General features: G+C 32.9%; 2 protein-coding genes and 1 non-coding gene across 4 annotated transcripts; 1 reads left to right on the top strand and 2 right to left on the bottom strand.

The window, feature by feature from the left end:
* Positions 1–4,356: 4,356 nt before the first annotated feature.
* On the top strand, positions 4,357–4,430 carry TRNAV-AAC (transfer RNA valine (anticodon AAC)). Its single transcript has one exon. It is a non-coding gene; the product is annotated as a tRNA-Val (tRNA).
* Positions 4,431–6,482: 2,052 nt separating this feature from the next.
* On the bottom strand, positions 6,483–8,617 carry LOC126698657 (probable indole-3-pyruvate monooxygenase YUCCA5). Its single transcript, XM_050396035.1, has 3 exons — positions 7,785–8,617; positions 7,296–7,667; positions 6,483–7,014 (listed from the first exon to the last, which is right to left on the bottom strand). Exons 1-3 carry the CDS (start codon positions 8,430–8,432, stop codon positions 6,790–6,792), a joined length of 1,245 nt encoding a protein of 414 aa, XP_050251992.1. The 5' UTR covers positions 8,433–8,617; the 3' UTR covers positions 6,483–6,789.
* A 23,833-nt stretch (positions 8,618–32,450) lies between these two features.
* LOC126698656 (myosin-6-like) lies at positions 32,451–64,603 on the bottom strand. 2 transcript variants are annotated; one of them, XM_050396034.1, is made up of 40 exons: positions 64,477–64,602; positions 64,246–64,364; positions 62,615–62,743; positions 62,170–62,313; positions 61,831–61,976; positions 61,585–61,744; positions 61,277–61,335; positions 61,009–61,168; positions 55,134–55,283; positions 54,900–55,036; positions 54,640–54,786; positions 54,390–54,491; positions 53,121–53,178; positions 52,919–53,020; positions 48,841–48,878; positions 48,604–48,730; positions 48,302–48,472; positions 48,080–48,211; positions 47,863–47,972; positions 47,714–47,774; positions 46,415–46,592; positions 46,079–46,284; positions 45,688–45,807; positions 44,140–44,238; positions 41,986–42,198; positions 41,694–41,833; positions 41,447–41,558; positions 39,104–39,148; positions 38,911–38,994; positions 38,638–38,808; positions 36,935–37,087; positions 36,586–36,771; positions 36,192–36,317; positions 36,015–36,085; positions 35,839–35,938; positions 35,572–35,628; positions 34,293–34,349; positions 33,448–33,528; positions 33,222–33,304; positions 32,451–32,971 (listed from the first exon to the last, which is right to left on the bottom strand). In XM_050396034.1, the coding sequence occupies exons 2-40, from the start codon at positions 64,246–64,248 to the stop codon at positions 32,857–32,859; spliced, it is 4,533 nt and encodes a 1,510-aa protein (XP_050251991.1). In that variant the 5' UTR covers positions 64,249–64,364; positions 64,477–64,602; the 3' UTR covers positions 32,451–32,856. The 2 variants fall into 2 exon arrangements, with proteins under 2 accessions (XP_050251991.1, XP_050251990.1); XM_050396033.1 differs by having other exon boundaries at positions 64,246–64,603.
* Positions 64,604–72,089: the final 7,486 nt, after the last annotated feature.

Genomic DNA, 72,089 nt, shown 5'->3' with positions numbered 1-72,089 from the left:
TGAGTTTGTCTGTGGAACATGGTCATGAGGAAGTGAAGGAGAGAACCCTACTTTTGTTATTTTTGGCAGATGTTATAGTTACTAAATATTTAATTTTAACCTGTCAAGTAGAGTAAGCTGACACTTTAGTCAATATTCTAGTCATATAATTAAGGCTCTGGAGTTATTCATCATCAGAATGATATGGAATCTAAGACTCACACTAGATGAGATAAGGAATAATTTGGGGACAGCAAGGTGTATAGTTTGAGGTTAAGAAAAGCAATGCATATGCAGTAAGAACGTATTCCACTAGAGCTAATGATTCTGAAAATAGTTGATAGTAAGTATGAAACATTTGGACCTCCCATTATCGATAAGGGAGTCCTGTCACCACAGAAACAAGAATGCAGACTTTGGCCTAATTAACATAGTTATCAGCATGTTTAAGTTGGAAATGTACCACCAAGATCATCCAACCAGCCAATTGAAATGTACTTCAAAGTACTAAAAAGAGTACGGCACAACTTAATAAAGATGATGTATAGATATCTAAACATAATTTCGATTTCTCATATCTTAAATCTCAGGCATTACATCAGATTTGATTAATTAATTGTTAGGATAAAAATCCATCTATATTTTCTCCTATATAAAAATACACATTGTAAGGATAGTCCTTAGAGGTCCACCCACCTGAATTAGTCGACAAAACCATGTGAAGAAACGTATGCTGATTTGCAGAGAGTACAAGGGTAGTGAAAGTGAAAATCAGAAAATGGGCCCTTTTGTGATGGGATTATGGAAGAGAAAATGGTGGCCATCCCATGTGTTATTTTACTGTTTTCTCACTGAAATGTCTCCATTTTGATAGGACACAAACTGAAGCTGTTAATGCAGACAGACTAAGGTTTTGAGGAAAAATGAGTTGCTTTTGATTTGAGGTTCATGTGGTAATGCAGAAAAATAGGCCATTAAGTTGAAAAGCCTGTAATTTCACAATCAGTGCCATGGGAACCCATGCCATGTGGGCTGTTTCTAGGCTTTCTATTTTGAAATTGGAAAGGTAAAGACTAAGAACTAGTCCTTTTGTCTGCTCTGGTTCAACGTAGGAGTAAATTGACAGTGTTTCTGGGCTTCATTTCTTGTACTTGTAACTTGTTTTTTTCTCTACTACGTACATAGTGGCCGCAGTGGTACGCTTTTCAACAATAATTTGCAATTCTAATCAGCAAATGCAAAACGTAATTGTTAGGAATCCATTACATCAACTCTACCCGTGGCTATGGCAAAACGTACTGTGAGACTCATTTTTAATGAAAAAGTTGCTAAAAAATGAGATTTGTGGGTCTCGTGCACTATTCATAGAACCCACTAATGTGCTGAAAAGGGTTGAAAATTCAAATAGTGCGGCTACATGAACAGTAACCGCACTATCTCCTTAAACGCGTGCCCAAAAAAAAAAAAAAAAAGAGGAAAAACGCAAAACTCAAAACGCCAATGCCAGACATGTATCCAAACCCCACCTACATCAACCTTATCAGTGGTTGTGTCATTTGATTATGTACATGCAGTATAATGAGTAACCCGTGGCAAAGATTTGTGACTTCGTTCCTTATTCCACTTTATTTCCTCTATAGATTTTGATAGATCACAGATGTATTTTACACCTATGAGGCCAAGTTTCATTTTCATTTATAATTTCTCTAATCTCACTCTATGGTGACAATAATCAAAATAAAAATTATTTGAGTTTTATACAAAGTTTCCTTAGATTTTCCAATAATTTGGGTCATACTAGTAAATCAATAGTCTTACAATGTAGCATCCATTTAATTCTAGGAAAAGTAACTGCACACCTTCATGTCTTGCTTGTTACAATATAAGTTAGTTCGAGTTAGGTCAATTGATGAAGTATTTTGTTGTTAAATAAAAGACCTAAATTTGAATTCAAATCTAATTGGTATCTTAGCCTAATGATTAAGAACAATCATCCTGGAATGAATGTGTCGTCATTGATTTAAATCTTATCATGTGAGAAAAAAAAAAAAAAAAAACTCGAAAGATTTACTGTATCTATACTATTATTTAAGGGGTTTTCTCTGTTTGGAATCCTCATTTTTTTAGTTCAAAAATGTCATTATATTCCTATGTCTAAGTAGAGACAAAACTAAAAGACAATTCGGTAAAAATACAACTCTAACTCCCACTAAAACATTGCCTAAAAAATAGAATCACTCTCCTGTTAATTTTTAAATTTTTTTTATCCACTTATAAATTAGATTCCCAAAATAAAAATTATATATATAAAAATAAAAACACAGATTTTTTTTTTTTTTTTTTGCTACAAAATAGGACCACTAAAAAAAAGAAAAAGCCTCCTCGCGTGCAATGAGACTAGTAAGTTCATAAATGTTGTTCACATAATAAAAACAAAATATTTTTGATTGGTATGACAATGTTTGGTTTTATTTTGGAATTATCTAAACACCAAAACCCTCTTGTATTGTATGAATGATTGATTTAATCATAATTCACGAGGGATATTTTTCCTCCCTAGATAGAGAACGGTGTAGAATGAGCCTTGTTGTAAGCCATGTGGAGAATGGATACTTGGATTTCTCTTTCGCTTAAGAACAAAATTTAAAGTCTTGACTTATCATACATGGTTTTTTGTGGCTATATGGAGTTTGGGAACTCTTGTCAATTCAATTGCTATGAAAAGTACTTACTACCTCGGCCGCACTTTCTATATGTTTGAAGGGGCATAATACCGAGTTGCCTTTATAATCTATATTGTGACTGCAGTCTAAGCCTTGGCAGCAAAACCCATCCCCAACCCATGTGTCACAAATTAATACTTCCATTGGATGTTACAAACAAGGAATTGGAAAGGAAATTATCAAGTTGTTGACACTAACTATCCCTTTTCCATCAGTCTATTGTTAGGCCTCTGTTCTATTTTGTGAATCGTGGGCAGCGTTACATTAAGGCCAGGGTTTCAAATGAACCCTTGACCTAGCCAAAAAAAATATTTTATATATAAAATTTTATTTTATTTTTCGTTTTGACCCCTAAAATAAAATTTTGAACACTTTGACCCACAACTGATATCACTTTTTAATCTACCATTAACAAATTGTCACCTAGATTTTGTTGTGGAATTTTTTTGAAAGTGTTGTGTCAGTAGTACTACTCTTAAAATATTTAATTTATTATAAGAAAAAAAAATGTTTCAAAATTTTGCTCCTTCGTTAAAAAAGAAAAAAAAAATCTTTCCAGGACTTTGGCTTACTTTGCCATTGATAACAGATTGAAACTGTTTTTCCCTACACTTTTGTTCTTCATAAGCAAAAAATCACACCACCGTTTCAAACAATAAATATGTATCTACATCTGTGACTCTTTCCTCCTTCTCTCTATCTCTCTTTCTCCCTTTTATGTTTTTTTTTTTTTTTTTTTTTTTAGTTTTTCATAATGTTTAATCAAGTAGTTTGATAAATGCTTTATAGATTTCCAAGTCCAAGAAGTATTTTAGTGCTTGCTTGAATTCCAATAGAGTGACCACATTTATGATTAAAAAGTCATACACTTCAAAAGCAAAAGCTTATACCAGTTATTGCTTTTTTTCTTAGTTTCACATTTACTCCTAATCCTATTCCTAGGTGTGTTAGTGTTACTATTCTTCTTTATCATATATTTTTATATAATTGATATTACATATAAATATAATAAGTTATTTTCTCAAAAAATATATATAATAAGTTATTATTAATTTGACAAAAATGTATTATTAGTTATTTAATTATATTTGTTTATGCATTCAAAAGCTGTTTTCTTACCGATCTTTAAACTATTAATAATTTTTTAGACTATTGCACAATATAATTGTATTGTGAATTGTAGTTAGAATACTATTTTATATTATTGTATATAATATGAAAGTTTTCTATATAGGAAAAAAATAATCATTTTATTTTTTACTCGCCCCCCATGACATATTCCTAACTTCGCCACTGCTAACCTCCCTAGAAAAAAATCCTGGAGTCGTCAATGTTTGTGATGATGTCTCTAAATAATATAAATATGGTCCTTTTAGTTCAATAAAAGCTATATTGATGACTTTCTTAACTTATTTTTAACTTTACTTGAAAAGTTAATATTCATTTTTCACTCGATTTTTTTTTGAAAAAAAAAGAGTAGTTTTAGAAACTCAAACCATTTTATTTAAATGATATTCAAAAAAAAAAAAATTCCATTTCTCTCATTCTTTTCATGATTAAATATTGGGAACAACATAATTCAGATATTTAATTTAGCATGAAAAACCCACTCTCCAATGTACTTATTAAGAGTATCAAGCTGATAGTACAAGATGGTGTCGTGGTGTAGTTGGTTATCACGTCAGTCTAACACACTGAAGGTCTCCGGTTCAAACCCGGGCGATGCCAAATATGTAAAACAAAACAATATTCATTTGATTTTTTTATTCATGTAATTTTTGTCTGGCCTTTGCTCTATTACCTAATCAAACATATTTGAAGTCTTTTTTCTCAAAAAAATAATAATAACTAGCCTCATCACACGCTCTTCGCACATGTGATGAGGCTTTTTTTTAGGAAAAAAAAAAAACTGTGTTTTTATTTTATATATATAACATGTGATGAGTCTAACACACTGAAGGTCTCCGGTTCAAACCCGGGCGACGCCAAATATGTAAAACAAAACAATATTCATTTGATTTTTTTATTCCTGTAATTTTTGTCTGGCCTTTGCTCTATTACCTAATCAAACATATTTGAAGTCTTTTTTCTCAAAAAAATAATAATAACTAGCCTCATCACACGCTCTTCGCACATGTGATGAGGCTTTTTTTTAGGAAAAAAAAAAAACTGTGTTTTTATTTTATATATATAACATGTGATGAGTCTAACACACTGAAGGTCTCCGGTTCAAACCCGAGCGACGCCAAATATGTAAAACAAAACAATATTCATTTGATTTTTTTATTCATGTAATTTTTGTCTGGCCTTTGCTCTATTACCTAATCAAACATATTTGAAGTCTTTTTTCTCAAAAAAATAATAATAACTAGCCTCATCACACGCTCTTCGCACATGTGATGAGGCTTTTTTTTAAGAAAAAAAAAACTGTGTTTTTATTTTATATATATAATTTTTATTTTTACAATTTAATTTATAACTAGGTAAAATAATTTGACAATTAATAGGAAACTTGCTCTATTTTTTAGGCCATGTTTTAGGGGAGTTAGAATTGAATTTTTACGGAATTGTCCTTTAGTTTTGTCTCTACTTAAACATAGGAGTTTTAATTTACATATCTATCCTCAGTAGTTGAAAACTTGTAAGTGGGTATGATGAGGATATTTTAAACATGAAAAATGTGAAATCCAAACAGTGGAAGTCTCTTAAATAGTAGTATAGATAATAATAATAAACGTATATAAAGTCTTGAATAAAAAAATATATATTAACATTCCAAGTTCTTGTCAACTTTATATTATGCTTTCCAGAGAAGATTTAACTGTTATATTTTTTTTCATGGAGTTTCTGTGTGGCGCAAACCATGTGCAAGGCAACAGAGACTTTGTAAACCTATCATATATCTTATTTTAGTGAGTTGGTCAAACTCAAGATAATAATTTTAAGGAGAATAGTGATGTGTAGCCATATTGGAATATGGTTAAGTTATCTTCCACGAGAGAGAGGGGATGGTGGGTGTTGGATTCTCATTGTAATGCATGGACCTACTCATCTGATGATTGATGATTATTGTCAAGTTGCAATCTCAAACATTGAATCTGTGGGCCTTTCTTTGATATAACCCTGATGCAGAAATAAAGTTAATGGTTTATTAAGATCTGTTAAGGTCCCATTCAAGGATATCATGAGTTTTGTAGCTCAACTTGTATCTCGTAGTGTTTCAAATGTAAACATTCAAGATTTAAATCTTTCATCCTCTAACTATCAAAGTACAAAAAATAAAAAACAATTTTTTTTATTAAAAAAAGGGATAATTCAATAATTAGAAGTAGGGTTTTATCAACTAATTCTAATTTTCAAGCTCAAATTCCGCTTCTACTATCTATCGAATTATCCCTTTTAATATGCTGTAAAAATGGTGTTAACTAGTCTATTATTAAGGCTTTCTTGAATGGAAATTAGAATAGAGATACAAGTACAACATGTGAAACATAAAAATCAAATTGATCAACAGGGAATCGGTCAAAAAAGGAAACATTTTGTCATTTATTTAACTTAAATCATTGAATATGCCAATGAGGACAACAGAGTTTAAATTATCAAAATCTTATTCATTGAATATGGTACAAAAATTATATGAAACATGAAAAATAAGAGAAGGAAATTTTCATATTTGATCTGTTAAGTTCATAGGAAAAGTACAAATAAGGTTAACTAGTCTGCTATCAAGGCTTTCTTGAGTTGAAACTAGAATAGAGATACAACATGACATACAACATCTAATAGTGAAAAAAGAAACTTTTGTCATTTAACTTCATTGAATATGGTACACAAACTGTATGAAACTCCCAAAAAAAAAAAAAAAAAAAAAAGGAACAAGAACAGCCACATCATCCTCAGTTTACAAAATGCCCAAAACACCTGAAAACTTGGGCCTTTGGAGAGGGCTCTAACTCTGTGCTATCTGTTTCTTTCTTTGTGTTTTTATACAATGTCATTATTTTTTTTCTTTTTTTCTTTTTTACTCTACAAAAATCTCACTAAACAACTGAGATTCACTGGATGATTAAGTTGAAATATTGAATGTTTAGAACTGGGAAATACATCTTCTATGGCAAGCTGTGGTTCTCTTCTTTTGCTTAGTTTCCTCCCTCCAGACTTGGCCAATATCTTGTGCTATTCTTATGGCATCTAAGGACGCACCAGAGAGCCCTCTCCTTGTGAACCCAACTGCATAGAGTCCACTGTTTCCTTTCCACCCATGTGGGAATGCTGCTTTTGGAAATCCATTCTTGGAGAAGAACTCACTTTCCTGTACATTAAACCAAAACAAAATTAGCCTATTTGTGCAAACAATCATAGAGGGAAGCTTCTAAAACAGTTTTACTCTTAAAAAAAAAGGATATTTTTGTAAGGTAATAGGACAAATTCAAAACTGGCATAAATGCCAAACTCGGCTAAGAGTCTGACATTTTTTAGCATGAAAATCAAGTAATCAACTTGTTTATTGTTTTGTTAAAAAACCAACTGTCAAAACTGCCTTTCAAACACCCACAAAAGAAGAGAAACAGAGGAATTAGAACATTTTCTCACCTGAAGCCAAGAAGGGACATTGCTGCGGTATCCAGTGGCAAAAACAACTGAATCAACATCAAGCATCTCGCCATTTACAAGTTCTACTTGGTTGTGTAAGAACCTCTTGACTCCAGGAACAACCTTAATGCCACCAGATTTGATTTTGTCCAATGCACCAATGTCCAGCACAGGAGTCTTCCCCATAGTGTTCTTGAGCTGCATTGGCCCAACTGCAGGCCTTTTCAACCCATATTTCTCAATGCTTCCGAGCGACAACCACGTAAGAAACAAGAGGAGCTTGTCAACTAGCCAAAGGGGAAGCCATTTCATCATCAAAACCGCCAATTCAAATGTAGATTTCCCAAGTATTTCTCTTGGTAAGACATGAACCTGTATTGCAAAACAGAACAAACGCCATTAGAATACTAGTTAAATGATTAAATTCATAATTTCCTCAGAACAAGTAGTCCTAGTTTGCACTATGTGGAATTAAGTAACAGTACTTACCGAGTCACGAAGCACCAAGGATGGTGAGGCATTATGGTTGCAAAGATCAAGAGAAACTTCCATGCCAGAATTGCCACACCCCACAACTAGTACTTTCTTCCCTTCATACTTCTTGCCGGACTTGTACTCACTAACGTGCATGACATCACCTTTAAACTCAGTTAATCCTTCAATATCAGGCTGGACAACCTCAGCATTCTCGCCTGTGGCCACCACAAGCCAATGGCAAATGTATTCAGCTTCAGAAGTCTTGACACGCCACAATCCACTAGTCTCATCGTACCTAGCAGACTGAACGCACTCATTGAATCGTGGGTTGATCTCAAAGTGCTTAGCATAGTCCTCCAAATACTCTATGAATTGAATCCTTGTTGGGTATTCAGGGAATTCTTGTGGGAAAGGAAGCTTAGGGAGCTGGCAAAATTGCTTAGGGAGGTGAAGCTTTAGCCTGTCATAGGTGCGCTTTTGCCACAAGGAAGCTATGCAATCAGCTTTTTCAAGGACTACATAGGGTACTCCTTGTTCTCTAAGACAAGCAGCTGTGGCTAGCCCAGATGGGCCAGCACCAACTATGACTGGACCATTAACCCAAATGCATCTACGAGAGAAGAAATCTTTATGATCAGCAAAACCAAAGAAGTTCTCCATGTTTGTTCAAAAGACTAAAAGGTGTCAATTGTGAGAGAAATGTGTTTGTGGCTTGAATAGAATACAATACAAGGTGTGAATAAGCTAGAAATGTTTTGTGGACAGTTTTTGAAGTGAAAATATGAGAGTTTTTGTTTTTGAGGTTTGAAAGTAGAAACTTTAAGAGCTTTTGTTAGAGAATATGATGTGAGTTTTGTTTGTAGGGACTAACGGGTGGAGAGGGTAATATATAGACTCATAGAGGTAGCATCCGAAGGGAGTAGTGAGTTAACGCCCCTGTCTGAAACTTGCAAATCATGAGTCTGCCTGACTTTTGGATTTTTTTAATCAGCTAAAAATGTTATTATATTTGGAGCATTAAAATATTAGATCTTACTATATTATTCTTGAAGCGTATATTTTGGGGAATAAATTTATGATTTTCTTGGGAAAGTATTTTTAGTACCACAAGATATGAATGGGCTTTTTCTCTAATTTTTGTTTTTGTGAAGCTCCTGTGTATAATAAAATAGGGAATGTTAGGCAATATCTGCATCACCCATGGATGCATGGGAGCTTGATGGTTTCTTTTTCATTGAACACTCTATTATATCACAATGATCTCTCTCTCTCTCTCTCTCTCTCTCTCTCTCTCTCTCTAACTTGAAATTGGTGAAGTTCTAGAAATTTGAGTACATTTTGATGGAATTGATGAGCTGAAGAGATGTATCAACAATATACACATGACATGAGGTAGTGTAAAAGGGTAATTTTTTTTTAATTATAGTTTTTTTTTTTTTTATGTTTTCTTTTGGGGGGGAAATAAAATTGAAGTAAACAGTAAACAGAGAATTAGATGAGAATTAGGGAGCAATGAAAGTGATGGGTCATCCACATCTGATTTTGTTGGCCCACAAAAGCTTGAGCTATGACCATCTGAGTTAGACGAGCATGCTGAGTCAGACGCTCCCACGTGGAGTGGATATCGAGCCAAGTTGTAAGGTGGGCCTACAAATACATATATATTTTTGGACCCCAATAAAAGCCTGTGTAATAAGCATTGGAAATGTGACTGAAAAGCTGTTGTTTCCGGCCCACAGTCATAGAGCCCATTCTGCCAACCCATCTTGGTCACCACGCTTGTGCCATGTGTTGGCCCCACACGTATCCAACGTACACATACGTTTACCAATTTCCAAAACTATCTTTTAGCAAAAATTAAAATAAATAAAACATCACTTCCACATCCCCATTAATTTTCAGCTTAATAAAGCTAACTTCCACACTTATTAGGAGCTTTATTATAAGCTTATTATTGTTTAATCAATTGGTAGAGGCATATACTTTAGGTTCTGGGACTTTTTCAACACTTTTGATTGGATTAAATTAAAAAGTATTAAGAGTTTTGTAACTCATCCGATGCCTCAGGATATTTAAAATTTAAATTTTTGAATAATAATATGGGCACAATAATAGTTTCATAATAATTTCACAACAAACTTTAGGTGTCAAATTGTTATTGGTTCTTATCTAAGTTCACACTGACATTACTTTTTTACTTACCATTAACAACTTGCCATTTAGATTTCATTGTAAAATTGTTGTAAAACTATTTTTCTTGTAACTTTATTCTTAAATCTCCCTCCCAACTATCAAATTATAAAAAATTTTAAAAAAAAAAAAATGAAGCTCGAAAAGAGGCACACTTAATGGATTAAACGTGATTAAAAACCCAAATAACCTTGGTAACATCAGAATATTAATGTTTAAAAGGGCTATCATGGTTGTAGGTATCACTTAACCAAGAATCTAGAGCGTATAAATGTTTGAGGATACAATTTTATTAGAATTTCACAAAAAAGTTTTAAGTGGCAAGTTATTATTTGCTCTCATCTAGGCTTATTATTATCATCACTTTTTTACCTACTATTAACAACCTTCCATGTAAGCTTTGTTGTGAAATTTTTGTGCCTGTAGTTTCATTCTAAAATCCCCCTCCCAACAATCAAATTATATAAAAATAAAAATAAAAAATAAAATAATGAAGATTAAAAAGTGGCACTCCTAATGGATTAAAAAACCAAAGTAACCTTGGTAACATTAGAGGATTAATGTTTAAAAGGATTGTCGGGGAGAAAATGGGCAAATGCCCCTTTCAAAAAAAAAAATTGAGCATTTTTCCCCCAGCATTTTGCCTTCTTTTGAAACTCGATTTTCTCAAAATCGAGTTATAAAAAATAAAACAAATTATGAAACCCTATAGTGGCGTTTTAAGGAGCCTATAGTGACGTTTTAAGGACCTATAGTGGCGTTTTGTAACTCGATCTCCATGAAGTCGAGTTACATGCAATTTTTTTTCTTTTTTTTTGCCTATAACTCAATTTCAAGGAGCTCAAGTTTCAAAACGCCACTATATGTCCTTAAAACATCACTATAGGCTTCTTAAAAACGCCACTATAGGGCTTAACTCAATTTTGAGAAAATCGAGTTTCAAAAGAGGGGCATTTCTCTAATTAGTTTGGGAAATGAGGCAAAATGTTGGATTGTTTTTTTAAAAAGGGCAAAGGCCAATTTTTCCCGGATTGTCAGGGTTATAGGTACCGCTTAGCCAAGAATCTAGAGCATGTGAATGTTTAAGGGTATAATTTTGTTAGATTATAAATATATATATATATATATATATATTAAATTTCAATATTTAGTAATGGTGAACACTGCATTATTTATATCAATCTAGAATTACTTTCATCCATGTAGCATGTGAAATGCACCAATGGAATGTTATGTATGGACTTTTTGCTATGATTGGTTGTATGTAAAGCACATATTTCTTTAACATTTGTTATTTGCGAGAGCGGAAAGTACTTAATTAATTAGTATATTATTGAATTAAAGACAAGGCTATACACGAGGATGAGAAAAGAAAGGCTTAGGCAAGGAAAAGAAAACGAGTAGTAGTAGTAGTTCTTTGAATCCTATACAGGAGGAATGAGTAATTAATACAGTGCAAAAGTTAGAAGAAAATAATGTTCGGTTTATAAGAAAAAACAGGCAAGGCTACCTCCCTGGAGGTAGACATATGAAATATCCCCAGAAGGAGTAAGTCGGTGCTACAAGAATTTGAATGTAGAATAGAATCTAGGTTTTAATTTGACCTAATTGCTAGGTAGGCATAATGATGGTCCAATTACTGTACTAAAATACCCATGTTTTTCTTTTCTTTTTCTTTTCTTTTTATATAATTCAATAATTAAAACGGTGAGAAAATTTGAACTTTGAGGATCCCGTTTGGATTGAGGCGAAGAGAGGGGGAGTAGAGTAGACGTGACCAAAAACTAAACTGATTTCTTACCAACTCTACTCTACTCATTTCCACTTGATCAATTCAAACAGGAGTTTCCATTAAAAACACCAAAAAAATGCCAACTAGTTCAAATACAAAATTCTTAGCAAACCATCCATATTCTAGAGAAAGCTAACGTGGTGAACAAGTTGCCTGTCATAATTAACTGATCCCTCTGTCCTAATTTATTTGTTTTATTTTTAAAATTTTAATTTTTTAAGGGAACATTATTTATTGTTTTTTCTAATGTATAAAAATGTATAAGTTTCCAAAACTACCCTTAAATAAATTTATCAAAAATGGTTTTGGAAATAAAGTAGGGACATAATAGAAACATTAGTAAATTAATGGTTTTTAATTTTAGAAACAGGACAATATTTTAGGACATCCCAAAATGAAATAGAGGACAAACAAATTGTAATGGAGTGAGTATAAATTTTTTGTTAAACTATATATACATTTATTCAAAATTGTTCTTACACTTTGAAAGTTTCAAAAATGTCCTTACCGTAATTTGATTAAGTGAAAATTTTTGCCCATAATTTGATTAATTGAAATTTTTTGCTAGTGTTACAAAAAAAAATCATAAAATCGAGGTCATTTTGCTGACATGAAGGCTATGATAGTATGATGTATGAATTCATTTTATCAAGTCAGTATTTTATGTCTATTGGATGACAATTAAGAATTTTAAAAATATACGAACCAAAGTATCAAGATTATTTTGAAATACATATCAAAATTTGAAGACCAAATATATAATTAAGCATAACTTTGTTAACGCCAACTAGAGAATTCTAAATCTAAATGAATTGCATTAGGATTATCTAGTTTAGTAGTTTTGGAGAATGAATTTGCATATTTTACTACAATAATCCTTGATTTTCGTTCATGATACGTGGAAGCCTAAGAAGTAGAAGGTTAAGAAATGATGTTGCTTTCGGTACATTTTTATATAAAGAACATAGTTTAAAATAAAGAACATAGTTTAAAATTCGACACGTGTCCTGAAAATAGAAAATTAAAGTGGGGTTTTAGCTTTTCGATTAGTTGATTATGACTGTAATTAATTAGTATACCTAGGTTTAGGGTTCATTCGTGTGTGATAGAGTTGTGAAGTACAAATTCACTTTAATTGTGACTAAGTTAAGAGTTCTGAGTTTTAAAAGTAAAGACTGTGCCCCACTCACCCACTAGGAGCTCTCGAGTGACAAAACTTATTTTCTTGGGGAAGAAGAGGGAAGCATGTGCATGAAACCTTGAACTCCATATGGGTCTCTCCTTTTCATGAAAAGATTGGAGCTATGAGCTTGGCGTTTCTAAGGTCTTGCATTTTATATTTGCTTTGGAATGAGTAGTATCATCATTTCAACTTTACTCTACTTACCCCATCCCTATTTAAATAAACTAAGCCTCCAAATGCTACTCATACAAAGGGATATGAGAGAGAAATTATCTATTGATGCAGGGTTAATACTTGTAAATAGGTTCCAGTTAACTCAATTAGTAAAGTTTTTGATAGTTGAAATTTTATAAATAGCACAATTATCAAAAACAAATATTATAAATTGAAACTCTATAATAAAAAAAATATTATTTGCCACAATTTTCTTACAACTTGTTAAAGTAATCGATTGTAAATAGTGGGTAATTATTTTTGCAGGAGAGTATCGCTTTTCCCTATTATTCCTAATCAACCACATCAAAACTATCGCAAAAATTATAGTACAAAAGTTGTATCCACGAACTTTCTTTGAAATTAAATAGAAAGAATATTTAGTGATATCCATGCATGATATGACAGAGATATATGTGTATCCTTAGCCCCCACCAGCCTTGCAGTGCTCCACAGCCAGCTTGGGAATGGGAACTGTTGTGGAGCCTTTCTACTTTTAGGATGAGATAGAATTTCTTCTTTATAACTATTTTTTTTTTCTATATTTCTTTTATAGCAAGATCCTAGGGCTTTCATGGATGCTTTTTTTTTTTCTTCTGTGGACGGCGGTACCGGCTAATGAAGAAGCAAACGCGTATTTTTTTCACAGAATATTTTTTAGTTGGGTAATGGCTAACTAAACTATGCAAAAGTTTTGCAAATTCTATAATTAGTTTGAGTCACGCGTAAACAAAAGTTCAAGAAAAGGTGCAATCATATATATTAGGATATCACTGACTTCTTAATTTGAAGTTGTTTATATAAGCTAGACTTGTGCTGGAATGTGGATCCTCGGCTTCCTATTAACTTCACTCAGCAGAAAGTTTAACTCCACGGTATCGGGGAATGGGATTGGCGGTGCCACTATAATATTTATAATCATGATAAAGATACAATTATAATATGAGCAATGCTACAAACAAAACAAATTTCTTTTATTTTTTCCTGCAACGTTAAAATCATAAATTATGATTAGTGTAACATTACTTTTATGTTAACGTGGGTGTATGTTTCAAAAACTTTGTTTATTATTTCGAGTCCCACATTAGTTTGGAGTGAGCTCCCATTTGTATTTATAAGTTATTGTAAGCCTTCAATAATATCTTAAAATAGAGAGCCTAGTATGGACTTGAGCGTTGTGCATATCATTAGCGCCACCGACCCAATTGCGTTGGTGTATTGTTACGTCTCGTCCCTCATGTGTGAGTAATCAACCCATTTTCTTTTAAAGAAAATCAAAAGGTTCTTCTTAAACCTCCATGAGTGAAAGTGCATCCATATTTTTCTTGATCAATTACATAAGTTCTTGTGCAATTGACAAATCACAATTAAGGAAACGTATTGAAAGGTTGTTTCTTAAACTTCTATGAGTGGAATTGTATCTATCACAAAGGTTGATGCTATACTATGACCCTGGAGGACTATTCAACCAAGAAAGTCATTCACTCAAAGTTCTACTCCAAATCGAGAAATGGGATTGGCGGTGCCACTATAATATTTATAATCATGATAAAGATACAATTATAATATGAACAATGCTACAAACAAAACAAATTTCTTTACTCTTTTTTTCTACAACGTTAAAATGATAAATTATGATTAGTGTAACATTACTTTTATGTTGGTGTGAGTGTATGTTTCAAAAACTTTGTTTATTATTGCTAGTCCTACATTAGTTTGGAGTGAGCTTCCATTTGTGTTGATAAGGTATTGTAAGCTTTCAATGATATCTTAAAATAGCGAGCCTACTGTGTACTTGAGCCTTATACATATCATTAGCACCACCAAGCCCAATTGCATTGGCGTATTGTCGCGTCCCGTCCCTCATGTGTGAGTAATGAACCCATTTTCTTTTAAGGAAAATCAAAAGGTTGTTCTTAAACCTTCATAAGTGGAAGTGCATCCATATTTTTTTTTATCAATTACATAAGTTCTTGTACAATTGACAAATTGCAATTAAGGAAACCTATTAAAAGGTTGTTTCTTAACCTCTATGAGTGGAAGCGTATCTATCACGAAAGTCGATGCTATACTATGACCTTGGAGGGTTGTTCAACCAAGAAAGTCATTTGCTCAAAGTTCTATTCCAAATAGTACAAATCAACTTTTAATGACAACGTTTTTTATGTGATTCTATAGCATTGTGAAATCATTCTTAAAATTTTCTTTAATTATTTTCTGTTCTTACTTATTATTTGAGATACTATTTATTGAATTAAAAAATTGTTTTTCACTAAAATATTTCCAACATTTCATATGTGAATATGTGATCACCACTAACATCATTTTTATTATATATTCACTAATTATTATAACCAATTACCTCATCAATGAAGAAGAAGTTATGAAATTTATTATGTATCTAAACTTATTGTTATAATATTACTATGGTGGTCTCCTCCTATTGGCTGCTAAGAACCCCATTGTGAAAAGAGCATAGGAGCAGTAAATTTAGTATATATATAAGGAGTGAGTGGAGAGCATGTTCCCAAAGGATAATAAGTTGAAGATTAATTTGCTGGAATTCATAGGTTATATATGTCTATTAGTGCTACTTCACCCCCCCCCCCCCCCTCCCCTAAAAAATTCTAGCTAGGGCATAATGCAGTTTTATCTAAATAGTCATTTGTCATTACATCATTAATAGTTTCTAATAGAAACAATGTGATAGTTTTTTTTTTTTTTTTTCAAAAGTAAAAAAGATATGGGCAGAAACCAGTAGTGACAACTCTGTGTTTACTTAACTATAATAAGAGACTTAAAAAAATTTGAAATTTCCTACTCCTTTGGCTTAATATCTCAGTCCCACCCAAAATCCAATAATTACTTCATGGTAGTAGACAGCAATAATATTAAACTGAATCACGCTATCGTCTCCAAAGAGTTTAAACTCATGTATAATCTACACTACACCAATACCCTAGTCACTGGACCACCATCTTAGTGATAACAATATGGTCTTTTTTCTTTTCTTTTTTATGAACTCGATCGATATGGTAGTATATGATTATACTATGTGCATGGGATAAAATTTACCATTTCATGAACAATTGTTAAACCCATGTACGTGCAATTAATTGTTACAAGTACTGTTTTTCTTGTTTGTTTTGTTATCAGTTATATTTTTGGATAAATTTAGATACTACACCCACGTAGTGTACTCTCAAAATTTGGAGGTACTATGAGCTTTATTTTGTAACATTTCCTTCTCTTCTAGTTAGTTTTTTGAGACATTTTTGTTATGACACATGCATCTACAGAAAAAGAATTAAAGCTTTAATTTTATCCTTTGAGTTTGTATCTATTCACATGACATAAGCTTTAAGGTAGAATGATTTTTTTCCTTAATTCTTATATTAATAAGTAAACAGTATCAAATAAAATGCCTCATGTAATTAACTATATATAAGGAAGATAAATGTTACAAAATAGAACATGAGATAGTTCCATGTTTTAAACTTTTAAGGGTATATGTTAGGTAGGGGCGATTCCACATTCAAGTTAGGGTGTTCACATGAACACCTTGACTTCAAAAAAAATGTATAGATACTTGCCAAAAAATATTATATACTAAACTACTACTATATTTTGAGAATTACAAGAATTTGAGTTCAACACCCTGATTTGAGAATTACAAGAATTTGAGTTCAACAATAATAAGATTAATGTGCTACGTCTATAGTATTTTTACAATAATTTCATAACAAATTCTAGAAAACTGTTATTAATTCTAATTTTGACCTAACACTGCCATCACTTTTTTACCTACCAATAACAACTTATCACATAAGATTTGTTATGAACTGTTGTTAGCATTGTATTACTCCAAATATAATTACGCCACCCCAAACATAATCCTTAACCTCTTAAACAATAGAATAAGCTCAAATAACATTAATGAAAATTTGATGACAACAAAAATAACCCAAACAAAAACAATATTAGGCCAACAAATGAACAAATTATTCAACAAAAAGTATATTAAAAAAAATCCCTAATTATTCAAATTTGTAACTCAATCAACTCACATTACATAAAAATAATCTATAATTTCATTTTTCCTAAAAAAAATATAATTAAGAGAAATAACTGTAATAGTGAGTTCTTCTTGGTAGCGTCAACAGCTCTGTTCTCTTTGGTTTTGGAGTCGCAACAACTTTGCTCTCAACAACTCTACTTGCAATTGTAGAATGTATCATCCATCTCTCTCTCTCTCTCTCTCTCTCTCTCTCTCTCTCTCTCTCTCTCTCTCTCTCTCTCTCTCTCTCTCTCTCTCTCTCTCAACCTTATCTCTTTTCAATTCCTTTTTGTTAGTAGAATGACATTGTAATTCTTCATGTATATATTCAAGTTCTCTTTTTATTAAATTTTGTATAATTTAAGTTTTTTTCATGATCATCCTAGGAAAAATTTTTAGAAAGAATTTCCGGAGCCTTAACTGATCGATCATAGGTGTAGTAATTTGTCCTTATTTTTTTAATGAGTTATTTAGGGCTGATAATAGTCTATTGGATATAAAAGGAAGTTCCCGTTTATGCATGGTCTGTTACGTTAATTATCATCAGCCTACCAATATATATGTAAGCATGTAACCATGCAACTAAAATACGTAAAGCATATACGCATTTGTGTATACCCTAGAGAGAGAGAGAGAGAAGTAATGAAATCAAAGGTGATGGGTTAGGTTGAATGCATGTCGATCAAATTCTGGTTCAAAACAATACCTGTATAGTCAGTATAGATCCAACAAATCTTCTACCCGGGAAAAAACAAAAACCAAAAATAAAAAACAAAAAAAGAAGGGAAAGATCCAGAGAATCTGAATGAAGGTTGTTAATAAATTATAAATTTTCCTTCCCTATAGCATTTCACATAGCTGTTTTGTTTTCCTTTTATTTATTTTATTTTTTTCATTATTCCCTACAAAAATTAAGTTTGGTGGATTCTCCAAATGCCTTTTCACTTCTTTATGGTCAAACAGAAGGGGTTCTATGTATGCCTCTTTAGGTTTTTCTGGTGGGCGAGGAAGGGAAATATATATATATATATATATATATATATTAGATTTAATATATATATATATATATATATATGTTAATTAATGAGTTTCTAATATATTAAAGTTTGGGGTTAGGTTCAGTACATGATTAAGAAAGGGCCCCAAAAGATTGCAAGAGGTACTTAATTTGTAGTTTTTTTTCAACCCAAAAAAAAAAAGAAAAAAAGGTTCTTTGTAGTTATTGTACTTATAGCTCTCTCTCTCTTTCCAACTTCTATATATAAACTATAGAAGAAATACTTATGGCACCCATGACTCCAAATGTATAATATCCCCTCATTATTATTTAGCTATAAAAAAATTGAAGTTACTGGCCACACAATCATTAGAAAGAGCATAAAGTTGGATGCCTCCCATCTCCTGACAAACCGACGGTTGTATTTGCATCTTGTGTTAATGTCAACTCTAAATCTTCTCATCTAAGGGCTAGGGTGAAAGGGTTCTATCATCTATATAAATACCAAAGATGCTCATTTAGGTGATTGAAGAATTTGGTCTTATTAGCTAAGAAGAACCATGAATGAATGATATACCAAATGGAAGATGAGAGAGAGTGAGGAAACTCAATCTCCTCCATTTATTTGTCTATATCTAAATAACAAAAAAAAGCGAAAGATGGATCACATGGTACCTTGAGGAACTTTCGGAGATTAAAACATAAACCAGGAAAAAAACAAAGAATATTTTAGAAAATCTATAATTGCAAAATAGAACCTTAGAAAGATTTAGAAGATCTTCGTTTCCAATATCTCCAACTCTTTGTTTTCTTTTTTGTGTGTTATTGTTTTTCATGTGAATCGCTAAGTATTTCATTATTAATGTAGAAGCACTAACATCATATTTATCAATTGAATATGGAATATTTTCTGTCATGTGTTTGGATTTGTTTTGATATGAAAATTTTAGCGAATATGATTGGCTAAAAAATTTAATGATCGATTCTTGTATGGGATTTTTGTCCCAAGACAATAAATTTGGTCCGCATGTTAGATAGTAATTGCATTTAATTTCTTTTTTATTTGATTCTCAAAAAAAAAATCTTTTTATTTTTATCACATAGAATTATTTTGACCCAATAATCTTCAAAACAAAAACAATCCTTCTTGGTTTGGAGTAATTAATTACAAAAAACAATCCTTTTTGGCCTTTGTTTCTCAGTTTATAAGGGAACTTTTTAGCATTGCTTTGGAGTAATTAATTATTTATTAGAGTAATTAATTATTTATATATTACTACAGGAATATAACAATTCAGTATTCCCTCTTCTCATATAATAGTGCGTTTCACAAACTAAATTAATAGTGAGACATATTATTTATGTGAGATGATATAACACGTCATTATTGTCCTTTTGAAATATTGTATTTGTGAGTAATTATATAATATTTTGGAAGTAGGATAATGTTGTACTCCCTCCTGGCATTATAAAGTTTTACAATAAGAAAGATGAAAAAAAGAATAACATAACATATGGACAAAAAGTAGGTAAGTGAACCCTTGCAAGGATTTTGATAGACAATAGCTTGAGCATTGAGATAGTAATTGAATAATCCTTGCAACGATTTAATTTTCCTTTCAACCTAATTTGAACTTTGTAATTAAGAGTAAATTACACAATTCTCCCTTAAGGTCTAAAGGGATGATACTCAATCTCAAACTTAAAGGGTAAAAACAATTAGTTCCAATGATACCCATTTGACCAATACTATTAACTTGTTTTTAAAATATTTGTGTACTAACCTACCCCTTGGTTAAGGGCAGGTTTCTGAAAATACCCTCTCTTTCAAAGGCCACAGAGAAAATGTGGAAGTAAAAGATCCTATATCCAAAATGCATATCAAATTTTTAAATATCTAATAGAAATTCACTATTTAGGTATGCGAATGGATTCTAGTTTTTTTTTTTTTTTTTAATGTCTACAAATTATTTTTTACAGTAAAGTAGTCAAAACGGATGTCTAAGTGCTTAAACATTGTGGTTGGGATAAATTCTATGACCTCAAAACGTTTTTGTATACAATGTCAATCAATAAAAAGGTGATACTTTTCTTTTTTAGCCTAAATTCAATCAGTTATGTTTTCACTAATTATAGTTAAGTTTTGGTAAAGAGATTTTTTTTTTTTAATTTAGAATATTTTGTTACTAATATTAATGGAAGAAAGTGAAGAATTTTTTTTCCTTTCAAATATATTGTAAAGTGTCATACCTCCAAACCTTAAGGGATGAGAGTTTTATTAAATCATTAAAATATTGTAATGTTATTTGTATTTTTAGTTATGTTTTTGGTATATATATCAATCAAAATTTCATCATGATGTTTTGGGATACAAAATTAAGCAGTAGGGTTGGAAGTTATTATAATTAAAATGTTCATTTTTTTGGTGGGTATATTGACAAAAATATTAAAGTTCAAGGTTACATCACTTTTTCATTTTTGGGTGGGCAAAAAACAGAGAACAAGGACGATATAGAAAATTAAGGTGACTTAAGTGGCTTAAAAATTGACTTAATTTTTAGGTTTCAATTAATTCAACTAATAAAGTTTATTGTCATTAAACAAAAAATCTAAATTTGATTTCACATACGTCAAAAGCTAATTAATATTTTGACATGATAATATATAAAAAATTATGTAATGGAAATATTGAAATATATATATATATATATATATAAAATGACTTAATGCTATTATTCTTTTTAGAAAATAAAATCATGTCAGTAACTTCGAGGAGTAACTTAAAATAACACGGTTATATATATATTAAATCTTGTGTTAGTGTGTGTGACCCAATGAATAGTAATTCAAAGTTGTCAAAATTCTTAAATTTTCTTTAATATAGTAGAAATGTAGAATCACCCACAACTGTGGATTAAGTAAAAATTGTCTATATTAAAGGATCCGAAGCAATATTTTATTTGTTAATCGACTGAACATGGAGTATTTTTATGAATAAAGAAAGAGAATTAGTTAAGGGGAACGTCAATAATAGAACTCATTAATAGTTAACACGAATCGTTGAGCTTGAATGTGGGTGACCTCAATCCCTTGTGATTTCATTCCCTTGCTTTGTTAAAAACACTTCCCAACGACAATATTCGGTTGATGAGGTCTGAAAAACAGTTTAAATGAAGCTTGAAGTCATCACCCTGATTAGTCATCCAGATACCATGTTAGGGCATTGCACCTGGCGAAACCAAAGCTTTGCATGTGGCATCAACCTCTATGTTATTTTTTATATATATATATAAATGTTACAAATTAATAAACATATATATAATTATATAACCATTTCTTTTTTTCTATTGGCCTTCTCTTCTTCCTAGGTGCCGTCCCATTCCATGGTTATAGGCAAAAACCTCACATTCTATACATAGATTTAGTCTTCCAAGCTTGGGAATAGAGAAACGAAGGTCAAATCAGATTTCTATTAAAATATGGATTTTGAGGTGAGCATGCATGTGGTGGTCCATTGTAAGAAGTGGTTCTATAAGAGTTTTTCTCGTCTATCTAAACCAATGTCCTCTACAACATGTGACCTTAACTTTTATGATTAATAATTAATGATGAAATTAGGTTAATTATTAGTGTATATATATATATAGCTACATTTTGGTTATTGATGGATTAGAACTTGTGACTAATTTCTAATTACACTTTATGATTTGCCTAATGCATGACCATTGGAAATTCTAGAGAATAATCTTCAGTCCAAAAAAAAACCTGAACATAATGTTAATACTTAATAACTAATTATATGATCATATATTAGTTTTTTTGACCTCCACCAAATTACTAATTCTAAATGGCTAAGAAATATAGTTAACGTCATGCATAACCACAGAATAAATAGTCACTAATTAAACTTCAAGCTGGTCAATTTTTAGTCTCAACCATGTCATATGCTTACCATGTGGAAACATGAGTTGAATATGATGTTAGAAAAATCTCCAAGGTCACGAAAAAGGATGTTACATTTTCTTTATTCTTAGCCAAACAGCAATATTATAGTATAAATATTTTTTTTGTTAATTTCCCAAGACAATTATATTGGCAAGTTGGGAATAAGAGGAGGCATGATCTAAGGCTAAATTCTGTAATTTAAATCTCAAATTTTTTTTCGAGAAGTGAAGCTGTGTTCGAACTTCAAAAATGTCTACGTGGGTGTTTTAGTTGAAAGCAGATTCATGCACATCCCACGTCGATCAATTGCTCCATTTTCATTTGTTTTTTATACCTCCAAAGCTGCAAAAAGAGTCATAACATATAATACTATAATACACCTCAAGCTAGTTCCCTTATCTCTATTAATCTCCCAAGAAAAACTACATGGAAGTAGAAGAGATCGATGTTTGAACACTTTATACTATTTTATTAGGGTTTCAAACGCGTTTACAAATTCTCTTTCGGTTCACAGCAGGCATTATCTAAGGTCGGTAACGAACTTTGGCTGTGTTGGAGTATGATATATAGTTCCTTAAACATGATACTAAAAACCGTCCAAAATTAAATACCTCATTTATTGTGATTAGAAATACTCAAATCCACATGTGACCCACATTAATGGATATTGTAAACTGATTTATTTCCCAAAGTAGGATGTCTAAGTCACTTAATTTGAACACTATTTATATAATTTTCGTTTGGTCTGACCTAAGTCAGACTGGGTAACAAGGTTTATGCAAAGTCAACAGTTTCTTCTCTTTTTGTTCCTCAAAAAAAAAAAAAAAAAAAAAATTTTATTATATTTTTTTTTTTTTTTTTCCTTTTTGGATCAGTGAGTGTTTAGCCTCAAATGGAAGAGATGGGTAGATTTGAACTAAGAGTGTATATTCCACCCATCAACCTAACAAACTTGACTCGACTCAACCTAATTAACCCGACAAACTTGACTCAAGTTGGTTTTTCATGATTGATGGGCTTAATTGGGTTGTAATTTTTTATCTTTCTAAAGTTTATATAAGTTAGGTGGAGTTCAAATTAATTGACAATATTTTCAACCTGTATAATCTTACCTGATCAATACTATTAATAGTTTAAAAATTACGTGAACCTAAATTTTTAAGTTTGGTTGATTTTGAATTTTGAGACTATTTATTTATTTTATTTTGATAAAACTGAAATATTATATTCAAATTTGTAAATTAAAATTATTTATTGCGTAATTAGCTTCAATAGTTGAATGAGAAACTCCAATTACCTTTTATAAGGCTACACAAAATGGTCATAACTCGAACCCGATAAGTTGAGCCGCTTGATTGATTTCTAGAACTAAGTACCATGGGTTCAGTTGGGTTGGAAATTTATCAACCCAATGAGTTTGAGTTGAGTTAAAAAGTACGTGAGATCCAACTCAATCTAATTTATACATACCCCTAATTCAATTTGATAACCTTAACTTAAAAATGCATGATCTACAACTCTGTGTATCCATTGGAGGGAATTTTTTGTGCTAAACAAAGTTAAAAGTTATTAGGCTTGCAATTTTTGCTTAATTGTGCAATATATAAACTAAATAGCAAAGATAATATTTGTTGTATGTACAATAATAATAATAATAATAAAATGTTAGTGATTTGACTTTTTCTTTTTGATCCCTTTTTATTCTTCCATCTAAGTTTTTGAAAGTTTATATTTTTCTCTAAAAAATATTGAAATATATATATATATATATAAAGTATTAAATTGTTATATGTCAATTTAAAGTTTTAAACCAATTAAAATTTTAGAACCCATCACTTTAATTGGATTAAACCAATCTAAGACGAAAAAAATTTAGATTAAATTATCCTTTCTAAACAAATTCTCATTAAATTATACTTGATTTTATCTTTTATTTATTTAACAATATTAATTTATATATATTTATATTTATATATATTATTTAACACGACTTTTCCATGTATTACACGAATTAGCAATTAGTAATTAATTACTATAAGTTTTGAGAAACTGAGTTTTAGTTATGCTTTGACAAACATCCAAATGAAATAGCTTTCTAACTTCATTTTAAACATTCAGGGGCCGTTTGGTACATGTGTTTAAACATATGTTTTCAGTTTTAAAACAACATTATATATATTTTTCCACATTTTTTCACCCACAAGTATTTTCAAAAAATACAAACAACGTTACCAGAACAATGTTTCCAAATGGCCCCTCAAAGTTTCAAACCCTTTTTCCTCCTGTGTTTATTGTCTTTTGAACGAATCTTGAGTCATCCAAAGATTCCAAACTTGGCATTGCGAGAGAGTGAGGATTAAGGAAATTTCTAATTTGAAAATAGTTAATTAATTGATTAAAATGGCTGAATTTCAGAAGTCCACCCTAGCTAATTCGTTCAAATTTTTTAAATTAGGAAGCCATATGGGTATTGGTTACGGCGGGATATCATATATTCAAGTACCAATCTGACCAATGAATAAGCCTTAATAACTAACTGTATTATAACTATAATAACTGCAAACATATATTAATTAAACAATATTACAAGAATATTACTCAACTAGGAATACAATATCTTTGAGAACATGACTTAGGGTTTACCAAAGAATCAACAACATGACTGAGGAGTGAGAATTAGATGCTTGTGATTAATGATCTAATAAACTTGACCATATATATAAAGAATATATATTCATAAAAGAGAGATCGATGTAGAAACACATGAGACCACATGGAACATCCGTTTTTAACTACAATTTTGGAATATTCAGACCGTTAGTAAGAAATTAGTATAATTCCAAAATTTTCTTGATTTTTAATTAGATATGCCAATAAACTAACATGTGCTACAGATATATATATAATCTTACACATAGCTAATAATCTAGGTTTTGAACCAACCCTGCATTTGATTGTTGATCATATAAACCAGTATTATAATTTATATCCTTTGTCTTTTTTTGTACAATAATAATAATAATATATCACTTGTTAATTATAAGTACATGAATCCTTACTAACTACCATTGACTATGTCATGCATTTGGATTTTGGAACATGAACAAGAAACAGATCCTACAATTGGATTTTTCTTTCTGTGAATCGAGGAGCAGGCCGGCTTTATTTTCTATGATTTTTTTTCTTATGTTCCAAATTCCAATATTGGGTGTCTATTATTATACCTAGCTAATTTATTAAATTTAGACCATCTAATTCAAGGAGTTTTTTAACATTTATTTTTGAATAATTGGTCACTGATAGTTTGAGGATGCTGAATATTGACATATTTGTACTTCTTCCTTTCAAAAATAATTTCCTATAGTATATGATTATAATATGTTTCAACTGTTTTAGTGGTTTGACAGTTTCGGTTCGCTGTTTTTTTTTTTAAACAGTTTCTTTTGTTAACACTAGGTTTTAAAAGAAAACTATTTTGGGGAATTTCATTTACTTTTTGAAATATATATTAAAAAAATTCAGCCGCCCTATCATATCATAAATTTAAGATTATTCCTCAACTACAAAAAGTTAAAATAAAAATCTCTAAGTTTTTCGAAAACACAAGTTGTTTGTATACAGTTTGTATATAAGTATATTTTGAAGACTCTTATAACTCAATAACATTGTCTTTTTTTTTCTTTTATATATATATATATATATATATACACACGATTGCAACCGTAGGATGTCTTGGAGTAGATGATAATGAATAAAGTGACAATTAATCTCAATATCTTTGGTACGCACATGAAAGACATCATTGTGGGCAATCTGAGAAGTATTTCAATTGTCATAATAGGTCGGAGCATTTAACTCCAGATCTCTTGCAAACACCATAACTAAGCTCTGAGGTTTTCATTCAATTTCTATGATTCAACTTTGATACCATGTTAAAGTTTGAAAAACTATGTATTGAATTGTATATAATAAAATACAAGGATCTGCCTTATATAAGTAGACAATGTGTATTGTACAGATAACCTACAACTATGGGCCTAAGCCATTAGATTTATACTCTAATAGTATTCTAACATTAACTATTAAAGACTTTACTAGTTGTTTCGTTTTCTTTGTAAGTACAAACAATGTAACTTATTTGATTTGAAGTCTCCTCCCCTATGAGTACAAAAGAAAATGTAAGTACATTACGGATATTAGTTTGTAGATATGATGAAACTTCAGTGGCTTGCGAGTTGTGCAATCAGCGTCAGTTTCTTGATGAATTGAAGAATGAAGATGACGAATGGCCGACTACACAATATGTCAAGAACTGCGTTGGATTGAGATTGACCAATAACATAGAGATTAGAATAGATACATCATACATGTGCCATATTTTTCAATAGAACTTTGATGGGGATGGTCCTTTTAAAACAAAGTTGATATTTGTCTTTTTTTAAAAAGACATACGCTCGGTTTTACCAACATGAAAAAGATAGGGCTCCTTTCACAATCACACCAGCCCAACAAGTACATCGTGAAGATCACCACTTGGCATGGGCCTAACCTTCTGCACAGTACCATGTCATGGCCCACAATTATGGAAAATTCTTTCATATATATAATTTGACAGTTGGAGAGACGGGGGATTTGAATATTGGAAGCCTTTATTAAAAACACCAGAGAGCGTCAGTTGAGCTACAAAATTTTTGACAATTTGGAACTTTGAATTTTGGAAGAAAAAATGAATAAATTCGGAATAGTGACGGTAGAGAGAAATTGGCTATAAAGAATTTAAATTGATGTGTTGTTACAACTTAGATCTTAAAAAACTTGTGCTATTTTATGCTTTGTTACATTTAATGATTTTATCTGTTTGAATATTTGTAACCCTCATCATTAACTACTAGATTCATTTTTTAGTTGGAAAATTTTTTTCTTTAATAGACTATATCTATTATATATATATAAACAAAAACATTTGAATTTTGGTTGATGTAATAATATTTTTTCATATAATTTTTTTTTTCTTTTTATAAGAGGAGTTACATAAGCTTTTGAAACTTCAAAATTTTGTGAGCTAGATGTCTTATGTCACAACATTTTTACAATATTTTTACAATAAATCATGAGTGGTAAATTATTATTGGTTATAATTTGAATCCACAACTTAAATTATTTTTTTGCTCATTTATACCAACCAATAACAAACTAACACTTAGGATTTGTTGTAAAAATGTTGTGAACCTAATTTTTCTCCAATTTTTTACAAGTCATCATTCTTAAACATATTTCCTAATTAAGTTTAAATTATATTCTATATTTAAACATTTCATTAGATTCTTGCAACAATTAAAATAAAATAAATCCATAATAATTAAATATCATTTTAAGACCAAAAAAAAAAGTTATTAATAATTATCAAATTTATATTTAAATTAAATAAATAAATAAATATTTCAAAGCATATTGCATGAGGTGCCGACTAATTTATATTTTAAAGTAATGGTTATTTTTTGGAATTTTTTTTTTTTTTTTTAAAAAGGCTATTCCAATTATAAATAGCATAGATATCCCACAAAATGGTGTCCCATCAATCCAATGGTTCGGGTTCCTCAGTCTGTCATACCATAGCAATAGCATCGGCCAAGAAAATCGGCAACATTAACATGATTTGATATTGATATTTGATATACATCTCTTCAAATTTATTAACCAAAACTCTAATAATTAAATGGTTTTTTTTCTAAATGCTTGAATCATGACCACAAAATTCACTTGGACATGATAAAGATATATGAAGGGAAGAAAATCTTAGATACATTTTAAGTGCCATGTCCCCATGTAGGTGTCGGTTTTGAAAATAACTCACTCAAATTTAGATCCCTCCCAATTCAATTGGGTCCACAACATGTACATCATCATCTTCACTGCAAATAAGTAAAGACAAATTAGTGTATACATGTAATTGATGGCTTATGATTGAGACGGTCATGAAAGCGATTGCGTCGGCTATCTAGTTTTTCCTCTTTTCCAAAAATAGGCCAGCGTTTTCTTTCTGGTTTTTCGTTTGATGAAACTCTTTAAAGGGTTGAGATTAGATTAAGATGGGATTTTTAGAGTCCTTTTGTTTTTAATTTATAAATTTATAGTTGTGGTCAACTTTTCTTCTCCTTTTTTGAGAGAGTTTTAACCTATAACATCTACTTCTGATGATAGCTCTTTATCATCAGACCTTTTGGTGTAGACGGAAATTGAATCACAGATCTTTTATTCAACTACCAGAAATTTTATCAATTGAACTAACTAGAACCCACTATAGACAACTTGGTGTTTCCAACTTAGGTATTTAGTGTCCTATTTATCATCTGCTTTTTGCTTAAACTTATTTCCTGTTTGTGAGCCCTATATGGGTCCCATAAAACTCCAAACTTATTTCATTTCACTTTTAGCGTGTTTAGTGCAAAATTTTAGTAAAAAAGTCAACTCCAATCAATTGTTAGTGAGTCATTCTATGACTTTTTTTGCTCAAACTATCAAATCATTTTTACTTATTACATGTCCCACTCTACTTTTTTTGTCATAGTATTTTCAACCAAAAAAAATCAATCAACTTATTTTATTTTAGTTTTTAATAAAAAATTAAATAAGTTGTTTCCAAATGTACCTAGAATTCAAATTACCCCTCCCAACTTAAGATGTATTATAAAAACAAAGGGTACGATTATACTTACTAAACACAATTAGTTATTAGACAAAATAAACCAGTAAAAATATACCCAAAAAAGAAAAGAAAAAATGAAAATAACCTTATCCAATGAGTGAGAAGTGAGAACCACGTTTATAGAATTCATTGGGCTTTCAAAAAGCCCATTAATCTCTAAAGGAGCACTGATCCCATCATCATCATCATCATCCAGGCCTATATTCTACATTACCAATGCCCTTTTCGCCCCCTTTATGTTATTAAGAACTTCTACTTCAATCATTGTCCAAAGCAAGAAATTTTTATATCATGGACAACCGGAGTTGGCTGCTAGTGCACAGAACCAATGGGCCAAATTTAAATTCACCTATGTAGGACGTGTTGATATAGTTTAAGGAGGAATTTAGACTCTAAGCAAAAGATGGAATTTGACTACCATGTTTTACATACAATTTTTTAATACTTCACTTCTTGTAATTGCAATTTCACAAGTATACTTTAGCTTCATTTTTCAGCAAAAGGCTGAATAAATTGGTGCTAAACAGAGACAACTGAGAAACTAATAGGGAGAATTAAAAGAAAATCAGAAATATTAAATCTTTTTTTTTTTTTTTTTATGTTTTGGTAATCCTAATTTAAATGTGTTCAAATCAGAGAGAATTGAGGATTGGGTCAAAATAGCCCTTCTCTTTCACATATCCTTGGAAATGGACCCAACATTTGCAAATAAGTGCATGATGCATGCGGAAGACGATGACCAAGAGAACAACGCTTGTGGAATATGAAATTTTGGTCCAGTCTCCAAGTGGCGATAAGAGAGAAATGAGGGGACCTAAAATCCATGGTCCAACAACAACAGGGTGTTCAAATCTTCGAGATTACTCATATGGGCCCAATTGAAATTTTGAAAACCCAAGATAAAATCCCTCTTATCCAGTTTGTTTGCAAGAAAAAATCTATCCTAAGATAAGAGCAAACCCACATTTTCACTAAGCACTGCCACTTGTACAAAAGAGTGTTGGCAGCAGCAACTGGACCGCCAAGATTGATCATTGTATAGCACTGGTGGGAGTAGAGTTGTTGGGTTTTGAAGATTAAGGGTGGTCCAGTAGGGGTCCTTACTCCTACTCCTTATGGTCCTAACCCTAGTGAGAAGTGAGGACTTTCTTGTGATAGAGAAGGTTGTGGTGAATACCCTTGTGTATTAAGTAAAGCTGTTAGTGTAGACCCATGTGAATTCCTCATGGCTGGCGTGCATAACTTCTTCCTCCATTGCAAGTCAAGTTTGAGTTTGATTTTCAAGTTCCTGTCGTTGTACATTTATTACATAACAAGTCGACATTAGCAATTTCTTTCTGTCTAAATTATATCAATTGCATGATTTCATTGATCCTTTAGATTTGAAGCAACCCTTCGTGATCATAAATTTTCATTTATTTTGTCTATGTTAAAATAGAAACAAACTCAAGCCAACAAAACACTCATTTAAGTTTTTGTTTCTTTGAATGCCATTGTCATTTTATGTATCCTTTTCATATACTACCTAAGCCTCAACATAAAAACCAAAACCTACATAGGATGGGAAGTGTGCTCCCACACAATTGGCCAAAATTAGACTACCGACTTGATAAGGTGGCAAATTATGATTGTGAATTAAGTGAAGTTGTTTGTACACTCCCACGTGAATTCTCATGGCAAGGTCGAGTTTGAGTTTGATTTTCATCTTCCTGTCGTTGTACATTTATTATATAACAGGTCGGTACTAGCTTCTTTTTTCTTTTCATTTTTTTTGTGTTCAAACTATATCAATTGCATGATTCGTTGGATATTTGAAATAATCTTTTGTAATTATGAATTTTCTTTCATTCGTCAACAAAAACTATTATTTCACTTGTTTTTGTTTTTCTTAATGGCATTGTCAATTCAAGTGTCATCATATGCACAAAAGCCTACATAGGAAGTGTGCTCTCACACATAAATGACCCAAATCAGACTATCAACTTGCAAAGGTGACAAATTATTATTGTTGCAATATTACTTTTAAATTGATCTATTAGTAACATTACTTTTATTATGTATCAATCACAATATGTCCTCAAAATAGCTTTTAAATTGGTTTGTTAGTGACATTACTTTTATTATGTATCAATCACAATATGTCCTCAAAATAGCTCAATAGCATTTCGTACCTTCTTTTACAAGAACAATCTAAGTTCAAATTCCCCATTGTTGTAATAAACATGTTGAATCATAAATGGACTCTTTTTATTACCCAAAAGAAAATCAAAAGAAATTAAATGGATTTATATTCCAATAACGAAATTGAATCACTGTTTCTATTTCAAGGAAGTGATAACTGTAGGACATAAAATTGGATCAACCTTGGATTCAAAGTAACTTTCCATTTGGTAGCAAGAGAGAAGCCAAATTGTTTTCTTTTGCTAAGTGAAGAAAAAGATTAAGTAGATGAAGTATAAAGGTGTTAGACTTAAGTCAAATCTTAAAATTAGTACAATAACCCAAAAGTGGCTTACATAAGAGATACCATTACATTAGGCTACAAAGCCAATCGAAAAAAGTTGATAAAAACAACATTTCGATTTCAAACTGATTAATACATAATATACGGACCCCTTGGATTCGTAACTTAACCCAATTACCCAAGAGGATCCAATCCAGCACACTTAAAGGGCTAGTAGAGGAGCCATATTCAATAAGACCTCTCATGACCCAATGACCAAGCCCAAAACCTTTTCACCTCTCCTCCTTTTTTTTCTTTAAAAAAAAATAAAAAATAAAAAATAAAAAAACCACCTACCTATCTTGCCATATATGTTTTTTTTAGAGACTTTATACAACAATTTTCATAACATTGTTCCAACAATTGGGCTGACAAATTTTTATTAGTTCTCTTTTAGACCAATCACATCATTGACATCGTTTTATTTTCATTAAAAACTTGTTTCTTAAACAGCTATGAAATATTTTGTAACAAACAAAGTAATTGTTTTCTTTATCAAAAAGTCATCTTAAATGTCATTCACATGTAATTGTTTTCTAATGACAACTAAATTCAACCGTGATTTATTTAACTGAATTTAAACACCTTAAAAATTGTATCTAAATTTTATCCTTTCACATATTTAGAAGTTTTTAGTCACATTGTCCCACCAATATATGCTAAAACAAAACCATCTATTTATCAAAAAACAAAACAAAAAAAAAAAAAAACAAACAAAACAAAACAAAACAAAAAAACAAAACAAAACAAAACCATCTAAGAGTATTTATGCTATGTTTTCCAGTTGTTCATAACTGGAGTCAAGGTTATGTTCCAGGCATAAAAACTCACCATGGGGAAGCACAAAGAAGGCCACCCCATCTGTGTGTGTGTGGGTGTTTAACTTGAAGAGCACTAAGTTAAGACTGCAATAAAATTAACAATACTAAGCACACACCCTAGAGCGCGCACAGCTTCATCACAACAAATACATAAAGAATAGCAATCATGTACACTGATAATTAATAAACAGTGGAAGTAAACAAGTTGGGGAATGGATGAAATTGACAATGGCTTGCCATTTCAAAATAAATTTAGAAACCCCTTACCAAATTAATCTAAGACTCTTTGTATATATGTTCATAAACTTGTTTCTTTTATACAACAAAAAATTGGGTGGAGATAGCAATATCTCAGCCACCAAAGAACAACAATCTCCTAAACTCCCTATAAAAAAATGCCTGCCCAATGGCAGAAAACAAAACCATCCTCACAAAGAATGCACACCACCAAAAACTATATATCCCCGCCCCCATCAACTATAAACATTGTACAAATTGAATGCTATAATAAATGAATAAAAAATTAATTTTTCAACAGGGGCGTTGACAAGGGGTAAAAAAACAATAAGAAAGAGATGGATAAGGAATTTACAACCACCACTGCAATGACCAGAGAATCTGAATGCACCATATACCAGGACGAAAACCCGAGAAAGGCATGCTTGAGCCACCATAGCCTACTCACTTAAAAATTGGAAGGCTGGATTCTCAATAAGTTCGTCTGATGGTTTGACATCGGAGAATTCTTTCTCTTGCAGAGTAGTAGAAAGGTCATCAACCGTGAAGGGGATGCTGTAATGAGACATACATATTAGTTGATAACTAAAAAGCTAGTTTTCTACTATAGCTCCACTTATTACAACGGAAAAGATGAGATCTTTTAAATTATTTTTCTTCAATTTATATAATTTTAAAACTCTTTCCAGTTATATTTCAAAATTATCAAGCTCCTCCAAACACACATGGCAAGGGATTTTCTAGAGCCAGTATATGGTTCTAATGTTTCTAGTGTCCCCCAGAGCAAATAAAGAGAAACTCTCACCCAGAGTTGTCATCCAACAAGAAGGAATTGCTCTCAGCATCGTTGGAATCCTCTGTCATAAGTACCCTCATACTAGAAATAACCTGTTGAAAGAAAAAAGGTGTGGTTGTTAAGCTATCAAATTAACTTGACAAGATTAAGAATCACTAACATAATTTTTAGAAAAAAACTTCACAGGATTAAGAATTATTAACATTTCAGAAGATATTCTCAGTAAAAAGCTTACATCTGGAGACACACTTCGAGTATTATAGTTGTCATCCCAGTAGAGCGTACATATTCTGTACAGCTGCTGAACACTTAGGATCTGAAAAATCAAGCCATGATGTCAGAGAGAGATTGGATTTTTTTTTTTTTTTTCGCTGTTGACATTGATAAAATATCATGGATACAATTCCCAAAGGAACCAAACGTGTAAGTTTACATACATTATCTGGCACTAGCATGAACAAAATGAACGTTCAGACAAGGATAAGGTGGTGAATAGTTTAGGCAATAGCCACTCAGAAGAAAGACGTGAGCTGTCATCAACCAAATATTTAGCATCTATTCTGTGAGCCATGCTCCTTAATTATAGGGATGGCAATTGGTCAGGTGGGGTTGGATCGTGGGTAACCCCATCCCTGCTGCCCCATCTCCTCTTTGGGGCAGGAAAACCTGTGTGGGGAGGGAGCAGAGTAGATCGGGTTTGAGGTGGGTTGGAGATGTTTTACTAATCCTCATGAGAGTGATAAGATAAAGATGAAACATAAGGGATGTGAGAATACTATTAAAGAATGAGAGACAAGGATTTTGGAAATGGTAATAGAATATCTATATAAAATAATTCTAACTAGGATTGTCTAGGAAAGATTAACTTGTATGTATAAATGATTTAAATATATATACATTCGGGTTGGGGTGGAACGAGCTAAATCTGTCCCTGCCCCGTCACCTCTTTGGGGCAGGGAAAATCCATGCAGGGCAATTTTAACATCCCAACTTAATTCTTTTTTACTAAAGGCCTTCTTGCTGTTAATCAGTAATCTTAAGTCACACTGCAAAGAGTGAGAAAGAGAATGAGAGACTTACAGGGCACAGGTCATGGGTGATTTCATCGTAGGAAATTCTATATTTCTGATGTATGACCTGTAGATCAAAATCAGTGAAAACCAAGTAAGTTATATATCATTAGAGCTACAGTTACTTAAGTGAGAAAATTTGGACCGTGATAATTTCTAGTTAAAGCTGCCAAAGATTTTCTAATAACATGACAATATGCAAAGTAAATCCACAATAGTTGATAAATCACTCATTCATTTAAAATAAAAGAAAATCTACAATGTTTGTGTAAGGTAGGTATCTTTCAGTACAATGTGAAAGGAACCATTATCAGATGCAACAGTAAAGCAATGCCTGAAGAAGGTCCAAGACCTCTTTTCTAAAAATCATGTTGCATTTCAGATCGGAAATACACAAAATACACATATTCAATCCATAAATCAGATTATTTTTATATATTTAGTACATCAATCATATTGACAATAATGCAATGCCTTGACATGTCACTGATATAACTTGTGGATTAGCCATGAATACATTATTTATAATTCCCTATTACCAAATCGTCCACAAAACACACAAGGGAGTAGATTCTTTTTTTTATAGGTAAGTTAACATGCACCAGTGGGTCTTAAACCCATGACCTCACCCTCCAGCTAACACTTGCAAGGGGAGGAGATGCCAATTGAGCAAGAGCTCATTGGCACAAGGGAGTAGCCTTGATATTAAACAGTCAAATGTTTTTATGGCTTTTAAATAATGTACTATTATCTACCCATCTATCAGCTGAAAGTAATAATGCCATGATATTGCATAATATTCATTTATACTAACCGAAGTTTGATTTCAAAATCCCTTTTTCTATATAAGGAATAAATACATTAATATCAAAAGGGGGCATAAACCATGAACACTGGGAGTTTGCAAAAGATTTCAGTTTTATAGTTCTTTAACCTGTACACAAATTATCTCTGACCAAAAGAAAAATAGAAATTATCATTATTTATTGTATTGTCATACCTTATTTATAATATGACAAAGTTCCAAGCTTGTCCAAATGATGATACAAATTTCAGTCACTATCCCCAATTAATACTGATATTTCATATAAGCATCAACTTAAGACCACCACTTACCCCCCCCCCCCCTTTCAAAAAAATGAAAAGATATGGTTTTCAATTAGGTTATATGGACTGATCACATCCAATTATCAAGAACTCAGATGAACAGATAACTAAGGTAATTAAGCAACATTCCAAATATCATAAAATTCGACAATGGTTGAGGTAGAAGCCATGGAGAAGCTTACCAAGAACCCAACAGCCTGTCTTATGTGCTTAAGTTCATCCCATGATGAGCCTGCAAACTGCAATCCAAGGAGATCAAGTTATGAACCTACAGAAAACTATGCATGCATATGGGAAACAAAGTGTTCCATGGGTTGATGTATGTATACGCCCAGAGACTCGAAGCCTTTTTTTTTTTTTTTTGATAAGTAATAAACGCCGAGAGACTCGAAGCCTACATGCAACAATAATTAAAATTAAGAAGTTGCCCCCAAGAAACTAAAGTTTACCTCTTCTTTTGCTTGGCAGCACCATAGCTCCAACTCAGCTAACCCAGCTTTAACATATTCCCCATTGCTAAATGTACAACACTCACGACGTAGAAGAAGACTGGAAAGTCATAACAAATTACAATTTAACTAAACTTTTCAGTATACATTGATGAATGAAGAAAAAAACTAATTACCTATTAAAGAGTTGTACGTTGATATATGAGAAAGTTTGAGTGTAGATCTTCTGGACAAGAACTGGAGGCACCTGAAACCCCCCAACAACTATAATCATTTCTGTGAATTTAAAAGATAAAAACAGTTTGGCAATACTCAAATTTTGTAACTTTAAAATCTACAATGAAGTTCCATACAAAATTATCTTTCAGTGTACTGAGAAGAGTGTTGAGGCCTTCAATAATGCTTAGCCAGTGATTCGTTGGAGAATCTTTTCCAAAGGACCGCCCAGATCTTAGTACTCCCTTTGACGTTCTTGGTGCCTATATATCCACATCACAGGTTACACAAGCAACACACTAACTTTTAAGATAAAACAAAAAAAATGCTGCTGACAGATTATCCCATAAGGTTATGCATAAGAACTTCCAAAAGGCAATATTTTAAAAAATGAGGCAGTCAATCAAGTTTATACAGGGCAAAACAAAAACAAAAACAACACAATTATGGGCATTTGAACTTTAGCCCTCCAATGTTAGTAGGACAACCACAAAATATATTTTAATGGAGTTCATAAATGAAAGAAAGTACCTGGATACATAAGGACAGCAACGATGACAACTCCTTCTTCAAGTTGTCTCGGATAATTCCATATATTTTCTCCACATAGGCTGTGAGCTGCTGCTTGAAAAGCAAAGCTGGGTATTTAGCTTCTACCTGGCGTACTACATCAAATGCAGAAACAGGAAGATTGGCAGAAGAAGGAGAGCGAAAACCCTGCAATTGAATGACCATATCATATTACATTGATGAAGTAAAGTGCTGATACTTAATTATTATTATTTTGCATCACAAAAGACAAGTCAGATTACATAAAATGAAACAGAACAAATTTTTTTCAAGCTAAAAAAAGAAACAAAATGAATAATAGAATCTATACCATTGTCATCCTCCCAAAGAGGGATGTTGGAGCAGGAGGTTTCCGAGCAGATGCACCACTTGCACCAGACCCCTTCAGACTTTTTTGGAGCAAGAACAATAAAGTAGATGTATTTGATAACCAATAAGCCATATGATTATTGTCATCTTGATCCTGAAATTTAAAAGATATATTATTTTTAACTTCTAATATTAGAAAGAGCACACCAAAGAAAATATGAAATTATTAAATAACTGATGGAAGTCAAGCAAACCAATCTAGCATATATGCATATACCACAGTGGCTATGAAAAGAGAGAGAGTGAAACTAGCAGAGCATGAATCACTTCAATTAATTTTCACTAATAAAAAGAACAGAAGTTTTTCTTTCTACTAAAAAAAAAAAAAAGCAGCTACTTCTTCTACACTTGTGACAACTTGGAGACATCACTAAAAAAATGTCCTACTAGACCAAAGTTGGGGAAGGCAGGAAAAAAGAAACAACTGTAGATAGCTGGTCAACTTTCAATAACATAGTGCTCTACGTTTATAACATAACCCTTTTTATTGCACAATGAACAAAAATTGCATAGTAATGCCTGTTTTTTGAAGTCAACAGAAAATGAAGATGGTTGTTGCCTATTGTTAGAGAAATAGAGAGATAATATTATGGGTTGTACCCTTGTGTTGTATGGGTGGCACTCTTCTAGAAGGGTCTAGAAGATTATTGTGATGATGTGCCTTCAAAAATATTCCCTTTCTATTGTAACTACCTTTTTCTATATAAGAAATGAATAGTAAGAGGGCTGTGAACTATGAATTTCCAGCTCCCCCTTTTATCTGCAATATCATCTTTTATTCCTTTTCTTTGAAATGGTGTCAGAGCCTTAAACCCCTTGGCCCTCAACAGGAATTGTATGGTAAGAAGGCTGTGAACTAAGAATTTCCAGCTCCTCGTTTTCTGTGGACTATCATTTTTTATTCCTTTTCTTTGACATGGTATCATAGACTTGGCCTTCAACGAGAATTGAATAGTAAAAGAGCTGTGAACTAAGGTTTTCCTTTCCTTTCCCTTTGCTACTCATTTCTCGTTCTTTATCTATGCATCCTAACATTGGGTTGAAAACCTGGTTACCAGGCATCTGAGTGTTGTTGGATGGTGAGTGAAGATGTAGGTTATGGTTTGTCTTCACCACCATTGCTGCTGCCATTCTTGGTTAAAGGATGAAACAGAAAAGATGCCCAAATGAGGAATCTAACACTTGGCAGAAATCCCAGATGCTAACACAAGAATTTTGAAGATATAATATGTCTATATTAACAGGAAACAGTAAATTAATCCCAGATTGAAGGTGGAAGTAAAAATTAATTACTGATTATAAAGTTGTCAAAGGTTATCAAATTAGCACAATGATAGAAAACATCAAGATGTGGAAATCAGAAACAGTAATTCCATCCTGCAATCAAAAAGAATACAATTACACTGTACTTATAGTCATATATACCATTAACCTTAATGTTTTATTATGGGGCACAAAGGGATACTTAGGGTTTGTGCTTTCATAGAATAGAATTTTATCTGAGGGTGTGCCTCTTAATGTTTCATTAAAGATAATCAACTCTCAGATGCATGATCTTTCTGAAGATTCACATCAATAATTGGATGATTCAACCGTATGGAACAATCACACACAAAACAGCCATAAGCAAAGCAATCTAGTTACCTCAATGGCCGAACCAATCATCTGGATGAGACGATCAAATACACTAGTCCTTTCAGCTTCAAAAGATTTCCAGTGGAGAAGACATTTGTAGATGGTAAATGCTGCAACAGGCTTCCCTTGACTGAACCCAATGTTTTTCATGACACAGCTAATAAGAGCATCAACGTTCTCCTGTAACAAAAGCAAATTTCAAATGTCAAAAATAGTCAGCCTACACTCTTAAAAAAATTAAAGCATAGGCAGCTGAAGATCATGATTTTTTTAAACACAGACATGTTGCCGCTCAGCATTGGATCTTCTGAACTTGCTATCAGACTCCATAGTAAATTTCTTTACAGGTGTTGCACTCTGGGATTCCTGCAAGAATGAACTCTTTTCAATGAACACAAAAGAAAGAGTACAGCAAGTGGACTCATATAAACAGAGATTATAAAAGAAACAAATATGAGGGGAAAAAAGTAATTACATTAGCTTTGTCCTCATCACTCACATAATGACCATTTTCCTGTCTCTGCAAATAACAAAAAAATATATATACAAATATAAATCAAAAACTAGAGATAGGGAGAGGATGAGGATTAGGGGTGGTAAAATCAACCCAAACCCACCCAATTATTAATTGGTTTAAATAGGTATTAACCCAATTAAACCCAATTAACATTAATGTTTATTGGGTTTTAATTGGGTACCCAATTAGACTCAATTATGATCCAACTATCATTTCTACAAATCATCCAACTCTAAAATGCCCCAAACTCAACCTAAAAAACGACCAAAATAACACCTAAACCTAAAAATGACCAAAATACCCCTAAAATCTATAAAAAGACCAAAATACCCCCAAAACCTAAAAATAACCCCAAAACCTACAAAATGACCAAAATACCTCCAAAACCCAAAAAATGACCAAAATACCCCCCAAAACCTAAAAATAAAAATGACCAAAATACTCCCGAAACCTAAAAATTACCAAAATCCCTCTGAAACCTAAAAAATGGGAAAAATAACCCCAAAGCCTAAAAAATGACCAAAATACCCCCGAAATCTAAAAAATGACAAAAATACCCTCGAAACCTAAAATATGGCCAAAATAACCCCAAAGCCTAAAAATTGATCAAGAATCTAGAAACCTAAAAATGACCAAAATACCCCCCTAAAACTATAAAAATGACCAAAATACCCCCTAAACCTAAAAAATTACCAGAATACCCATGAAACCTAAAAAATGACCCTAATACCCTCAAACCTATAGAGTGACGAAAATACCCCTAAACCTTTGAAATGACCCAAATAAACCCAAAACCTCTAAAATGGCCACAAACAACCTGAAACCTCTAAAATTACCAAAAATACCCTGAAACCCCTAAAACGACCAAAATACCTCTAAACCTATAAAACGACCAAAATACCCCTCAAAATATCTAAAATGACCAACATACCACTAATCCTATAAGATGAACAAAATACACCCGAAGCCTCTAAAATTACCAAAATAGGGGTTTGAGGTATTTTGGATGTTTCGAGGTTATTTTTGTTAAATTAAAGGTTCTAAGAGTATTTCAGTCATTTTGTAGGTTTTGAGGAAATGTCACTAATTTTTTAGGTTTTAGAGGTGTTTCGTTAACTTTTAGATTTTGGGGGCCATTTTTTTGAAATTTTCTAGGTTTTGGAGGTCGTTTAGTAACTTTTTAGGTTTTTGGGATATTTCAATCATTCTTTAGGTTTCCGAGTTATCTTAGTCATTTTTAGGTTTAAGGGGTATTTTGGTCATTTTATATGTTTAGGGAGTATTTCGGTCATTTTTAGTTTTAGGAGGGATTTGAGTAATTTTTTAGGTTTAGGGTGTATTTTTATCGACTTATAGGTATAAGGGGCATTTTTGTCATTTTATAGATTTCGGGGTATTTTGGTCATTTTTTAGGTTTCAAGGATATTTTGGTCATTCTAAGGTTTAGGGGTTATTTTGGTCATATTTAGGTTTCAGGGGTACTTTGGTCATTTTTTAGGTTTCAGGGGGTATTTCAATTAATTTTTTTGTTTCGAGGGTATTTTGATCATTTTTTAGGTTTCGAGGATATTTTGATCATTTTTTGGTTTCTAGGTTTATTTTGGTCAATTTTTAGGCTTCAGGGTTATTTTGGCCCTTTTTAAGGTTTTGGGGGTATTTTGGTTAATTTTTAGGCTTCGAGATTATTTTGGTAATTTTTTAGATTTCGGGGGTATTTTGGACATTTTTTGGGTTTCGTGATTATTTTGGTTATTTTTAGGTTTAGGGGGTATTTTGGTCATTTTTTGGGTTTTTTGGTTTTGGTGGTATTTTGGTCATTTTTTGGGTTTCAAGGGTATTTTGGTCATTTTTTAGGTTTCGGGAGTATTTTGGTCATTTTTTAGGTTTCAAGGGTATGTTGGTAATTTTTAGGGTTTCGGGAGTATTTAAGTCATTTTTAAGGGTTTCGGGGGTATTTTGATCATTTTTTGGGTTTTTTTTTAAGGTTTCGAGGGTATTTTGGTCTTTTTTTGTGTTTTGAGGGTATTTTGGTAATTTTCAGATTTGGGAGTATTTTGGTCATTTTTGAAGATTTTAGAGTACTTTGGTCACTTTCACTTTAGTGACATTTTGGTAATTTTGATAATTAGGTGAGTTGGGGTTTGCCCATAATAATTGAGTTGGGTTGAATTTGGCTTAGAAGCAATTAGTTAAATGGGTTTTAATGGGTAAATGGGTTTTATATACCCAACCCAATTATGCCCACCCCAAACCCACCCATTTGCCACCCCATTGAGGATCCACTCAGCAGTATAGGTTTACCTGAGTTGCTGGAGTTGTCGGATGCTCTGGTGCCTTTTTTACAGGAGTTAGAAAGGTTTGCTGCCGAAGAATTTGATTTTCAGATTCAATGTCAGAAAATTTTTCTTCAAGCCTGCAAATAAAAATAACAATAATCACGATGATAAAAATGAAATTTGAAAAGAGAGCTTTCATCCTACGTTCAATATGTAATTAGATCTATACTCAAATCTATGTCCAATATTACAAAAGAGACCATGGTAACCACCTTTGCATGGCAGTCTTTAGCTGAATTATTTTTGATTCTGCCTCCAAAGCTTTCTTCAACCGCTCTTCACTAATTTTGTTTGCCTCTTCATATCTTTTCTCAGTTTCATCAATTTTCTTTTCCAGTGAACCAACCATGGACTGCAAAATATTTCAAGAAAGCAATAGATAAGCACAAAGAAATGCACAGGTTTGTTCTCCCAAACTAAGGAAAGTTCTTGGGATGGCTATAGCAAATAAACAAGGCAGTATCCTTCAGCAAAATGCAGATCCTACACTTTCAACCACCTTACCTTCAGCTTTTCATTTTCACTGGTAAGCTTCTCCAACATTTCATTGTCAATAACCGGAACCTCCTGTATAACAGGGACCTTCTCTATTGTCCTTTTTGCAGCCTCACGTTCCTTCTCAAGCATTGCTTTTGTTTCCTTAAACTGAAGCTGCATCTCTTGCAAAGTAGACTGTAGTTTTTCATTTTCTTGTGTTTTAGCTTCCTCTACATCGGCCTACACAAATTGGATATATTAGGAATGAGAAATGCAATAAAATTTCAAGAGAAACTGTTTAAGAAACAACATACACACACAGATAAATATATTCTTCTATATATCTTTCTACAAGCAAAAGAATACAGGCATTCTTCAATTACACAAGCCAAAATTATAGTAGTTACTAAAACATAGCTCCATAAATTACAAACTGAAGTTCATGAACTATTTTAAGGTGAAAGCCCCTAAAAGTTATTATAGAAGTTAGCCATAAAAATTTCAAAATATCCATAAGTGAAATAAGATAAAGAGACTTCCCAGCATCCAATGTATCCTTTTCCTTTTTTAGTTCGCAATTTGTAGGCAATTTGTTAGGAATTGAGGACAGAAAGATTAATGGAAGTGGGTTGGGTGTGTTCTAAAGACTGATTCTTACATAGATGGCAGCATCAAAAACCATCAGCGCAAGATCAAATAGATCAACCAGATGATCACAATGAAATATTTTTTTGCTTGTCTTACCCCTTTTTATTCAAAAATACTTTCCTTTCACATATTTTTTTGCTTGTCTTACCCCAACTCACCCAATTACTCAATTATCAAAATTACCAAAATGCCATTAAAGTGAAAATGACCAAAGTACTCTAAAAATCTTCAGAAAATGACCAAAATACCCCCAAATCAAAAATGACCAAAATACCCCTCGAAACCCAAAAAATGACCAAAATACCCCCGAAACCCAAAAAATTACCAAAATACTATTTTGGTCATTTTTTGGATTTTAGGGGTATTTTGGTAATTTTAAGGTTTCGGGGGTATTTTGGTCATTTTGTAGGTTTTGGGGTTATTTTGGTAATTTTTAGGTTTTGGGGGCATTTTGGTCATTTTCTAGGTTTTGGGGGTATTTTGGTAATTTTTAGGTTTTGAGGGTATTTTGGTAATTTTGTAGGTTTTGGGGTTATTTCGGTAATTTTTACGTTTTGGGGGTATTTTGGTAATTTTCTAGGTTTTGGGGGTATTTTGGTAATTTTTAGGTTTCGAGGGTATTTTGGTAATTTTTTGGGGTTCGGGGGTATTTTGGTCATTTTTTGGGTTTTGGGGGGTATTTTGGTAATTTTTAGGTTTTGGGGGGTATTTTGGTAAGTTTTTGGGTTTCAAGTGATATTTTGGTCATTTTTTAGGTTTCAAGGGTATTTTGGTCATTTTGTAGGTTTTGGGGTTATTTTGGTAATTTTTAGGTTTTGGGAGTATTTTGGTCATTTTTTAGGTTTAAGGGGTATTTTGGTCTTTTTTTTTAGGTTTTAAGGGTATTTTGGTCATTTTTAGGTTTAGGTGTTATTTTGGTCATTTTTTAGGTTGAGGGGATATTTTGGTAATTTTAGTGGTTTTGGGGCATTTTAGAGTTAGGTGATTCGTAGAAATAATAGTTGGATCATAATTAGGTCTAATTGGATACTCAATTAATTTAAAACCCAATAAACATTAAATGTTAATTGAGTTTAATTGGGTTAATACCCATTTAACCCAATTAATAATTAGGCGGGTTTGGCTCTCATTTAAGTGGACAAGTTTGGGTGGGCAAATGGGTTTGGGTTGATTTTGCCACTCCTAGTTTCATCCACTTCCAGTACTAGAGTTTCTTGTACGAACAGAAAACTTTGATCACATACAGACACACAGAAAACCTAAGTTCTAAAAAAAAATATAACACATGTTTGTTACTCTATGATTTAATATCAATGAGATCATGTGGTTCCATTCTTCTCCTGAACCAAGAATTGCTATCAAAAACACTTCAATTGAAAACTTAGCCATACTTCAAGAGGCCAAGGTCCACAATTCCAGAAAATAGATAAGCCTCGTAGAAAATTCATGAATCTGACTGCATGTTCGGATAAGTAATGCGATGCAGCAACTTAACGCAACTTTCAATAAATTTGTAGTCATATTAATACTTACCCTCATGCGTTTCTCCAGTTGTAATCTCCATGTCAATTCTTCAACTTGCTTTTCCAATTTATTTTTGGCAGCTTGAAGAGCACCAGTCTCCCTTGCAGCCTGTACATAGAGATGAGAAAAGCTAAGAGCCCCGAAATATCACATACAAAAGCGAAAATTGGCAAACTGTGCAGTGCAGCATAAGAAAAGCCACATTATCAAAAAATAAAAAGTAAAGCAATCATAAATGACTTGGCAAGTAGAAAAATCACGGGCTATTTCCTTTACTTTCTTTTTCATTTTTTTTTTTTTTTCTGGAAATTACATAACTCGTTTGTTTCGTTTTGATCTTGAGGGTGCTATAATAAAATCCCAGTAACTCAATATCTGCCTCATATATGAAGCTGAATTTTTATAAGATGCTTTTTTTTTCTATTTACAAATTAAGCGCTCCCGATTGAAAAAGGAGTTTGTCAGCTTTCTGTGGCTGCAGAAAGCCTGAATCAGTATTCAGTGCAAAACTATACAGCAATATACTTCCCTATCATTCTGGGATATATCAAATATGAGCAGTGAGATCGATTAGGAGCACTTGTCAAAGGACATTAATTGGCAAAAAGGAGTGACAAGGCATTGTATTAGTTTCAATTTTTCAATGTGAGAAAGTTGTGAGGGTAAGGTGATGAGCTTGGAGAGACCCCAGAGATCATCAGGAGAGTAGAGTTGAGTGGTACCGGTTTGAGAAGTCAAGACAAAATGGGGCAGTAAAGCTTGAGAGATAAGGAGAAGGATTTTGGTTGCCGTGAGGAGAATGCGATGGCTGTTGATAGTGTGGGGTGCCTATGACAGTTAACAAATCTCACAGTGAAGGAAATTGTAATTCAAGTATTGCCAATGAATGTTGAGGTTGACAAATGATGCTGGAAGAAGTGATCTTTCTAAGTACTTCCATTGTAAGATAATGCAGGGTGACTGCACAAACCATGAGTGGTTGCTGTTAGATGATGGAACTCTGTCCTTTTAGCTAGCAAAAACTACAGCCACCATGAATTGACGCAACTATTGGTCAATACTAAAATAAAAAACTTTATGGCAACCCTTTGTAAAGAGAAATAGAATGAAACAGTTCCTTTAGTTATCCCTTTTCTTTCAGTTGTGAATTAGAAGGATTGAAGGAAAGCTAATTATTTCAATCAGCTCTAGAATCTGAATGCCATATAAAATATGAAGGTTATGGATCTTAAGATAGAAAAGACTTCAGATTTTTTATAATTATTATTATAGGTAAATACGGGAAGGGGGGCTGGAGGGGTTCAAATCCCAAAGCCATGCTGGAACCACTGGAGTATCCCTCAAACCCCACAAAAGACTTCAGCCTTTAGTTGAAAACAATGAATACATGCTTGAAAAATAATGTGCATTTTTCCAATTTTATCAGATGTCTCATTACAGACCAAATAACATTAAATCTCATTGTTGATTTTATCTCTAACTACAATCCCTTAGCAATTTAATAATATAAGACCTTATGAAATTGAAAGAAAAGACAATAATGGAAGAGGTAATCACCATCTTAAGCTGGCGTAGTTCTTTTCGAGCAACTCTTCCTCTCCATGCACACTGTGTCGCAATTGTAGCTTTCTTTATCTTCATATAATGTAGCCGTGCCAAGAATTTGCGACACTGGCTCTGCAATTCAGAACCAAAAGTATTCCAAGATTGAGAGTTAATATAAGAGAAAGAAAGAATTCAGCAACACGGCTAAACAGCAAAGGTAAGACAATTGTGTGGACAGCTCCTTGAGAGAGATGTCTGAAGTCACAAGTATGATGTTGATATTTCAAAACATTTCAACATTGTAGAATAACATAAGAAATGAAATTCAAAAATAAATCTAAAATAAAAAGATGCTTAGGAGCCTTTTAAAAATAGTGACGCATTTTGTAACAATTTACTTTACCTGAATAATAATTGCTGCTTTAGTCTGCCTTCTAAAGTGTAGCTCAGTACGAGCGGCCATTCCACGCATTCCCCTCTGAATAGAAACGGCAGAGGAATACAATTCTGTGTAAGCTTTCCTAGCAAGATACATGCGCAAGGCTCTCTGGATCATCAGACAGGAAGCTTCTCTTCGCATGCCCTCGTAAACTTGCCGAGCAAGTTGTCCTGCAATCAGCACAGACAAAAGCTAAAAATAAACATAGACAAGTCGCAATGTCTCAATAGACAGGACTACAAACTATGACCTAAAACGTCAGAATGCCCCAAGAAATGTCTAGAATTAAATTTAAAATACCTCGGCATGCTGATTGAAGTTGTATAACAGACCGACGCACCAAGACATAACTTTTGCGAGCCAAATAAGACCGGACTTTCCTTTGAATAATGCTGGCTGATCTTCCTAACACCTCACTCCTAAGGGCATCTAGTTCTGCCATCTGACCAGCCCTAAGAAATATCTTAGTTTTACCAATCTGCAAAAAAACAAACAGGACCATAAGGTCACAAAAACTATCCAGCAAATAAATGTATGAACATGTGACAAATAAGCATTTTACAACAGCAAAGGTAAACACTAATTAAGTGCCACAAACTAACCTATATACCTCTCAAGCCCCCACCCCCCTACACCCCCCCCCCCTCAAAAAAAAAAAACAAAAAAAAAAATACCACAAATAAGCAAAAAGGCAATATACTATTTAAGTGTGGTTTTAAAAAATCTCACTCAACATCAAAAGATTAAGGAGGACAATCAACAGCTTCCAGCATTCCTCACTCATAAGATTAAGGGACATATGACTAAAACAGAAGATATCATTATTAGTTCATCATCCATGCTAAATCAGATTCCTGTAGGCTTTTTCTTCTTCCTGGAAATCCTAAAATTCACCAACCCATAAGGTTGTAGTGCTAAGCAATTTTTTTCTCTTTCTGTTGTGAGGAAATCTCCTGTTATCTCCTACCATCCTTTTAATTTCAATACATCCGTTAAAAGGTATAATCTTTCTGTTGTGAATAATCTTCCCATGTTCAATGCTCAAATGTGGTAAAATAGTATTTTAGAAATTAACATCAAATAATTTTAAGTATACCCCATCTAAACACTATAAAATTATATAGGCGGGTTTGGGACGAGTGAGCTTGGATTTCTCAAATAAAAATGGGACAGATTGGGGATAAGATTCATAAAACTAATTGGTTTTAAGAAATATTTTAGCGTCTTCTGTTCAGGTTTGGGAAGGCCTGCTCCATTCCAAACCCAACCCATTGCCATTCATAACTAGAAGTTACATCTCCTCACATATAAAAGACAATTTTTTTCTAAATACATTTCATAATAAGCAAAGATAAAGAGCCACAACAAACTAGATAGAGTGTAAGATGAAAAAAAGATAGCAACATAAATTAGCATCCATTGTGCAAAGGGGGACTACAATTATTTTCTTCTTAATGATGTTAAAGTATCTCTCCAAGGCTTATGTTACGACCACATACTAAATTTTGGGGAAAAAATAACGCACAACTGAGCAAGAGAAACATAATTATGATTGAACCACAGCTGTGACGAATGTTAGATCACCCATCAAATAATTACCTGATAGTCTTTAAGTCCCACCTTCTCTAAAAGCCTCTTGCAAGCAGCGACCTCATCAGAACTAACATTTTATTATTATAAGAAACAAGTTAGGACCTTTGATGGCTAGGCAGCATCCAACAGAAAGAAAAACAATTAAAATACCTTACCTTCCATCCAAAACTTCAGGTGCTAGGAGGCCAAACCTGTCTACAAATTCAACAAAGGGTTTTCTAGTAGGAAATCCAGCACAACTTATCCTAATTGCCTCCATCACTCCCTGAAATAAGATACATAATGCCATATAAACTTAAATAGACTCATTCAACTTTAAACACAATACAAACATATACAAAAAACCAACACATAAGATATCAACATTCTTACCCCACACCGTAGTTGTTGTAGAACATTTTTATTCTCAAAGATTGCTGGCTTAAGAAGATTATTGGGTTTTACACAACGAATGTAATGCGGCTCAGTGGAACTAAGAGTTTCAAGCAACTGTTGCAATTGTTGCTGCATAAGGTACAAAAGAGGATTTTACAACCCACGATACAGAAGAAAGAAGCATTAATTTGACTTAAGAAAAGAGAAACAATATCAGACCTTGAACCGCGAACCTATTGAAGAGAACTTTGATGATTTGGATGAGTCCTCAGCTGAAGGTGGAAATAAACCTGCCACAAAGGAGCATTTCGAAGCACTCAAAAGTGCCTGATGTTCAGCAACAACGTAGTCCTTGTTCTTGTCCAGGAATTGTTCTGTTTGATAAGTGACCTGAAAATCATGTCAAGTTCTCAGTGCATGTATTTTTTAAACAAAGACAATTACATCTTGCTTCTTAGGTCTAAATTTTATGATGTATACATCACTCAAAAAAAAAAAGGATACAAACAAAGCATACTTACATCACCAGCATAATGGCAAATTGTGAAGTCACTACGCGATAATTTTGGTTTGGTGAAGCGATTATGATTTTTGAATGTCTGGTATAGCTTTTGGGCAAATGTCTCGTGTGTTGATCTTGGAAACATACTACAGAACACACAACACTTAGCAATCTCACAACCAAACAGTCTATTCATAAATTTTTATGCCATGATATAGAACAATTAAAGCAATACACCATGCAGTACAGTACTCACCAAGCCTCATCCAAGAGAGCAATAATGCCACCAGGTTTCTGAAAACCCACGTACATGCAAATTATCAAAAAAGACCAGTCATGAATAAAGTGGAAACAAAAGACAGATGCAGAGTGAGAATCATAAATTAAAAATACTGAATGGCCAGAATCATTTCATCAATCAGTTTGTTCCCCCCCCCAAAAAAAAGTAATTAACTGTAGTGCACTATTATCAACAATAAAAGGTTGTATCAGAGAGGAAGATCGGTACAATTATAGTAATAACAATAACAACAAAAGGAAAGTATCAGCATCAGCAACAAAAGTAGAAGAAAACAATTAACCAAGATCAAACTTCAAAGTTATTATCTCTTACAAGTATTATTCCTCAATTTGGTTGAAGCCGTTATATACTAAAAAACTTACCCAAAAAAAAAAAAAAAAAAAACTATAAATATATATATACACACACATATAAAGTTGAGTTCAACTTACACCTAGTGTAACTCTAAGTAATGTTACATCACCCAATAATTTGTAATTGAATTCATATTTTGAAAATCCAACCATTGAATAACATGTTCTATATGTTCTTAACATGAATGCCAATTTTCATAATAATCGGAAGTAATTTACCATTCGATTCATAAACTCATATTTTATGCATTATTTTAAACTACAAAAACTTGAATTTAAATAATTGATTGATGACATGGCTATTGATCTTTGATCACCTTGATGACATGGTTATTGATATTTAATTTAGGTAAGTTGCACATATCTAGTATGTTCAAAACCTAGGAAGCACGGACACTTCATTTAGAGTGTTGTACGTGTGTCATACCAATGTCGCACCGGTGTTGTACCTACCCATGCCCATGTCCATGCTGCCTAGTTCAAAACCCACAACCTAAGTTCCACCCGTTCTTGTGGGACAAGGAAATGTCATTTGAGCTAGAGCCCATTGCATAAAGTAACCTAGAATTATTATATTGGCTTCTTCTTTTTTTATGGGTAAATAATATAATTGATGGTTTCATGTCAAATTAATTTCAAATTGATTCCTTATATATAAGAACATATTATTTCCAAATCCAAGTATCCTACTTTTCTATAACTCCACCTCTTAAGCATATATACCTCTCCTTCCTCTTTACTCTTCTCCAGCAATCCTTAATCAACACCTTCCTTCCTTCCTCTAAGTGGATTACATATTTGAGACTACAATCATACAAATACAAAAAATAGAGTACAGGACAGGTATTTCATAATTTCCACCATTCCATAAAATGAAAGTTGTAGCATCAAGATGTAAGGGAAGAAATAGCAGTACTTAAAGACCAAAAGGTGCATGGAAGAGATGAGGTAATAAAGGGGACAGTTAGACCAAATGGTTGAAAACTGAAATATTTGTCGAGATAGTACAAAAGTGGTGGTGAAGTTACTCTTTTCAGGGCACTGCTAGTTATGTTTTCAGTCGGAAGCTGAGAGCACTCAAGCAGCAATGGAATTTGGGAATGTTGGGGTAAGAAAAAAAAAAAGTTCTTCAGATGATTAAGGAGATTGATGGTTGGGAGGAGATGAGGGTGTTATCATCAGAGGAAAGACAGAAGCGAGAGGAGTAGAAAAGTGAATTACAGAAAATAATGGCTCCGGAAGATGCTTTCGAGGGCTGTTCAAGATCAATCAATTCAGGGCTTCTTGGTAGGAAGGGTCAATGAGCCTTTGATGATTTCACACTTCTTGTTTGCAGATGACACTATTTTTTTGTGGATCTAATCCTGAACAGATTGGCTATTTGAAATGTGTACTGCTGTGTTTTGAGGTGGTTCCTGGCTTGAAGATTAATTTAAATAAGTATGAATTGGTTCCAATCAGTGAAATTCCTTTGGTGTCAACTTTGGCTATCGTTCTTAGGTGTAAGATTTCAAGGCTGCCTCTGAAATAATTGGGACTACCATTAGGGGCCTCTTACAGATCCAATGCCATTTGGGATCCAATTTTGGAAAAAACAGAAAGGAAGCTGCCTGGTTGGAAAAAGATGTATCTATCATAAGGGGGTCGCCTAACTTTGTTGAAAAGCACTTTGTCCAACGTACCCACTTATTTCCTTTCTTTGTTTCCCATTCCAGCTAGAGTTGCTAAAAGAATTGAGAAGGTCCAAAGAGATTTCTTATAGGGGAGCCTAGGAGATGAGCAAAATTTTCACCTCATGAGTTGGAAGACCATGTGTGACCCAATTTGGGAGGGTGGTTTGCGGGTTCAAAGTATAAGTCACTTTAGCAGTGCCTTATTGGGAAAGTGGCTTAAGAGATTTGGCATGGAGGATGGTACTCTAAGGAGATTTGTTGTGGCTTCCAAGTATTAAGTAGGAGGATGGGCTTTGGGTGTCACAAGGAAGCCTTATGGAAGCATATTAGGAATGGATGGGGAAGACTTGCATCCTTTGTTCGATATGAGGTTGCCACTGGCACCTGGGTTAGACTCTGGTTGGATCTATAGTGTGGGGATGTTATTCTGAAGGAAGCATTTCCGGCTCTTTATGGCATAGCTCAGAATAAGGAGGCATTAGTGGCTGAATATTTGGGCTGGGAAAATGGTTATATGCATTGGGATGTTGCATTCAATAGAGCTGTTCAAAGATTGGGAGATGGAGGCTCTTCATTCTTTTTTGGGTCTTCTTTATTCCTCCAAGATTATAAGGGATAGGACAGATTGCATGTTTGGGAACCCTACCAAGAGAGGTGTGTTTGCTGTTAGGTCCTATTGTCAGGCCCTTTCACCTACTAATACTCCTGAGTTTTCCTTGGAAAAGTATTTAAAAATTGAAAGCCGCTTCAAGAGTGGCATTTTCTTGTGGACAGCAGCCAGAGGGCATATCCTTACTATGGATAAACCTTCTTAAGATCCAGATATGCAGTGTTTAGCGGTGTTGCTTGTACAAGATGAGTAGGGAGTCTACGGATCATCTACTCCTTCATCGTGTGTATGTGCATCACATTTGGACCTTGGTGTTTTGTATGTTTGGAGCGCAGTGGGTCATGCCTAGGAAGGTGGTGGACTTACTGTATATGTATGTTTGGAGGACACCAATCCAGAGATATATGGGCGGCCATTCCTCCTTTTATTATGTGGACAATTGGAAGGAACAAAACAGGAGAACATTTGAGGGGACTGAAGGCTCTTTGCCAGAGCTGAAGCTAGTTTTCTTGAGATTACTGAATGCTTGGATGGCTGCCTTGATTAGCCATTCCTTTTCCTCCTTGGAGGCATTTCTAGATTTATGTAACTTTTGCTAGCATTACAGATTCTCTGGTACACAACCTGTGTACAGGGGATTCTGTTTTCCCTTTTTTGATGCAATAAAATTTCTTGTTTTACCAATCAAAAATACTCATGCTTTCTGCCCATAGCACACCACTAAACTTAACAAAGCCTCAACCCAACTACTAGGGGTTGACTACATGAATCTTTTTCACCACAGATCTTCATACTCATGCATGACTACATTTTACATTGACTAATTTACCGAACATCTGTTTGCCAGCAACTTTTCCTTTTAGCTTTATAGCTTATTTGTTTATCAATAGCTAAAGCTGTACTACAATTATACTTTCGGTCCTGTTAGCAGGTGCCCTTAGGGCATTTGTTAATGAACCATTTTAGAAAAATATTACCACTTTTATGGGAAATATAAAAAGCCGTCAAAAAGATTAGTTGCTTTTTTCTTTTTTCATAAAAAGTTTCTAAAAATATTTCCTAAATCAATGCCCTTAGGGCATCCATTAACTTTTCCCTTATACTTTAACCAACTTTCAACAAATAAGCAAATCAGCAAAGTGCTCATCAAAACACACACCTAGCCAATCCTCTTTTGCTTTAAGCTTTCAAATAGACTGCAATCAGGATTCACTTCAGCAGAATGAACATGTAAAGAAAGTTTGATTCATCAAAGGCAAAAAAAGCATGTAAAGTATTGTTCTAAAAAGTGAACCCTAGTGCATAGGGAGTATGCAAGAGAAGCACCAACACATAAAGAAAGTTCCAATCAAAGAAAGAAAGCTAAGCAAAACAGTATGCATGTTAGATGCACAAACCTTTTCAATAAGATCTAGAATATCTTGATTATCAACAAACTCAATGTAACTCCAATCAATTTCCTCTTTTGTATATTCTTCTTGCTCCATTTTGAAAACATGCTGCCAACAAAATATGTTTGCATCAGAAACACATGGACTACACCTGGACTGAAGAAACACCAAGGGCAACAACAACAAAATTACAGATTCACAGAAAAACCTGATTGAAATGTTGCTGAAGCTTCTCATTGGTGAGATTGATGCAAAATTGCTCAAAACTGCAAAAATACACCCCAAAAAAAAAAAAAAAATGAAAGAAGATAACAACCATAAGCATCACTTATAAATTCAGTCTACAATTTAAATTTGATGTTATACTCTTGCAAGGCATTACTTTTAATCACTTTAACTGTCTTCTTGACAGAAAAGTAATGAACTCAAATTTGGCATATTAGTAGGAATACAAAATTCCATATATACAAATTCAGCTTAGGTAACTAGTACTGGAAGTTAGAATAAATTAACAGAAGAAGCTTTGACATCATACGATTTTTTAAACAAGTGTAATATGTATTGTAGGGGCGGAATAAGATATTAAAACGTTAAAAAGGACTAAAAGGAAACTGCTCTTTCAAAGCTCCAATTGCATGTATACATAAGCAAGGTGTCTAGAATTACCATAATGTAACATCATCCCAACCTAAAGACTACTTAAGCAGAATGAAGACAAAATTAGTGGTAAAAGCAAACAGGCAGCCAATGCAAGGAACTGTGCCCGTTTGGTAACGCATTATCAAACCAACTTTTTCAAAGTACAGTTTTTTAAACCCCACATTTTCTAGGTACAGCTTTTTTGAACAACCTCATTTTCAAAAGGCTGAAAAATAAACTATTCCAAACGAGCACTTAGTGTTTATATGAAGATGACAAATCTTCCCAGCTGTCCCAAAGATAAAGAAATGAAGAATTGAGCACATAAACTAGCACATTTTACTTTTATATAGATGCTCAAACCCCCCATAGTAACAATGCTTCACGTGTTTGAATTCCTTTGATGTACTTAAAAGGTAAAAGCAAAACAGCGAGATACCGGTTATCGAAAAGAAGTAAGCCTCCCAAGTCATATTCAAGTACTGAAAAGTAGTAACGTGAGGGGACAGGGAGATATGGTTGTAAATTCATAATAAAAACAAACGGTAAAAGATATATATGGTTAATTACTAAAGAAGTCAGATGAAGTGTATGTTGCTTGATGAGTCAGAGTGTAACAAGTTGCAGAAGGTGCAGATTCAGCCCTGAATAGTGAAGCATTTCCCTTATGAGACAACCCAGTATAACCTTAGAGCCTCAAGACATAAATAGCTGTTCAAAGAGAGCTTCAGACTATCCTTTTACAACTTGATACACATAAAAATGATATTCCATTGAGCTCACATGGAGAAACTAATCTATGCCAATTATAAAAAGATACAGCAAACCAGTTAAGCACCTGTTTGTCTTGAAACTCTCAAATCCATAAATATCCAGAACACCAATCAAGAACTTTGACTCCGGGTCTTGACCAATTGAACTATTTAATCTATCCACAAGCCTGTACAACCATGAAGGGAATTAAAGAGAAGCACTGCAAAACAAGCCACTGCAAGTTGCAATACAAACTTAAACAAAGTAACCAGTATTACTAAGTAAGGTCCCCACTGAATAATCTTCAATCAAATACTCCAAAGAGAAAAGCTTACCAGTCAAACAACCTCGCATAGACAATTTTAGCCAAAGCATCTCTACTGGTAGCTGCAGCTTCTGGATCCAGCCATTTTGTGATAGTTTCATCACGGGTTACAATTACACGTTTGCAAAGAGAATCTTCTAGTGCCTTTGCATCACACCTGAACAAAATTTATGAATTACCTACATATTCTTATCATAGAACATGCTGAGCAAAATAATCAACTGGGGCATATTTTAGTGAGAATGTTTGTCAATCAAATTGTTTAGTTACATGAAAAGCTCAGACGCAGTTCTTAGATGATAGCAAGATTTTTCATCTTTGGGCTTGGACGAGTCTGTTTCCTCCCCTTTTGTAAATTCAATGTTCCCAAGATGCAGAATTGCGGCCACAACTCGAAATATTGCATCCTGAAAGGGGGTAGAAATGAATAAAAATAAGATTTACAAATAGCAGTTATAATTGAAGGATCTTGTCTTCCACTTGAACTAATTCCCTATGAAATACCTGCTCATAAGTACTTATTCCAACAACTTCCATTGCCCTCCGAGTTGCAATATATTCCTTTGAATCATCAACCCCATCCAACTCAAAGCAATTTGTTTGATTCAAGTAATGAAATGTTCTTGGGTTTCCCAATTTGTACCTCTGAACATCCTATTGAAGGAATAAGAGAAGAAAAATGAGAAATGTCTGGTAGCTAGAAAAGAGCAGTTGATGCTTTACACATGTAACATAGAAAAGCTGAAAGCATTCTTGCTTCTGCTTGAAAAAAAAATTTTCATTTGTTGTAAACAAAGAAATGAAAATGACATTTGAAGTTTTCAAAGTCTATTTTCAGACATGTCTCTAAAAACCATTCTTTTTCTGGGGACATTATGTTTCTATTTTTATATCAATTTCCCAGCAAAAAACACAAGAAGATGAATTCAAAGATCTGATATCCATTTATGTTCTTAGTGTGCGTTTGGGTCCGGCTGATGTGTTTGCGTTTGCGTTTTTCTGTTCTTTTTTTTTTTTTTTTCTTTTTTTGCACGCGTTTGAGAGACCAACACGGCTACTGTTCATGAACAGTAGCCGCAAAGTTTGACTTTTTCCACCTTTTCAGCACAAATTTTACTGTTCATGGACCCACAAATTTCACTTTTCAGCAACTTTTTTATTAAAAATGGATCCCACAGTACTATTCACACATTTAAAAATTATTTTGCTACAGTGGTTTTCAGTTTCAGTTTTCAGTTTTCAGCTGTATCCAAACAGACCCTTAGTCTAAACCATGAAACTGGATTGTGCGAGAACAATACAGGCATCATGCTGCTAGGTAAAGTGGTGGAATACTACACCCTAGATAACAAGAATACTGAGACAAAAGCAAACACATTCACATATAATGTTTCCCATTTTCAGATTCTAAAATTCCAATTTAGAAGAAAGAATACTTTTTTCCAAATGGAACTTAAGACGGCCTAATTGTACAGCAAAAAATTTTAAGTTTTTAATTATCAATACAAACATACAGCAAAATACTAAAGTATGGAACATTAAAATTCACTGTGTGATTCTTTTTATCACTTAGTTTGTATATAACAGAGTTCAATTCACCAACAAAAGAAGAAGAAAAAATATTAAATTACAAAGTTTACCATAAAACCAGTAAAGATTAAAAATTCATGTGGGAATAGCATATTGAGACAAAGATCTACAAAAATCCATTACCAGGAATTACAAAAAAAACATCCCTAACAACAACAACGAGCCTTAATCCCAAATTTTTGGATTAAGTTATGGATACTCAACAAATTAGTTAGGGTCAGCCACATGTATTCTTTTCACCAATTCTATTCTATCTAAAGTCGTATTCTCTGTTATTCCCTTAATTAGTAAGTCCTTTTTTATTACTTCTGCTAATGTTATTTAAGGTCTTCCTCTACCTTTTCAACTTGGATTGGATTAATTCACTTTTTTTTACCAATGCATTATTCGCTCGGTGCATTATTCGCTCTCCTCTGAACATGGCCAAACCATCACAAGCGACTCTCTCTCATCTTTTCATCAATAGGAGCTATCCCTAACTTTAAGTGGATTTTCTCACTTCAATGTTATGATCCTAATGTCCCACATGAATTAAGTGTAAGCTTAACCATATGTTTATAAACCCTTAAGTACCCTCTCCTTGCAAGCTAGTTTTCAAGGGTAAGTTCTATTCATGAGTTCCTAACATTTAGTATCAAAGTCAACCACCATGTCGAGTAATCGGACATAGCTCATTGAGTATGGGATCAAATGAGTTGCGGCTTTGTGGTCGGATCTCAAAGGGAGCGACCTAGAGACTAAATTAAAATAACTGATAGGTGAATGGAGCCTCCAAAAAGAGAAAAGGCTACCATCGGGTTAGTGTCGCTAGAGTAAGCCATCGTGGATATCAATTGCGAAGCATGGTAGTATGTTATGATCCTAATGTCTCACATAAATTAATTGTAAGCTTAACCATGTGTTTATAAACTCTTGGACACCCTCCTCACACAAGCCGGGTGGGTGAGTTCTACTCATGGATTCCTAACATTAGAATTTATCTTTTCATGTATTTCCACTTATCCATCTTAACATTCTCATTTCAAATACACTCATTTTATGAATATGTTTCCTCTTAATAGCCCAACATTCACTACCTTAGAACATTGCTAGTCATATAACAGTCTTATAAAATTTTCCTTTACTTAATAGATATTCTACGATCTCACAATACTCTTGATGCACTTCTCCACTTCATCCACTTTACTCTTATACTATGATTCACATCATCTACTAATCTCCATCTTTATGAATTATTGATCATATCAAAAGCTCTCATTCTTTAATATCTCTTTTTTTTTTATAGGTAATAAAAGAACTATTATTAATAAATAAAAGATGAATAATACAAGATGTTCATGATGATGAACAATAAGAAACAGAAGAAACAAACAGCCAAACAAAGAAGAGGGAAATCAAATAGAAAATCTAAGGGAAGACAAAAACTCTGGAAGAGACGAAGACTCAGTAAAACCCCAACAACGAGACCAATCAAAAAGACTACGATGGCTTAAAACCTTCAACTCATCCAACGTCTTCTCCTTGTTCTCAAAGGAGCGACAATTCTGTTCCAACCAAACAGTCCACATTATGCACCTTGGAATCAAATTCCAAATATTCAAGTTGTGCTTCCCGAGCCACTGATGCCAACAAGACAACAATCCCGCCACCGATCCTGGCATAACCCAATGAATACCATAAGCCTGAAGCATGAAGGTCCATAAGGTATGAGTAACAGGACAGTGAAGGAGGAGATGGTCAACCGACTCCCCATCACAACAACACATACAACACCAATTTGTCAACTCTTGACCATCAAGTCTTACAACTCCTTCATCTGTATTTCTTTTCTTACTAAACCTCATTCCATGTACTCTGTTTTAGTCCTAATTAATCAAAAGCCTTTAAATTCTAGAGCTTCTCGCCAAATTTCTAACATGGCATTAACTACACTTCTAGTTTCATCCATTAAAACCATATCATCTACAAAAACATTCACCAAGAGACTTTCTCTTGAATCGATTTAGTGAGCTCATTGATGACTAGTGCAAAGAGAGATGGACTTAATGCTCATTTTTTATGCAAAACCTATAGTGATGATAGAAAACTAACTTATTATTCCTCCACTTGTTCTCACACTAGTTACAACTCCATCATTTATATCCTTTTTTTTTTTTTGGTAAATCACAACTCCATCATATATATCCTTAATCAACTTAATATAATTTCGAGGAACTCCTTTCATTTCCAAAACCCACCACATAACCTCTTGATGGACCCTATCATATACTTTCTCTATGTCTATATTGGATCCATTCATAATAGAGTGACTAAATTTTACACTAGCCATCAACCTACCACAACTATCTTCCTTTACCCAGGCTTGGGACCAAATGTTAACAAATATATGACAATAAGCACAGACATAGGCAGAGTTACAAAAAACATATCTCCTAAAATAATAATAATAATAAAATGACAAAACAAACTAGGTAGCGATCAATAAAAGCTAAGCTCTAATTTCCATTAAAGATTACCCAATTCTTCCTTTCTCAAATCACAAAAGAAAAGTGTATCTCCATAATCCACCTTCTCAAATTCTGAACCATTTTGACATCAGCTGCCAGCCTACCACTAGGGCTACAAACATATTATCTTGGTACCACTAACAAAGTAGAAATCTCAAGAAGGAATCATGACACAAGAAAATTGCAAAACGGACAATGAATATTAGACAATTCACCAACACAGACTTGATCTTGCATACTTCCTAAAGGCCAAATGTTTGAATATACGAACCTTATCTCTTATCCTTGACCTTAGAAATATAGAGTTCAAAAGTTAGCCAAACCAAACAACAAGGTTTGGTACGTTTTTTGCAGAGCAATGGGTTGGCTTGGTTTTTGGACTTACTCAACAAGTTGTTTCAGTCTTTTAGGCATCTCATAAAACCCCTAAACCAAACAGAACCAATGAGTACATTCAAGTACAGCAATTTTATCGGTTGCCTCGTGGAGTCAACTAATGATAAGCATGTTCTCCTATCCCTTACATACGCTCTCTCTCATCTCAACATCTCACTAATGTACCACCTCCCTTAGCTCACTCAACTCTCAGCCCCTCTCACGCCTTCATCTCTCATCCTTTACTCTCATTGGAGCCATGCCTCATGATCACATGTTCCAAAATATGGATCCAGACCCATTAGATAGCTCAATTGAACTCAGAGTCCCCAAAAAAATTTGAGTAGCTATCCAATCAATCAAGTTTAGTTTTCTATTTTTTATTCTCTGATAAGTTCTGCCTCCAAGGGGAGGAAATGGAGAGATTTGAAATAGTGACCTCCACTTCATGAGGCATGATCCCCAACCTCATTTGCTACCCCTTGGGGTTTGCCACCATAGCTAACTAACGTCTATAATTTTTTGAATGTACATTTCCAGGAGTTTTATAAATTTTAGGTTGATAAGAATTTGAAGCTAAAAGTTGATTTACCTGTACTACCTGATCGAAAACTAAACCAACCACTTCTCGTTGCTTAAGTTAGTACTAGTTTTGTTTGTCTAATTGGTAAGTTACACACACACCCTAGTCAATGAGCCTTACCTCGAATGATATTTCTTCCATTCACAAGTGAGGGTGGAGGGTGAGGTAAGGAGTTCAAAGTACAGCAGGGGCATGCGTAACTTACATATAAATAATAAATAAATAAAAAGGAGGTTACACACTCGCCAGTTTGTTTTGAGTTGACAACCTCACCCTCTACCTTGTTTTTTACAAGGAGAGGAAGTACCATTTGAGGTAGAAATCAAGAGCAACTTAGGATTGGTTTTCTTAAGACATTTGTTGGGAGTTGGTTTAGGTCTTAGAAAACTAATAAAGGTCGGTCATGTACTCATGTTTCAGATTTACATGAAATCCAATCCAAACTAGCCCATGCCCATCCCTAATAATAACACAAAAAAGACAGCACCAATAAACCCATAAATTTTCATGCAACTTTCAAGAATTGGAAGCAAATCCCTAGAAGTGAGTTGACAAAACTGCCAAGAGCCTTGTAACTCAACTTGTACCTCCTCGCATTTCTAACAGAGACATCTAGGGTTCAAATCCCCCTCCCCCAACTATTGAATTGTCACAAAAAACAAACAAATAAACAAACAAAAAGTGAGTTGAAAATACTATCTCCATTTGATAAGCAACTTCCAACTGCCTTCATTGACCCAAGGCACTCTCCAGCTAATTACTATCAATAGGAGAAGTTCCAATAACCAACCCCCCCCCCCAAAAAAAAAAAAAAATCATATTGGTTGCACAAAAGCCATGTCTACCAAAAAGTAATGAATTCCATTGAAATATGAAAAACAATTGGAAATGCTCTTAGCATCAAGACATGCCACTACAGTTCTACACTGAATTTCCCAAACTCCGACATTGATCTGCTATATTTAAAGTAGGGTTCCAAGAAAAAGAATAAAAATATAAATTCATTTTAAGCACACACAACAACAACAATCTGTAATTGAAGAAAGAGAATCACCAGCAAACCTCTAGTTTTAACCTCCACATCAAACATCAGCATGAACAATAAACAATCATACACAAGACTAGAATATCTAGAGCTGAAACATCAAGAAAGAGAAAGTATCGTGGTCCGCTCTACAAATCCTACTTTGGCCAATTCACAAGATTATGAGACAAATATTTCCATGCAAAGGCAAAGTAATACAAAAGAAACAAATAATCTGCAAGTATCAATCCTGATTCTTTCCATGAAGCTGATTTAGTGAAGCAATTTAGTAACCATTACCTCTGGTGGTGCAGCACAAAGCATATAGAAACAGTGATAATTTCTCTCAGGATCAGACACCTGGCAAACACGTGATCTTTCTAGCAAATAAGTTCTGATAGCAGCTCCTGAAATTCTCCCCATCTTGTCAAATTGAATCTCCACAAACTTACCAAAACGACTGCAAAAATAATATGCACATAAGAATGGAACCCTAACAAATAGATAGTATCATATAAAATTTGCATTATACAAATAAGAATATTTTTAAAACAACAGATCATCCCACCTCGAGTTATTGTTTCTAACAGTCTTTGCATTACCAAATGCTTCCAGAACAGGATTGGACTGCAAATCAGAGAAAAACACAACAAAAGCATGTATGATACAGGTGACAGTTACAAACTTAGGAAAGAAAATTATTGAAAGAAAATTCAAGCCAATGACCTCTAGCTCGAAGAGCAATACCTAACCCCACAAAAATGGGGTGGTGGATGAGGTTACGTAGGTTCAAGACCCTTTGGATGTGTATGTTATAAAAGTCAACATCATATCTTACTTCTACATGTACCAGTAAGATTCTAGATTTTTTTTTACCTCCAGGACTTGCTGCTCAACAGTCCTCCCCTCAGCAGCAGCAGCTCTCCCTCCCATGTAAGCAAGATAAGCCATGAGCAATTTTGTGCTTTCAGTTTTACCGGCCCCACTTTCACCACTGACCAATATTGACTGACTCACTCCTTCATTAATCATAAGTCTGCACACACATCAATGGCATCTTACATTGCCAGACAAGCAAAGAGATGACATGAAGAGCTTTACAATGAGAAAGTAATAAAGTACCTGTATGCAGCATCTGCAACAGCAAACGGATGTGGGCTCAGCTCGCCAAAGGCTGCCCCTTTATATTGTTGCATCATATGGCTATCATAAAGATGTGGTAGTCTTCTAAAAGGGTTCACAGCAATCAATATATTTCCTGTGTAAGTCTAAAGTCACCAATAAGTGTATCAGCTTCAGATAATACCGAAGATGTAAAGAAACAAAAACAATGTCCCACCCCTCCTCTCTTCCAGCTCCAATTCAACAAATAATAATAATAAGAGAAAAGAACAATCTATGATGGAATAACTATCTCTTTTTTAATAATCATTTTTGTGGAACTCTATTTTAAATACTTACGTATATCTCATTGATATCATATCTTGATCTTAAATTGTCTAGGACTCCCGGTTCATGCAAATAAGCCAGCTTTGTCATATCATCCACTCCACATGGTGGGGCTTCAGCATCTTTAGGGCAGACATTGGAAGCTTTAACAACAACCTGCAGTTTCCACATAAAGAATAGTGGGGAAATGAGTAAAATCAGTATTCACACACAAAAGGCATCAACATCTCCAAACGTTTTCTTCTAAAACAAGCAAAAACCACAAATAACAACCTAATGGAAAATTGATACCATAAATTGAAATGTTCAACAAATGAATTTTTTAATTTATGAAAAAAGAAAATGACACATGGACGTTACATTAACAAAATATGAATTATCATTCAGCATATGACAAAATGAAGGTGATATGTGCAGTAAAATATGCCCAAGAGTAAATATTATCCAAAGCACTTACTGTCTTCCCTGAAGTGCATAGGACCTTAATTTCTTCACCATGAACCTCCACAACTTCACCATCTTCCCAAGCTACATCAGGATCCTCCACCCAAACAAGAGACCCAACCGCAGGACTAATAGTAGCAGCCTGCAAAGCAAAAGTGTCTTAAGTCTAACACATCAAGTGAATTGAATTACTATATTCCATCATCCCACGAGATTTACAGATCATGAAAATATGCACAAGCAGCCATCTGTAACTGCTGTGGTGAAGATGTAAGGCTAAAGCAATTTTCTCTTTTCTCAATGATACAACAGAGAAAAAAGAGTCCATATACATACTCAAGTAAAAGAGCAAATAAGTAAAAAAGGGAAGGGGACTCCCTATGTGTGTATGTTCAGGCTAAAGTATTCCGTGCAACATTGCTCAAAATACAGTTTTTGTATCAAGTGGAGCTGACTTTATAGTTGGTTGTGACAAAATTCAGATTACAAAATTAAGTAATTATGTTGAAAGTTATGTTAGCTTGAACAAATAAATTACAAATGTTAAATAAATAAATAAACACAATTGATGTGGTTTAGAAGATAAACAAATCTGAAAAGTAAAGAGAAACCAAAATTTCTAATGAATCTTGTGCTAAACAAAACCAGAACTTATCTAGAAGAAAATAACCCAGCATATGCAACATCAATTGTTTATAAGAACATCTTCAGCAAGAAAGAATATAATATTCCAAAAGTATCGCTCAAAATAAGCAGTATAAGTAAGATATAGAAATAGGCTGTGTAATAACCCACTAGATGAATTGACTAGCATGACAAAGAGTAGTATACCAAATCCTATTTTTCATATATCAAACCTAACTACTAAGTATTTAAGAGGTTAGTGACTGAGATTAAGGCTTTTTATTGACTAGTTACGTAAACATTAGAATAACACCACATCTGGCTGCACAGAATTAATATATAACTGGCAGCTAAGAATAAACAAAATATAGATTTATCTAAAGAAAAATTTAGAGTACCCAAGCCTGAAATGCAAAATTTATTTATATGAGAATCAACCAAGTCAAAAAGCTAGAGGGTGTAATCAATTTCCATGCAACCAAACACAACCTAATTGTTAATCACTAACTGGATTAACTATAGGTCAAGAATAAATTGCAACAACATTAATAGCCTTCCTTTGAGGACCAATCAGCACAAAGCTGAAGAAAGACATTCGCTGTCAAATAAATCATCAAATTCTTATCAATGTAACTCTCCTCAAACGAAATCCTTGTTTTCAATTTCAATTTACTGTATTCCTTACAAGATCTCCAACCACACAGTAAACACCTTAGTTGGGACACTCCTAACCTTTTGCTTAGTAAATCAAAATAGGCATTTAACCAAACATAACAAAAAAGAAATCCAAATCTGAATATGATGAAAAAGAAACCAAAGAAACAAACTTTAAAATGAAATGAAAGATATTCATATATCCACTTCTACTCCAACTTAAGCACAGATCAGTAATCAAGATACTAAACCAACAATAACCCTGCATTGAGCAACATAAAAATTCCACATAATTAAAAGAACCCATATACAAGAAATGTACAAATCAATCAAGGACAGCCAAAAAAGAAAGAAAAAAAAATATACCATTTTGACAGAGATTTGATCAGATCAGAAACTTGAGGTTGGTACCGCGTCTACTTCCACTTCCTTTGAATTCAGATACAAAGAATTCTTCTAACTTCTTTCCCTTCCTTTTAGTACAACTTTTATTGATGTATGGGTTTAGAACAATAAAAAATAATAATAAAAGAATTAGAGAAAAATTATATACTTGATTAATGAAAAAGAATGAGAAGCTTGAACCATTCAACAAACCCAAATATTTTTCAGAAGAAGAAAGAAGGAAGGTGTGTTTGAAAGCAGAAGTTTCTCTGCTTTCTTTGTTGTCTTTGTTTTCTTTGTTCCCTCCCACTCCTCTGGCTTTTGGGTTTTACACTCTTCCTTTACTAATTGAATAAATAATTCTTGTGTTAATTAAGGATGTAATTAAGATAAGAAGAAAATAAAATTCAAAAACGTTTTTGTTAAGTTTCGTGATTCCGGAAATGCCCTTCTTCTTTGGCTTTAATTACGGTGACTTTAATGACAAGTGACAACTCAGACATAGTCAACTGTGAGTCACAGAACCAAGGTTGTCTGAAACTTTACAAAACTCAAAATGCTAAGGCGGGGTAACACTTTACACTAGTTCACGGTCGTCGAGTTGAATTTTTTTTACTTTTTTTTAAGGTTGGTAAAGATTTTTTCTGTTACATACGGTGACTTTACACTAGTTCTCTTTTTGGGTTTGGTAAGATTTGTTCGGTTACATAACAGACGGTTCTAACTTACTCACCATTTTGTTTTCTATTTTTTATTTTTTTTTCACTAAAAATTACAATTCACGTATTAAAATTGTAATTTAGTAGTTTTGATTTTGCATACTAAATTTTCAAATTTTGGATTCGGAGCTCTAAAGTTAGGAATCCCTTGAATTGAAATCTTTTTATCAATGTGTCACGATGAGGCATCTGTAAGTGTCAACTTAACTCAAAATGAAATTGTTTTTTTTTTTTTCATTTAAAACTAAATCGTTTTGACCTCTATTAATGTCATATCATATATTATTTTGACTAAATTGCAACATAAAATCTTAAAATTTAGGATAATTTTGAATTTGTCCCCCTTAAAATCTCATATTTTGGATCTGTAAAATTGCATAATTTTGAGTTGAGGTGGCCAATTAACGATTATCTCATCATGGTATATGGATGAAAGAACCTGAATCTAAACAATATAATATATCATGTTAATAAAAGTATAAATCCAAATTTTAAAACTTTAGAGAATAATATCTAAATTACCACAATATAAATTGAACTCTAGTCTCTTTTTTAATAAATATATTATATCCTATATAATAAAATATGCATTGCCAAGAGTTTTATAGTTAAATTTTTACCTTCAAGTGTTTTAAATAAAAGAAATGTTACATTCATAGTATTTTCACAATATTTTCATAACAAATCATAATTGATAAGTTGTTATTAATTATAATTTGAATCAACAATAACAACCAACCATTTAAGATTTGTTGTAAAAGTATAGTAAAAATGTTGTTGACATAACATTTTTTTTTTTTCATTAGAAATGTTTAGAACTCAAATCCCTTCCTGCTAATTGTAACTATCAATTTTATAAAATAAAATGCACATTCTTATGTTGCATTTGGTATTGGCTTAAAAGACCAGCTTTTTATACTATTTAGTTCATTTTTGCTACTATTCAGTCTATTTTTACTACTATCAATGGGTCTCATTACACTTTTTGGTACTATTCATACGTCTCATTGTACTATTTCAACTACCTTTTAGTTTTATCTACAGTACTTTTAGTAAAAAGTTTTCAATTTTAGCTGAATAAGTTGTTCCCAAACGAACTCTTAGTAAACCTGTTATATGTTATATAATAAAATTAAAATTTTGGAGTTCTACAAGTTATGAAGAGAGAAAGTGGTTGCCTGCCAAGCCACCAAGCAACCTTTCTCTGTTCTTTCTTTTTTTATCACCTTATGCCATTTATCAAGATAAAAATAAAATAAAATAAAACTTCATATGCCATTATAATTCTATGATGTAAAATTATTAACACGTTTTACTCTAAACAAAATGTTATCGTCAAAGTGACTTCAATTATTACACCATTAACAAATTGTTAACTCCTATGTGATATGATCAATCTAATTCCATAAATCATTGGACATTAACGTACAATTTGGTCCTTAAACAATATATGAAACTTCAATTCATTACCAAACTAGTATTCATTATGTCCATTGAGTACTTACAAATTTTAAGCATAATCTGTTATTAAAACCAAGGTATAATATCACTAGGTGGATGATGTGATAGACTTTTTTTATATACATGGCATTATAATCATTGCACAATACGTTACATTATGTGTCTCTCACATTTTAAACATATGGAGATATATGAATATATTTGTGTCTCAAAAAAAAAAAAATGTGAGAACCATCACCTTAGCATAATATATGACAATTTTTTTTCCTTCAAGCAAAGAACTACAAGTTCTTGGTCATAACTCTTCTCAAAAAAAATAAAAAAGTTTTTGATCATAATAAATGATTTTGTTTTAGGTACCAATTAAGTTAGAAGACTTTTCTATCAAAAAAAAAAAAAAGTTACAAGACTCTTGGCATATATGTGATATGTGATATGTGATTATGGGTTCTAGCTAGTTAACTTAAGTTTAACTAGTAAAGTCTTTCATCCTCTAATAAAAGGACTTAAGTTTGAATCCAGCCTACACACAAAATCAATAAGTATCTTACCCTATTGATAAAGAGTAATTATCATAAAGTGAGCGTCATAAGTTCAAAAATTATTGCATAAAAAAAATAAAAATAAAAATAAAAATAAAAACTTACTTACTAAATAAAACACACGTGTCATGCGATTGAGTACTTTAAAAACAAAATTGATGAGTGATATAAACTAGAGATACAAACTATTTTACAAAAAATTCTACAAACTATTAATGTGATGAGTAATTATTGATAAATAAAAAGTGATATTAATGTCGGGTCTAGATGAAAACTAATAAGAAGTTGGTCACATCAATATTTTGTAAAATAGTTTGTGCCTATAGCATTACTAAAAAAAACTACCAAATCAACAATTAAAATTTAGATTTTAGCAATAAATGATAAAATGGCCAGTTTTTATAACTTAAAAAACAAAATTGAAACAACCAATAGTTTTTTTTTTTTTTTTTACCAAATAGTTCGTCAGCATATAATTGAAATTCAATGTACACTTTACAAACTCAAAATATAATTTACCTACGTTGATTTATAAGGTAATTTTACAATTTAAATATTTCTCTCACCAGATATTCAGGGAAGTTTCTCTTTAAGGCAAGAATCACACAATTTTGTCAATATATTATAAAGTTGATTAGAATATACATTATACAAAGGAAAATTTTTTTTTTTGAGAAAGAAATTTTAACACAAAAGATAGAATAGAAAATTTGCATTGAAATTAGTACATGTACATCAAATTACATAATAAATAATAGAACTAATGCAATGAATATAAGAAATGCATATTTGATTTTTTTTAAGAAAGAAAATCAATATCATCACTTAATGTAGATGGATGGAATATTGAACTATTTCACCATACTATCTATTTATTATATAAAAATATCGGTATGTAATTTAACTCATTAAATAAGTCAAATATATACTTTGAATGATTTGAACTTTGAAGCCGAATTTAAAGATTTTTTTAACAAATAAAAAGGAATTTCAATATTATTCTTTTGGCAATAAAATTTGTAAGGGCACCATTTTGATTCCTGAGCCCAAAGGGTAAAAGGATTCAGATCTAAAGAGTCCAACACAATAAATTTGTAGAGAGTAGGCTTTAAAAGCTAGGCTTCAATGAATCATGCAACACGCACAATGAATTAAAGATGTTAAGAAAGTAACGAAAGACAAGTTATAAGCAAGGAATTCCTTCATCAGTGAAGTCCGAGGAGAATGATTTTTGAATATAGTTCTTTTAGACTTGGATACAATTTCAGTTCTTATTAATACAGTGTGTTCTCTATAGATTTTCTCCCGCCTCCCCCTTTCCCTAGAGGGTCTCTCATGTTATATAACTCCTTTTAGATGATCTTGGCTCTCCATTTGTTGATCGTCCAGGCCCCTACTTAAGTACTTGTCCCATCATACACCTCCCCAAACCCTTTGTGAATTAAGGTAGCCAAGGTAGCATTGTTCAGGGGTCTTCTCCATATAAATGTAGCCAGAATGTTTGGTGTGATGCATTAAATGTAGTGGCAGCCACCATCCCTTCAGTCATATCGGGGCTAACCCCCTCCCCGAAACTCTTTCTCTACAATATGACCTGCTCTGGTCATGTGTCATTGACGTAACCTTACTGTCTGAGCATGTGACCTCCTCGGCACAATAATGGCCTCCTCGGCTATGGATATGACACATGGTGCAAATACCTTATTTTAAATTTCTGTACCCCACAAAATTGATTTAGCAAAAAATTAAGTAAATTCTTTTCAAGTTATGTCATGGGCTTGCCCTTTAAAACTTAGAGCCTAACCATGATGTAGTTGGGGGTTGGAGCAGTATTCCAATAATTCCAACACTGAACACTTCTTATGCATGGACATTTAGGTTTGCCCTCTTTCCTCCTATTTAACAAAATAATAATAATAATAATAATATGATGTAATTGGCAATGTGCTTAAATAATCAATTACTCTTTAATTTGTGAATCGAACTTGGATTCAAATTTTTCTTTCCCTCTTATTAATTATTGTAAGGAAGAAAAAAAATTTTCAATTTTTGATTGCATTAGTACCCTTACTACAATTTTATTTGGAAAATAAGATTTTTTGAAATAATTATAATTAAAAATAGTAAATTTTTGTAAAATTATACTTTAAAGAAATGCAATTAATAACTCATTATCAAACTGATACTAGTTAAAAGCGTTATACCTTTTACCTGGTTGACATCTTCTATTGATCTACTAACATTAAAAGTCTATTTTTTTTTTTTTTAATCAAAAGGGGAGGCAAGAGCGATCATTTGTGACTAACCCCCCAAGGTGTTACCTAATAGGGGCACCCCCGCTAGGAAATGTTGGATTGAGCCATAACTATTGTGACCGAGACACCACAGACCTCACCCTAACACCCCAAGAAAGCCAGCAGGAGAGGCACAATGCAAGCTAGGAAACCCTCCTCTCACACAGTACCCACCACGACTCGAACAAGAGACCTTGTGCTTGCATGTGGGATCTCTCCCAACTGGGCCACCCCTCCTGCGGCACACTAAAAGTCTATTTGGAACATAGAGAGATATAACTTATATAGGGGCATGTAAAAAGAGGTCAGGTTCATTAATTAATACAAACTTGTAACTTTTGTCTTGCTCCCAAAAAAAAAAAAAAATTGTAACTTTTGTAGGGCCGGTTTGTAACTTTTGTTGGGCAATTAAAGTAATGGTAGTTTGGATTTAAAAAAGAAAGACCGATACAAAAGAGAAGTAAATTAAAATATACACCAATACCAATTTGCCATTCATTTTATTCAATATATATGTCCTTCCAATTATTAGAGAAAGCTGAACAATCGAAACAAGCTAAGAATGAAAATGATTGCACTGTTCAAATTGAGAAAGATCGGTGAATGAATATGTGACCCAGATCAGAAGAAGGCAATGAGTGCCAGCCAGAACCTGGTTGAATTTGAGGAACACAACTGGATTGTACTGAAAGTTGTGCATGAAAAAAGAGAGCAAAGCTGTGGCTTTTGTTTTGTCAGATTGTAATGAGTTCGGTGGGTACATACATTAATTCACATCTCATGAGTCATGATGCATAAAAAGAGAGCAATAGGCTTTTTAGATTCCGCGGTGCTCAGCTCAGCAACACGTACCATTGTCCTTGTCCATGTGGAAGGCTGACAATGAAGCATGTTAAAATTTCAAATAAATGCCGTCATACATTTTTTGTTCTGTATACTCGGCTAACCAAAACAATTATGAGATATCCTACGTTACATTTTTAAATCAATTGATTCCTGTGAGCTCCTTTTTCGTTGCCTTGGGCACGTAATGGTTGTCATCCTTCTTCTCTACACCTTTTCTTTTACATAAAAAAGAAATGAAAAAAAAGAAGAGGAGCAAATTAATGAAATCATATGTCCCCAATTGCCTAGATTGTAAAATACAAATTTATTTTATAGATGCAATAATATTTAATGTGGGGCCTGGCCCAAAATGATGGGCTAGTCAAATTACGGGCCCGTCCGTGAAGCATCCTGTCCGAGGAGAAGTCATAGTCCAAGCATCGTTCGAGCCCAATTACGGTAAAGAAGACCTGTCCGAGGAGAAACTCCTCCTCGGACATTACGAAGTCTGGATCAAGAGCTCACCTCAGCCGTTGCAATTCACCCTCCAAGCATATAAAAATGAATAAAACCCAAAATATCTCATAGAAAGCTGCTGCCACCACATTAAATGAGTCACAACCATTCTCCTGACCGCATTAATGAGGAAAAGACCCCTGAACAGTGCTGCCTTGGCCACTGCAACTCACAAGGTGATGATAAAGATGTCTGATAGGACAGGTGCTCAAGTGGGGGCTTAGATGATCAACAAGTGTAAGGCTCAGATAAGATCGAAAGACCTATATAATGTAGTGGAATCCCTCAGAGAGGGGGGGAGGCGGAAAAAAGAGGAGAAGAACGGCGAAGAACTTAATACTCCTCGGACTAATTCCGAGGAGTCCAACCCTTCAGGCTACATCGTCGTAGGGCTTGGATGTTCAGACCGAACTCCCTTCTACATGAGCCCTCCTGAAATCAGGACCAGACCGTTGCCCAGTGACCAAAGGCAAGCCTTTTAAGCCTACTCTCTACAAATCATATTGTGAGGGATCTTTTATGTACGACCCCAACATCATTCTTGGGCCGTCCAATAATCGTGTCCCTACATTTAAATTTATAAAATTTGTTTAATTATAATTATGGGTCAACACAGCAACTAATTAAAGTGTAGGTAAGATTTGAACCTAGATTCTATGTTGAAGATAATAAATTTTAGGGTAAAATATTATTTTGATTTCTAAACTTTATTAAAAATTTGTTTTTTTACCTAAACTTAAAAAAAAAAATTCTTTTTTCATCATTAAACTTTGTAAAGAGCATTTTTTTAAAATAATAATTTAGAGACAAAAATAAAGATTAAAAAAAGAACTTATTTTTCAACCGTTTAAGACGGAAAAACAAACTTTTAATCAACTTTAAAATAAAAAGCAAAACATTTTCGATAAAAAAAATTTGCAATGTAAATAATGAAAAAGAGATAAAAGTCTCATATGCACCAAAAGGCAAAATGTGGGTATCCTTGTCATATGATGGTCATAACTCATAAGGTGGGTCTAACGGAAAAAGAAAATTACTTAATTTACTAAAGGAAATGAATTGTAATGTACACTTGTGCTCATTATCTAGTTGAAAATTTAGAAAATGATGCAAATGAGCCAACTGAAAATAGCTTTGAATTTTATAATATGTACATTATAATTCATTTTTGTAACGATTAATAATTTTCATTTATCATAAAATCACTCTCTTTTTTTGTTTCTCTCTCACCTTTTTATTTTTTACACATCTTCAACTCTATCAAATGATTCAAAAATAAAACTAAGTTAATATAATCTCAAAAAAAAAAAAAAGTTTAAAAAGTATAAGGAGAGGTGGTGCCTAATTTTATGTGATTTGGAGAAATGTGGCGAAGAAAAAAAACTACGTAGTATTTTTTTTTTAATTTGTCTAAAATTTAGGAGTTTTATTTAGAGTCCATGGCTTAGTGTTCATGACTTTTTTTTTTA

This window comes from Quercus robur, chromosome 9, assembly GCF_932294415.1.
Source record: "Quercus robur chromosome 9, dhQueRobu3.1, whole genome shotgun sequence".
NCBI lineage: Eukaryota > Viridiplantae > Streptophyta > Magnoliopsida > Fagales > Fagaceae > Quercus > Quercus robur.
The sequence above is the reverse complement of the archived record's forward strand: the minus strand, read 5'-3'. Positions and strand labels throughout refer to the sequence as shown.

Coding starts and splice junctions, on each gene's coding strand:
- LOC126698657 (XM_050396035.1), bottom strand. CDS start 8,432: ATGGAGAACTTCTTTGGTTTTGCTGATCATAAAGATTTCTTCTCTCGT. Junction 7,668..7,784: donor CCTTGGTGCTTCGTGACTCG/GTAAGTACTGTT, acceptor TTTGCAATACAG/GTTCATGTCTTACCAAGAGA. Junction 7,015..7,295: donor ATGTCCCTTCTTGGCTTCAG/GTGAGAAAATGT, acceptor TTTAATGTACAG/GAAAGTGAGTTCTTCTCCAA.
- LOC126698656 (XM_050396033.1), bottom strand. Junction 53,021..53,120: donor TTCAGCAACATTTCAATCAG/GTTTTTCTGTGA, acceptor TTTTGTTGGCAG/CATGTTTTCAAAATGGAGCA. Junction 46,593..47,713: donor TGGGACTTAAAGACTATCAG/GTAATTATTTGA, acceptor GTTTTTTTGCAG/ATTGGTAAAACTAAGATATT.